This window comes from Gossypium raimondii, chromosome 12 (genome assembly GCF_025698545.1).
Source record: "Gossypium raimondii isolate GPD5lz chromosome 12, ASM2569854v1, whole genome shotgun sequence".
Classification (NCBI taxonomy): Eukaryota; Viridiplantae; Streptophyta; class Magnoliopsida; order Malvales; family Malvaceae; genus Gossypium; species Gossypium raimondii.
In genome coordinates, this window is record NC_068576.1 from 19,671,105 (window position 1) to 19,743,193 (window position 72,089).

The 72,089-nt window shown below is 34.6% G+C and overlaps 5 protein-coding genes and 1 long non-coding RNA gene across 12 annotated transcripts; 3 read left to right on the forward strand and 3 right to left on the reverse strand.

Annotated features, from left to right (window-relative positions):
- The first annotated feature begins 2,900 nt into the window (after positions 1 to 2,900).
- Positions 2,901 to 6,708, forward strand: LOC105763487 (EPIDERMAL PATTERNING FACTOR-like protein 2). 6 transcript variants are annotated; one of them, XM_052624923.1, is made up of 4 exons: positions 2,901 to 3,264; positions 3,341 to 3,408; positions 3,627 to 3,805; positions 5,424 to 5,786. In XM_052624923.1, exons 1-3 carry the CDS (start codon positions 3,207 to 3,209, stop codon positions 3,789 to 3,791), a joined length of 291 nt encoding a protein of 96 aa, XP_052480883.1. In that variant the 5' UTR covers positions 2,901 to 3,206; the 3' UTR covers positions 3,792 to 3,805; positions 5,424 to 5,786. The 6 variants fall into 6 exon arrangements, 4 of the variants coding, with proteins under 4 accessions (XP_052480883.1, XP_012437182.1, XP_012437180.1 ...); XM_012581728.2 differs by lacking the exon at positions 5,424 to 5,786 and adding an exon at positions 4,103 to 4,482 and having other exon boundaries at positions 2,902 to 3,264; XM_012581726.2 differs by lacking the exon at positions 5,424 to 5,786 and adding an exon at positions 4,041 to 4,482 and having other exon boundaries at positions 2,950 to 3,264.
- Positions 6,709 to 18,111: 11,403 nt separating this feature from the next.
- LOC105762037 (protein MAINTENANCE OF MERISTEMS-like) lies at positions 18,112 to 18,768 on the reverse strand. Its single transcript, XM_012579959.1, has one exon. The coding sequence runs from the start codon at positions 18,766 to 18,768 to the stop codon at positions 18,112 to 18,114; it is 657 nt and encodes a 218-aa protein (XP_012435413.1).
- Positions 18,769 to 26,581: 7,813 nt separating this feature from the next.
- LOC128035464 (uncharacterized) lies at positions 26,582 to 33,197 on the reverse strand. The gene is made up of 7 exons (XM_052625210.1): positions 32,642 to 33,197; positions 31,752 to 32,392; positions 31,443 to 31,634; positions 31,208 to 31,299; positions 30,848 to 30,964; positions 30,117 to 30,411; positions 26,582 to 26,773 (listed from the first exon to the last, which is right to left on the reverse strand). Exons 1-7 carry the CDS (start codon positions 33,195 to 33,197, stop codon positions 26,582 to 26,584), a joined length of 2,085 nt encoding a protein of 694 aa, XP_052481170.1.
- Positions 33,198 to 42,459: 9,262 nt separating this feature from the next.
- On the reverse strand, positions 42,460 to 44,171 carry LOC105762039 (cysteine desulfurase, mitochondrial). The gene has a single exon (XM_052625494.1). The coding sequence runs from the start codon at positions 44,120 to 44,122 to the stop codon at positions 42,770 to 42,772; it is 1,353 nt and encodes a 450-aa protein (XP_052481454.1). The 5' UTR covers positions 44,123 to 44,171; the 3' UTR covers positions 42,460 to 42,769.
- A 9,505-nt stretch (positions 44,172 to 53,676) lies between these two features.
- Positions 53,677 to 57,324, forward strand: LOC105763491 (uncharacterized). Of its 2 annotated transcripts, XM_052624690.1 has the most exons (3): positions 53,677 to 53,818; positions 53,922 to 54,017; positions 54,437 to 57,324. In XM_052624690.1, the coding sequence occupies exon 3, from the start codon at positions 54,454 to 54,456 to the stop codon at positions 57,136 to 57,138; it is 2,685 nt and encodes an 894-aa protein (XP_052480650.1). In that variant the 5' UTR covers positions 53,677 to 53,818; positions 53,922 to 54,017; positions 54,437 to 54,453; the 3' UTR covers positions 57,139 to 57,324. The 2 variants fall into 2 exon arrangements, with proteins under 2 accessions (XP_052480650.1, XP_012437184.1); XM_012581730.2 differs by having other exon boundaries at positions 53,712 to 54,017.
- Positions 57,325 to 66,156: 8,832 nt separating this feature from the next.
- LOC128035593 (uncharacterized) lies at positions 66,157 to 66,913 on the forward strand. Its single transcript, XR_008192088.1, has 2 exons — positions 66,157 to 66,291; positions 66,603 to 66,913. It is a non-coding gene; the product is annotated as an uncharacterized LOC128035593 (long non-coding RNA).
- Positions 66,914 to 72,089: the final 5,176 nt, after the last annotated feature.

The following is a 72,089-nucleotide window of genomic DNA, read 5'->3' on the forward strand; positions in this document are numbered from 1 at the left end:
GAGATCCATCACACTATCCATCGGTTATATCGGTATATTTTGATGATTTTGAGTCATGATTATAATGGCATGTATAAGTGTCTTGTTTAATGAAATTTAGCCATTATGCGTGGCTTGTATATATTACATTATGGTTGATGATCTAGTGGGTATGATATTATAATTATATGGTATTTTGGTGAGGTTGTTATTTTGATTTTGTGATGGTTAAAAATGATGGTAGGGAAATGATATGGTAATGGTATTTTATGAAATGGTGAATGGTATGAATAGAGATAGTCTATGAATGTTGCTAATGGATTGATTTGGTAATTTGAAGTGATCATCTTTTGGTCAAATTGGTATGGTACATGTTAGTTATGAAAATGGACATTTAGTATTGGCTGTGCATGAATTTTGGGTATATGAATATATGGATAAATGTGGCTTTGAAATGGTTCGATTGGTAGTTTAATTAGTGAATGAATTGGTTAGGTGTTTAGGTAAGTTTGATTGTTGAAATTAAGGTGTCATTTCGACATATTGGTTGAATGGATAGTTTCTATGTTGTGTAAGTTGGGATATGCATATGTAAAGTGTGTTTTGAATGCTTTATTTTGGTGCAATTGGCTTGTGCATGAGGTGTGAATTTGGGTGAAAAAAATGGCTTGGAAATGGCCAATTTTTCATCCACACGGGCGTGTGTCTCAACCGTGTGTAACACCGGCCAGGCGACACGGCCGACTGTCCCTTGTAGTTTTCAAAGGGGTTACAAGTCAGGCTGTTACATGGCCTAGCACACGGCCTGTCATACGGGTGTGTGAGGTTAATTCAAAGGGTACACGGCTTGGCACACGGGCATGTGACTTGGCTGTGTGGCCTAAGTCAGTGAGTTACAGGGGTATGGACACGAGCTTGGACACGGTCGTGTGTCCCTATTTTGAATGCCCACATGACCTAAGACACAGGCGTGTCTCTTGGCCGTGTGACCCCTGCAGTTTGAAAATTTTTAACTTTTTTCGAAAAATTTCATATGTTTTCAATTTAGTCTCGATTTACTTCTAATGTCTTTTTAAGGCCTCGAGGGCTCCTAAAAGGGATTGTATGTATGAATTTGGTTGATGTTGTTATGATTTATGTGATGAATTGTTAATGTTAACTAATTGTACATTGTATGATGTTATGCTCCGGTAACACTCTATAGCTCTATCCCAGCGACGGATACGGGCTAGGGGTGTTACAGCATCGCCGGCGCACTCAGAAAGTCATTACACGTAATCTAATCCAACGTTAGGCACTTGAAACTTACCCTTAAGCCTTACTTTTATAAACAACACTTAAATAGTTAGGACTTCGTCGTGCAGGATGTTACAGAGAGATGGTGTGTAGCGGATGGGGGCATGATCTGATTTGTTTGTTATTTTGCATCGCTAAATATTTCATACCATCTGTATTTGCTATGTTATAATCTATGTATTATTCTCTGCTTTTTGTTTTGTATGTATGTTAAGCCGCACACTGGGCTTTGTAGCTCACTTAATTTATTAACCTTTTCAGGTAATCCTCAGACTTAAGATTGGCAGTGCTCGGGAGCTCAGGTTGGTCTCACGCTTATGTTGGTAAAATAAAGTTTTACTTAGGTTTTACGGACTTTTGGACTATTAAATGTTTTTTGGACATTATTATCAAGTTTGGGTTAACTGTTGAATTTTTGACAATTTAGCTTCGTTTAACTGCAAATTTTACATTTTCACATGCTGGAATCACTGTTTTCAAAATTGACAACTCTGAAGTTTTTCGCTGCAAATCTAAATAACAAATCAAGTTTTACAGTAAGATAAGTAAGTTCAATGCGATTTTAAACTTATTCGAGATGTGCTAAAATTAATGTTTTTCGAAACAAACACTTAACAAGGTTTCAATCTAGAGTTTTTAAAACAAGTAGATGATGTAGCCTCCAAGATCCGACATAACATCTAGATCGAATTTAGAATGTTATATTTGGAGTCACTTTTAAGGTTTTGTCTTGTATCGGACTTAGGTCCTTGATTATGTTATCCGCTTTTGTAATTGGGTTTGTGTTCTTTATTATATGGGACGATGTCCCGATGCTTGTTTTCCTATTCCTCTATTTTATGAAATTTTTATCTTTGTCAGAAAAACAAAAATCACTACTTCACTAAAATTCTTGTTCTATACTTTGATCTATTCTTAGCTTTAGAAACCTCGCTGCGGATTGCTAGAAACGGGCCCACTGCATTTCTGGCCCATAATTAAGTTTGGGTCTTAGATTTTGTGGCCGAACAGACCTCATGCACTTGGGTATGGGACAGGCCCCACCGAACTGAAGAATAATCTAAGAAAGTACTCAAATAAAAACCAAATATGACAACATTACCATAACTATTTAGTTCAAATGACAATGTCCAAATGTGTAAATTTTATTACTATACACTGATTTCTACATTTTAGTTTTATACTTTCTTAATTTCGAAATTTTGATCATCAACTAACAATATTTATTTATTCTGTTAAAGTTAAGTTTCATTATTTTCAACAAACATAAAATAATATATGTAATGTTATGATAATTCGTTGATATATTTCACATATTATTAAAAAATGTAATTTTAATTAATAAATTTAACTGAATTAAAATTAAAATTTTAAAATCTAAAAGTATAAAATTAAAAATAATTAAATTAAAAATTATAATTATAATGCGAGACTAATAGTAAAAATAATCTAATAAAATTAATTACTATCATTTAAATTAAGGCTAAAGTTTACGAAATATAAAAATTAAAATTAATGTAATATTATCTACCGAATAATCGATCTAACCCCTAGAAGACTTCTAAAAATTGAGTCCACCTCTCAACAATTGTCGTTATTCTCGTTTTAAACACTCGTTGTTGTAGTTGTAACTTAAATATATAGGGAAAAAATCGAAGAAGATGGTGATAGACAAAAAGAAGGAAAAATAATCGCAACATTCACCTGTACTATCATTTACCAGGGGACCAGAAAAAGACTATGAAAATTAGATGATCAATCAAAGAAAATCGCCTCGGGGCGTACAGAAGACATGAGCTCATTGCATGTGATTAAACTATCATTTTTAAAGACAAAAGTAAGATACGAGAAGAGAAGATATTTTTGCTGGTTAGGTTGACAGTGTCAACAAACATGGGATTCTCCTGGAAGTTGTCCAAGTGCTTACAGATATGAATCTTACAATAACAAAGGCATACATATCATCTGATGGAGGATGGTTTATGGATGGTAAGGGTTTTTTTTCTTAAAACCTGCTTGAATTGTATGTTAAATCCCGGGTTAACCAGTTACTTGTATGTTTCAGTCTTTAATGTTGTTGACAATGACGGCAACAAAATTAGAGATAAGGAAGTTATGGACTATATTCAGAGTGTAAGAACTTACCTCATCCTTATTGTTCAAAGTCGAATAATCTAGTTTTTCTGTCCACTAAAAAACGTTGAAAGATCAAACAGATTTGTGGTATTGGTCTGGTCAATTCTGCTTCTGCATCAGTTGCTTTTAACGTAATGCATTGCAAGCATCATCTATTTACAATTGTAACATCCATGTTTTGTTATTTAAAGATACTCTGTGTGGTTTGGATTAAGGTCCCAGCTGTATATGAAGAGATGATTTTGTCTGGTTGCACTCCTGATAGGAAAGCTAGGGCAATGTTGCGGTCTGCTCTGAGATACATGAAGCAGGCAGTGAAGTCATTGTTGACAATCCCCATATGGCTAAAGCAAGTCATGACTGAACAAATTGTTGTTTGAGTTATCAGTTTGAGGTTAGTAGACATGATCTTTTGATGTATGAACATTTTGTATAATTCCATCGTGAAAATAAGCTTGTTTTCTGCTCACAAGTTACTTCGTTTAAAATAACCTACAATAAAGTGTTCTTTAGTTGAGAAGTATGGACCTGTACATTTTTATTAAGTATTTTTTGAAAATTGATGTCAAATTGGAGGATTCAATATTGTTGAAAACTTATTGATGGATTAATTTTAATCCATCCAACAGAAAACTTGTGCAACCTCTCATGCCATCTCAGCCTGGGAATGTGGGGGCTATTTGTTGTTCAGGAATGGGTACCAATTTGATCAAGTTACTGAGGATGCCATGGTTAATAGACTGAGCAGTTTCTCCCTTGACGATAACAACTTTGAAGCAGTGAAGCAACTTTGTTGCAGCATTGCCAGTAAATTTGATGTTTGATCTAAAAGTTTTTAAATGCATGTTTATATATTTTGAAATTATGTTGCCACTGGAATCTTGTTTTTCTCGTATTGCCTATTGGGAACTGAGGCTTGTAATAGGGGGTTGACTTGTTTGTTTATGAGGATGACTGGATCAAATGCTATATTTGGAAGTTGTTTTCCTGATCAGGATGGCTTTTATTTTGCTGATAAATGGAGAAATCAGTTGAAGTATTTGAAGGATATAAGAAAAGAGATTTACATTACTACTTGTTCAATATCATTAATATAGCATTTGGAAAAGCTTGCACGAAAACTAATTCGCAACCTTGATTTCAAAGTAATGTTGTATTTTATCACACTAAATTTATCTTTATTCATTCTAAATATATGAATTATTTATATGTTAATTTATCTTATATATCATTTACTATTATTTTATTTATAATATTTTAATTGTATACTATAAATTATTAGCATTTTAATCGTATACTATAAATTGTCATTACTATATTTTTCTTTATGCTATTAATTAGTCACGAAATATTAATTATACATCATATATTATTAAGGTTATAGTTACACAAGAGTTCGTTGATTTTTGCTAGGTAAATACACATTCAAACTTTAGATTAAATTATATATTTTTATTAAATTATATTTAATAATAATTATTTTAAATTATATTTTATAGTATTATATATTATGATTTTAGTAAATTCATATAAGAATATATTTAATATTAAGAATTTTATTAAATTATATATTTTATTAAATTATATTTAATAATAATTATGTTAAATTATATTTTATAGTATTATATATTATGATTTTAGTAATTTAATATTAAGAATATCTAATATTACGAATTTTATTAAATTATATTTAATAATAATTATGTTAAAATATGATTAAATTATTTATTACTGATATTAATAATCTTATTAAAATTTAATAACAATAACAATAATCATTTATCTAAACAAATTTTTGCTAAGGGTATTCTAGTCATTTTAGCTTTTTTCATTATGCTATTACACCTCCATTCCATTCAACCAAACATAAGAATACTATTACGCCTTCATTTCATTACATTCAACCAAACAATTGATTTGTTATTACGTCTCTATTCCATTACGCCTCTATTCCAATACAGCGAACCAAACGTGATGTTGTTCACTTTTTTCTGTTATTTTTATTTTCTCAGTGAAACAACAAAGAAGAAGATATGGCGTGATGAGTTCAAAATGCTCGGAAAGCAACCACCCATACAAGAAATTCCCCAAGAAAAACAGAATCTGTTTAAATTTTTTTTAGTATCAATAACGAAAGGGAAATTACCCAAAATTCCGACAGCTGTTATTCCATGTCTTTTTGTGGGAACTTGGTGGCGTTTCTGGTGTTCTTTGTTGCGTTCTTTTTCTTTACTTGGAAAAATTCCATTCTCCTCTAACAGGATTATGTTTTTACCTATCTTCCATCAGCTTGTCTGTGTTTGAAAATCTTTGTTGGTCTAGGAGCTAAACAGGTCGGCAAAGGGCTCAAGAAACGAGGTTAATAATGCTCTTCCCCTTTCTGGGTTCCTTTTATTCACATTTATAGTTCTATTTCTGCATAAATATAATTAGTTTTCCTTCCACCTTCCATCATTTCAACAGACTCAGTGCGAGACAACACTTACATTAAGCTTTCATTTCATTTACTGAAACCACTATTGTGCTGTTCATCAAAATGTTTTATAGCCACGGTTTCGTACTTTGCCAAAGACATCGCTACCTTTTCCTTATTTTTCTCTTGATTTTAAGCACAACCCAAGTTAGATACAAAGCTGAAGGTACGTAATCAATAAAATTTTCATCACAACCAGTAAGTTTTGAAAATATTTTTTGAATTAATGAACACAATTTTTTTAAACTTGTTTTTAATTTTCAGGTAGACCAAACCCCAAATCTGATACCTTTTCCAAGGTAAACCAGCATACAGAACAGAAAATTATATTTCTTTTCCTCTGAAGATCATACAATGAATGTTAAGAAGGTCTGTCTTCTTTTTTTTTTCTTACGTTTGATAGAAAGTAAATGAAGAAAAGAAAATATTGAGCGCTCAGATAGGGTCAAGGCCGCCAAGGTGTGATAGAAGATGCAGTTCATGCGGGCATTGTGAAGCCATTCAAGTGCCTACAAATCCGCAAGTCAGAAATGGGAACAAGAATTTCTCAACGTTACTCTTTGGTGTTGCTTACGCAAGAAGAGTTGATAACTCCAACTACAAGCCCATGAGTTGGAAATGCAAATGTGGGAACGTCATATTCAATCCCTGAAAATAAGTTTGACACAACAAATTCTAGGTTCTTTAATACCCATTTTTCAACCTTGTAAATCAGTGTAAGAGAAATATATAGTATTGTTCTCTTCCATGTAAGAATCATATGTTCGACGATGCTACACCTTCTTACAATTATTTTGCTTTATGTGCTCCATGATTAAAAATCACAGATGATCATCTATTGCACTTCATATCCAGCTTTGTGTTGATCACTTGTGCATAAGACTTAGCAGTTTTGTGACCGCAACAAGAGCCTCGACGTTTAGGCCACCCAAACGAACGAGAGCCAACTTCGAAATGTCAAGTAAGGAACAACAATATTACTCTCAATGATCATGATCGACCAAGTTTCGACCAAAAGATCTCAAACTCTTCATGCTCGGTGATAGAGTATATAGAAGATAGTTAGTTACTAACGGTTAAGCTGTCAGTTGCTAGTTAGTTAGTAGTTAAGTTGTTAGCTGTTAGTCTGGTAAAGAAGGTAATAGCTAATAGCTCCTCTTAGGGTTTTCTATAAATATTGTATTGAAACGTTTCTGAAGAAAATATAATATAGTTGATGTATTGCATAGTTAAGCATGCATGTTTAATATTCTAATATGGTATCAGAGGTTCGCGTCAAGTTCTAGTCGTCTATAACGCATGGAACCGTTGTCGAGTCCTTCCGCTGCTCACTCAGCTGCTCCAACGATGGCGTCCACTCTTGCAAATAGTGTTCTTGACAGTAAGTTTTTCTCTACCAAGAAAATAAGTGTTCTTCTTGATGATTCCAATTATCTACTATGGCGGCAACAAGTTTTGCTAGCAGTTAAAGCTCACAAACTGCAACCATTTCTTGATCTCAACACAATACCGCCTCCTTCGGTGGTCACTGATGGTGAAGGGGTGCTGCAAGAAAATGCTGAATTTGACAAGTTTGAGCAGCAAGATAGCGCCCTTGCGTCGTGGCTCATGTCTTCGGTTAGTGCTGATGTTCTCCCTCATCTCATTGGCCTTGAAACTAGTGCACAGATTTGGAATTCTATTGTCTTTGCCTAACTGGGCACAACCTCAACCTGCCTGGGCAAATTCTTGCATGAGTCATCCTACACAGCATACGGTTCCAATCGCTGCTCCTGTTGCTTCTCCACAGGCTCTAATTGCTACACCTGACACTGTGGGAGATCCTGCTTGGTACCCTGACTCCGGGGCTACACATCATCTCACTCACTCAATAACATCTGCTGGTGAAAATCTGACGCACAACGGACCAGGTATGGTGTATGTAGGAAATGGTAGTGCTCTTCCTGTTATTTGTTCTGGTCAATCTTCTTTGTTCACTAAGGCTCGACCGCTTTATATGAAGTCGATTTTATATACTCCTGGTATCACTAAAAATTTGATGTCTGTATCTAAGTTCACCAGAGACAATCAGGTGATGTTTGAGTTCCTACCATCACAATGTCAGATACGTGATCTAAAGACAAAAGAAGTTCTTCTTCGAGGATCTGTGCAAGACGGTCTCTATAAGCTTCATTTACATAATGGCCTTAGACAGGTTTCATCAACAAACTCTGCACAGTGCTTTGCAACCAATGGTGCTACTCCTCTGAATGTATGGCACTCTAGACTAGGGCATCCCTGTAAAAATGTGTTGCTCAAAGCTTTACAGAGTTGTAATTTGTCATTTCATGAGAATAAAGAAAAGGTTGTCTGTGTTGCATGTCACCTTGGCAAGGAGCATAAACAACCGTTCTCTCCTTCGACTACTCACTATTCTGCTCCATTACAGTTAGTTGTTGCGGATGTTTGGGGACCAGCCCCAGTAACCTCCAATGGTTTCTGATACTATGTAATGTTTACTGATGCATGCACAAGATACTCCTGGATCTATTTTCTACACAAAAAGTCTGAGGTGTTGACTGTTTTTCCTCAGTTTCACAGACAGGTTGAGCGCAACCTTGGTGTTCAACTACGAACTATGCAAACAGATGGGGGTGGAGAATTTCAGGCACTAAGACCGTATCTCTCTCAGCATGGAATTACTCAACGCTTCTCCTGTCCGTATACTTCAGCCCAAAACGGTATTGTTGAACGCAAACACCGGCAAGTAGTTGAAATATGGCTGGCCATGCTTGCTCATGCTTCCATGCCAATGGCTTCCTGGAGTGATGCTTTTAGCTGTGCCATTTATCTTATTAACAGACTTCCAGCTGCTCCCCTCAACTTTGTCTCTCCCTTTGAAAAACTTCATCACACCAAGCCTAATTACAGTTTGCTCAAGACGTTTGGATGCCTGTGTTTTCCTAATCTCAGACTGTACAACACACACAAACTCCAATTTCGTTCCACTCCCTGTACTTTTGTTGGCTACTCTTTCACCCATAAAGGATACAAGTGTCTAGATGGCACTGGCCGAATATATGTCACTCGGCATGTTACTTTCCATGAAGACAGTTTTCCTTTCAAAACTCCTGCTACTCACCCTATCTCAACCAATAAAGGCCCAACAACTAGCTCAAAATTACTTGTTCTCCAGCCTAGCACTCAGAATTCTATCCCCTCTTCATTGACTACTACGTCAACAGTACCCATGTCAACCACTGCCCTTACACCTACTCATACTTTACCTGCCCAGCCTAGTATACAGTCCTCTTCCTCTATAGCCCCGCACCCTATATCTACATCATCTGTCCCATCACATCACCCACCACACATCACAACAACTTCTCTACCTATGTCACAAATACCACAAAACACTCATCCAATGCTTACACGCAGCAAAGCTGGAGTATTCAAGCCTAAAGCTTATTTAAGCAATGTGAGTGAAGTCACTGATGTTCCCGCTACTATTCATGAAGCTATGGCACACTCTGTCTGGCGTGATGCAGTTCATGCTGAACTAGCAGCCCTGGCTCACAACAACACCTGGAGTTTCTGTCCATTACCCTTGCATCGTCGCACAGTTGGATGTAAGTGGTTGTTTAAAATAAAAAAGAAGGCTGATGGCATGGTTGATCGATATAAAGCTCGACTGGTAGCCAAGGGGTATTCACAACATGCAGGGACAAACTTTCGGGACACCTTTAGTCCGGTAGTTCGAGCAGTGACCATTCGGACGGTTCTTGCTGTTGCCGTAATGAAGGGATGGCCACTTCGGCAAGTGGACGTGAACAACGCCTTCTTGAATGGAGAACTGTCTGAAGATATATTCATGAACCAGCCACCTGGTTTTGAAGTAACAGGACCCAACAATCAGAGGTTGGTATGCAAACTGAATAAAGCATTATATGGGTTGCGACAGGCGCCAAGGGCGTGGTTTCAAACTCTCAGACAGCTTATGGTCAGCAAACTGGGTTTTTATGGGTCCAAAGCCGATCCGTCACTGTTCATCTGCACTACTGAAAGTAGTCAACTTCTACTTATGGCATATGTTGATGATATTGTCCTCACAGGAAATTCGAATACAGACATTGATGGTGTGATAAGTCAGCTTCATAGTCAATTTGCTCTCAAAGACTTGGGATGCCTCAATTTTTTTCTTGGTATTGATGTGCAGTACACTGCTCAGGGGATGTGTCTTAGCCAGAAAAAATATGTACAAGAAATTATGTCTAAAACTGGTATGACGGGTGCTGCTCCTACTCCAACACCTATGGTAAGTTTTTCTAAGCTTACTAGCAATTCGGTTGAACAAAAGCCTGTTGATGGACAGCTTTATCGTAGCACCATTGGTATGCTTCAGTACCTTTGCATCACATGGCCTGATTTGGCTTTCTGTGTTAACAAACTCAGTCAGTATATGAATGCTCCTAACGAATCTCACTGGAAAGCCGTTAAACGGGTTCTGCGCTATCTGGTGGGCACCTTGGATCATGGGCTATTTTTTACACAGGGGCAATTTCAGCTGGTTTGCTACTCAGATGCTGACTGGGCATCTTCGGTTGAAGACAGACGCTCCACTACGGGGTACGTGGTGTATTTGGGGCCTAATCCAATAGCATGGTGTTCAAAGAAGCAGGTTGTGGTCTCCAGGTCGTCTTCTGAAGCTGAATACCGCAGCTTGGCAAACTGTGTCTCTGAGTTGATATGGGTTCAGCAGTTGTTACGGGAAATAGGTGTTTCGATGGAACAAACACCAGTGGTCTGGTGTGATAATACCTCCACAGTGTCTATGGCAGCAAACTCAACACATCATGCACGAGTCAAACATGTTGAGATAGACTATCATTTTGTTCGTGAAAAAGTTCTTGAAGGATTGCTTCAAGTCAACTATGTACCGTCAGCGCACCAAGTAGCAGATGTTCTTACAAAACCTGTTCCTCCCAAATATTTCTCTGGTTTTCGAGAAGCCCTTCGAGTCATAACAAGAAACTTAGTTCCAAAAAGTTCTGACAACGAGGAGAATGATAGAGTATATAGAAGATAGTTAGTTACTAACGGTTAAGCTGTCAGTTGCTAGTTAGTTAGTAGTTAAGTTGTTAGCTGTTAGTCTGGTAAAGAAGGTAATAGCTAATAGCTCCTCTTAGGGTTTTCTATAAATATTTATTGAAACGTTTCTGAAGAAAATATAATATAGTTGATGTATTGCACAGTTAAGCATGCATGTTTAATATTCTAATACTCGGGACCGAACTCCAACAAGATACAGTGCCTGACGAAAATCAATGCAAAAACAAAGTGATAAATGCACAAGAGTTCTTGTAAAGGGTTCTTACAAGTAGACAGATGTACTGGAAGAAGACGGTGAGGAAAACTGAAGCAAATCCATTAACACTAAGTGTCGCGACAAGTGGTGATTGGTAAGGTAGATAAAAGGAAATGTGGCTGACAATAAGGCTAAACGAAGAAAATAAATAGAAAGAACTTCAGAGAGAATTTTGAGAGTCAGAATATTAAAATATCAAAAAGTCTTTTTATCATTTGTGAAAAACCAACAGTGTTTTAAGAATATGGGTTGTAAAACTAGCAAGTAATGAGAATAATAATTAATATTTTTCATTTAGGAAGGCATTATGGTTCCTTTTATTATGGAAGGATTTTGTAGGTAATGGTAAATAATGAATAGTGAACAAGAATTTATTTATTTTTTTCTAAAATAACGGAGAACCACTTCATGTTACAAAAAAGGTTAAGAGTAAAATCACTTAACTACATTCATATTTGATCCAACAAGCCAAATTTTCTAGAACATCTCAAGAGTAAATATAACCTAAAAATTGTCATATTTTGAGGTTATTTCCCTTTCTTATACTTTGGTGAAGTAATATAATGGGAAACATCTCTTGAAGTGCAAGATGAAGATTGTTCCTGAATAAGAGTTTTCTAACCTGCTCCAAATATGAGTTATTCTCAATATAGTTATTTTAAACAATGGTGATATTTTGACTCTTCTAAAAAAACACAACTGTTTCAAATACAAGATATTCCAAATACAATGGTTATTTTGAATATAACTATTTCTAAAATGTCATTATTCTAAACAATAGATGTTTCAAACTTTAACTATTCTTTTTCAAATAACAACAACACAAGATGATAGTTATTCTACTTAAAGCCTTGAACATAGCTATCACTACAACAAAATTTACATTTATTGACAGAAGTTTATACTAACGGACGATATCGGTCGGCATAAGATGCTGGAATGTGAATTAGAATGAGATATACCGACGGATTTTTTAAATCTGTCTGTAAAAGTCCAGGTTACACTAACGGCATATTATGTTTCCGTTGCTAGGGTGAGATGAAAAGTACGCGCTCTCTGCTCTTCATTGGCGGTAGTGTTTTATATAAAAAAATAATTAGAATGAATTTAATTTTGATGTTTTCCCTAAATTCCTTTCCCGTCTTTTTTTCTACTCTTTCTTGTTTTTGTACATTCACGTACAGGGTTTTAACTTTTCCCCCAATTCTTTTCAAGGTATTTTTCCAGTCATCTTTTCAAAGTTATTTCTCATCTTAAATTTCATCTAATTTCTACCTATACTTACCAATTTCCACTAAATCCATACTGGGCAAGTTGAATGTAACATCTCAATGGCTTTTCAACCTCATCTTCTCCTCTGAAAGGCATGAGTGAAAAGCAATTTCGAAGTAGAAGGTAATGAATTTCGATTTTTTAAAACCTCGCTTAAGCTTTCTTTTCATTTTGTTTCCTTGAAAGTAGAAGGTAATAATTTTCGAAATAGAAGATTTGTTTTTTGTTCAACTTTTGTTTTCTTTGCTTAACAATAGATTCCTTCAAGAAGGGTATTCTTTTTTATAGAAGAAGGGTAAAATTAGTACACATTTATTTATGGTTAGTCTTCCCTCATCTTGTCGGGTGCCCCTAAGGACTCCATCTTCATGGATTTCTACAACTCATTTACCTTCATAGCTTTGGTTCTGTTCCTCTCCCTAGTCACCTTCAAGTTCTTATCTGCAAAACTGAGACAAAAATAGAGAAAGAACAAGTACCACCCCATTGCCAGCACGTTTGTTGACCAGCTCCTCAACTTCACAGCTTTAAATTTATTTTAATATTACAACTAGAAACTTGTAAGACAATAAATTTGGATAAAAAATTTACAAAGTTTGACAGTACTGATGGATTTTAGCTCTCTATGTAACACCCGATGCATTCTCCGGATCTGGGTATGGAACATCACAGGTTGACCCGATTTAAAAACACATCTATTTGCTTTTCTTTCTAGAAAAGTTTATAATCCATTTTAGTAGATATCCCCTATCTTCAGAGCGATATTCCTTTAGTTTAAGATCACTTTTATTCGTGAGTGCAAATTAAATAAAGATTCGTGCTTTAAGGATGCACGGAATAACCCTTTAGCAGTTATTTAATTAACATCAATGAATCATAAATATTGTTATGTGGTCAAGGTTTCCATTCAACATTGGATGTTTTCAAAATGTCATTCAATATACATAAAAATTTTGAACCGGCGGTTTCTAACAATAGGCCTAACCTCCAGCAAATACACGTTAACTCTGAAAATTAAGAAAGCTTACAAACGGCTACAGATATGGTCGTATCCCTTCGAGCACCATACTTAACCTAAGAACTTGAAAGGAAGAAAAAATTGGGTAAGTTCGTATGAAGTTAGTGAGTTCCTGGAAAAGACGATCCCATCTTAATTACTATTAGACAATAGGAAAAAAGGACTCAACTAGTTCTCCATATTTGGCGGATACATTACTCTAGCCTGCAGATCAACTAGTGGATGATACCACGAACTCAACTCAGCCTATTGGCAAACAACATCGATTTCTATACTCATGTATGACAATCACGGACACATCTACTCCAAGAATGTGCCACTTGTGTGAACTACCATTTATGACAGGTAAGCTTACTGTTCATGCTTTCATGCAACGTACAGTACCATATGCACCTTTTTTTTTACGTATTTTCTTCCTTGTGCTAGCTTTTGATTCCCGGTTACCGAAGAATCAAAATTTTCCTGTATCTTCAAATCTGCTCATCTAAGCTATATAACTTCACCTCCATATCCTCCTAACTCCTCTCCTTGTATGAACACATAAGTGTTCTCTCATAAAGTCGGATTTTCAGTATTCACAATTTGCATCCAAGTGACATATAGCTGTAGTTGCATAAAGTCACGGATGTGATTTGTTTCCCCAAAAATCACAGGGTTTGTAAAACATTATATTTATATATTTTAAAAGGGACAATAGCAAATTTTTCCCTCTACTTTAACAAATATTTCAATCCCATATCTTTTACTTTCAAAATATCTAGTGTCTATCAATGTATTTTAGATAATTGAATTTTCCATTATCCAAAAGCAGTTAAATTGCAACAGTTCAACAAAGCATCCACAAGATTTATAAAAGGAAAGACGATTATTTACAATTCAACCATTTCCAATTTGAACAAATGTGAATATTAACGGTATCAACATGATCAACCTACCTCCCCACTAATCTGATTTGTTTAGTCTTTTTAATCTTCTTCGAAATTGCATTTTTAGTAGAATGAGACTTGCCAAAGAATATGCCATTTTTTTCACACTAGATAAAACTGATATTAAGCATTCCAAATCATCTTCAAAACAGCAATAAAAAATTTGCCCCTTAAATTTGTATAAAGCCCAAACTAGTTCCTAATTCCAAGAACCCATAGCTCAATGTGTTGGAAAAATTCCGTGGCGTTATTCATAAAACCTAGCGATTATGTTAATAAATCTTTACTAAGTTAGCATACGTGCTCTAAGTTAGGCCATCCATTTATTTTTCAGCTTTCAACCAAAACAATTTTATCTATTATTCTTGAGCTCTGATCTATTAGGGTGTGGACTCTAATTTCACAAATTGATCACACAAAATGAAAACTTCTTTAATATTCAATGGAATAATATATTTTAAAAGGCTAGAAACCGAAAAGTTGAACTCCCTCAAAGTATAGAATTTATTTGGGAAAATAAATCAAACTAGATTTTGACATAGTATTCACTTAAGTGGTGTGTGTTTTACCTAGCCAATAGTCACTATATATAAAGAGAAAAAAATAAGAATCTCAATCGAACAAGGGTTAAATAAATAATATTATTTTAATAAAAAAATTCATGTATTCCCTATTACATAGGGGTTAAATAAACAATAGTCACTATATATGCCTCTTGTATTGGGTATTGATTATATGTGCCATTTGGTCTTTAAACCAGATCATAATTTTACCAACTCAATTGCTAAGTCAACTCTTGCGTATTGATTAATTGCTAAGTCATCTCTTGCGTATGGTAAAAAAACACATTCACTGTAAATAGTGATATATATTATTTATTTTTAATTCTTTGTTTTCATTCATTCATTCATCATATTGATTCAATTACAAACTATTTAGAGTTGTACCGAGTTAACAAATAGTTCGTGGATATATATAATTAGGGCTCAAATAATTTTAATTAAGTTTTAACTTTTCATTTATTAATTACAATATTACTTAATTATGGAATCACTTCACTACAGAATCATAACTAAATGTTCCTTATTATACACTATTACGAAAGTAAAATAAATTTGATGTAATAATCAAATGGTATGAATTTTGATTATGTGAACCTATTTTAAAACTTCACCTATTGCCTAGTGGTTTAAGTACATAATTGAAACAAGTCAATAACCAAGTACCGTAATTAAGCTTCCGATCAATGGTGTTTAATTAAGCTGAGGTTATTTCAATAAGTTAATGAGAAACCAAGCCAAGTGTTAAAGTTGATGGGATATTTCATTGGCGTATTTCTATATCTGGCTTATCAAAAAAAAAATATTTACAAAATTCAAGCATCTTCCATGTAGACATTGACTAGACATGACTTCCTTCCATAGGTACTGTGTACGAATTTTCGCTGTTTAAAATCAATCAAATAAATAGTAACTAAGCTTGTAAGCTAGCAAATTCCTGAATGACAGTAGCACAATCAAAAGCCGTGGGGCCATTGCTCCGTATTAGGTGTTTTACTTCTAAATTATACAATCAATCTTCCGATCAACGAGAATGGCGCATGTAAAAATAAAAGACTAGTTTAACAATGGCTGCTGCAATCAAAAGTCAGTATGAATCCATGATTTAATTCTTTTGACATGATATAGTTTAGGTTGTATTCGGTTGAATTGGATTTTTAGATAAAAAATAAATTGAATCATTTTATTCAATTATTCATTATCGAAATATCCAAAATTCATTAATTACGATTTGTTTTGGTAATTTTATCGAATTTGAGTTTTGTAAAAAAATAATATCACTTTATTTTGGGTCCAAAAATATTTAATAGAGTAATTCTTGATTTTTTCTCACAATAACCATAATACATGCTTTAGATACATCTATACATTTATAAAGGTGAATTAAATAATTTAATTAATATTGTAATAATCAATAAGAGTATTTAAAAATCATTTTAAGTTAAGCTAAGTATATAAATCATCAAAGTTGTTAATAAAATCTAATATATAAATCATCAAGATACCTAATGTTTTTGTGTCATTTTTAATTAGTTTAATTAGTTATAACTAAGTGATTACAAGTATGTCATATAATTGATTAAATTCAGTAACTATCAAACATATATAATTGTGAAAAGTTGTTTCTTTTATAAATAAAATATTATAAAATTTAATAAACTATTTTGGGTTTTTACAATAATATTATAAAAAACAAAATTTACCAAAATATTATAACTTTTTTTATTTACCAAAATATATAAAAAAATTTATTTACCAAAATATATAAAAAAACAAAAAAAATCAGATTGATGTGACAATTAACTGGTCACGCCAATGGTATTGGCGGCACCAAAGGTGCCAAAACCATTGGCGGCACCAATGGTGCCAATGCCATTGGCGGCACCAATGGTGCCATACTAATTGGCGGCACCACTCGTATTATAAATACGACCTCTGTCCAGCTGAAGAGAGAAAAATCAAAAGAAAAAAAGAAGAAGAGTTGGCGCGGAAAAGAAGAGAAAAAGAGGAGAAAAAGGAGGTATTTTTTTAAAAATAATTGATTATATTGTTGTTATTATTTTGTATATTTTATAGTATTTTTTGTTTTAGTTTAGTTATTAAGATTAATAAAACTCAAAATAATAGTATTAGTTAGTATTATTATTATTATTATTGTTGTTGTTGTTGTTGTTGTTGTTGTTGTTGTTATTAGTATTAAGATGTTATTAATGTATTAAGATGTAACTTAGTAATATTATTGTTAGCGAAAACTAGTATTATTATTATGGTTACTTATTATTTTTATTTACTGAAAATAAACTAGTTAGTAAAAACTAGTATTATTATTATAGTTAGTTAGTTAGTTATTATTTTAGTAAAATTAATAATTTTAGTGTGTATTATTTTGAGTATAAAATTATTAATATTATTTTGAGTATAAAATTAATAATTTTAGTGTGTATTATTTTGTGTATTATTTTGAGTATAATTTTTTTTAAGTAATTCAGTTACCGTTCGAGATTTTTTATGAGATTTTGTTTTTTTTATTTGACAGATTAAATATTGAAGATGGATGCTAAGTTTGTTGTATGCGTTTATTTCGATGGAGTCATATTGACAACAAGTGTTGGATGTGTATTTGAATGTCGGCAACAAATAGCAATGAGATTTAATAGAAATGTATCGTTCGATAAAATGAAGGCAATGATTAATGCAAAAATCCATAGACGTTGTGGGAGAAAAATTTTCTACAAGTTTCCAGTTTCGACAAATCCGGTCAAATTCGTCGAAATAGAACTTGTAGACGACAAAAACGTGGAGACAATGGTCGATCTCTACTGTGGGAATGGGAGTGAGAAGAATGCACTGATTCACTTATTTTCTGAGTTAGTCGGTATGGAGCAAAATGCATCTGATGAAGAAGACGGGGCTGAAGAACCGCGGATGGTGGCTCCAATATCATACATTGATAGTGAGTCAACTATGGGTGGGATCGGTATCGACCTGAATATTACAGCCGATGTTGACATGGTTGGTGGTGAAGAAGAAGGTGCCGGCGAAGAAGAAGGTGGTGGCATACCATATATATTATTCGGGACAAATAATGACAATTTGTAATATTTTTATCACCTGAGTGGCAGTGGATACAGATAGGGTTGGTGAGTAACGCGTGCCAAAAACGGCATCCGATAAAGCGCCCATGACTGTAGCAGTATGAGGCATCCGCCGATGTCTTTAACTTGCGGCTCTGTCGCCCGACAAAGCTCCCGGTACAGCGTCGCTAGAATGGCAGAACCCCAGCTGTATGATCTAGCAGTGGGGAAATCAGCTAGCAGGGGCAAGTATGACAAATGCACACTGTCGTCGTTTGCATCAGGCATGAGTACTGCCCCTATCATATGCATGATGTACGCTCGAGCAACGCACATCAGCTCACCTTCACTGGCGGTCGCTGATAATCCACATATTTTGGCTTTTAGCCATGTAAATTTTATGCCGGAAAAATATTTATCACCATCCTCTGGTGACTCTCCTAGGAGTTGATAGCAAACTGCAGCCGGATCGGTGAATGAAGATACTCCCGTTACGGGACTCCCGTCAATTGGGAGCCCAAGCTGCACTGCAACATCCTCTAAGGTCACCGTGCACTCCTCGCACGGAAAATGGAAAGTATGGGTCTTCGGACGCCACCGCTCCACTAGCGCAGATAGTAAATCAAACCGCAAGTCGGAGGACCAGATCAATGCTACTGACCCAAATCCGGCTAGCTCCAGGTACGGCATAAATCGTGCATCCGGAGCTATCTTTAAAGCACTGACACGGCCCCTTAATACTCGGAACGAGTCCTGATAGTGTAAAATTACAGAAAAATATTACGATAACATAATTTATTTGTATATCTGCGATATCGTTTTTAAATAAATAGAACTCCGATTAACAAATAATAAATCATATCGCGTTATTAGCCGCATCGATATGTGTCTAATATCGGTTCAGATCAATCGAGCCATTGCAAAGGCTCGCAAGTTGAAAAAAGTTAGTAAATAAATCTTACTTGACCATTTATTCGTATTTTTCTTCGCATTTTATTACTTTAAAAATATCATAATTTCTAATTTTATAATTTTACATTATTTCAATGCATAATGTTTGAAATTTATTACTCTAGTGTGTTATTTAAATTAATTTGGTGTAAAAATAACTCTTACCCCGCCCTTTGCTCGTATTATTTTCTCGATTTTTATTACTTTAAATAAAATTATATTATTCTCGTATTTTATTGTTTTATATTATTTCAGTACATTTTCTTTGAAATATTTTGTATTAATTATTTCTGAATTTTATAAAAGTTAGTAATACACTCTTACTTCTACCATTTGTTCGTATTTTTTCTCCGCATTTTATTACTTTAAAAATATCATAAACTTAGTCTTTTATAATTTTACATTATTTCAAAGGCATCATGTTTGAAATTTATTAATTTATTGTGTTAAGGGGAATAAAAGAAAATAATAAATAAGTAGGGATTAAAAGGTAATTAGCCACATATTTGTGCCGCCTTTTTCCCCTCCATCACCTTTTTTTTTCCTCTATTATTTTGGTAAATAAAGAAAAAGTTTATAAATTTTTGGTATTTTTTTGTAATATTTTGCTAAAAAGCATAATAAACCATTTCCCGCTTTTGGTCGTATTATTATTTTTCCGATTTTTATTACTTTATTGCTATATTATTTTCGTATTTATAATTTTATATTATTTCAAGACATTTTGTTTCACTTATTTATATAAATTATATTATTGATGTTTTTAAAAAAGTAATACACTCTTACTTCGCCATTTCTTCGTATTTTTTATCCGTATTTTATTTTTTAAAAATATCGTAATTTTTATTTTATAATTTTACATTATTTCAATTTATTATGTTTGAAATCTATTACATGTGCATTTTCACATTTTTCCGCATTTTATTATTTTCGATAAATATACAATTCCGTTTTTCTTTTCGTATTTTATGTTTTCTTAAACATACTTCTTTGTCATTTTACTTTTAATGCTATTTTCCTAAAATTTTAATTTCAAATTTCTAAATAAATTTCATAAAAAAATCGCTAATCAACATACAATGTACATACCATTATTTTTTCTTTCTAAACATATTTCATAAAATATATATGCTAAATAAAATAATAAAATAACTATAATGAAATAACATAAATTTTAAATACACAAATATTACAAAAATTTAAATTTATAAATAAAATTACCTTTTTTTCTTTTTTCCTTCCTTCCCTCTTCTTCTTCTTCTTTTTTTTCTTCTCCTTTCCTTTCTTTCCTTCTTTCTTTCTTTTTCTTCTCTTTTCCTTCTCTTCTTCTTCTTTCTTTCTTTTTTTTCTCTTCTCCTTTCCCTTTCTTTCCTTCTTTTTCTTTCTTCCCTCTCCTTTCTTCCTTTCTTTCTCTCTTTCTTTCTTTCTTTCCTCTCTTCCCCCCCACCACCGACCCCCCCATTATTAACTGGTGCCGCCAATGGTATTGGCACCATTGGTGCCGCCAATCCCATTGGCGTGACCAGTTAATTGTCACATCGATCTGATTTTTGTTTTGCAGATTTTTTTTGGTTTTTTTATATATTTTGGTAAATAAAAAAAATTATATATTTTGGTAAATAAAAAAAGTTATAATATTTTGGTAAATTTTATTTTTTATAATATTATTGTAAAAACCCAACTATTTTCCTAAAATTAGAATTATGCTTATAATTATTATATAAAAATAATTCACTTACTCTAATATAAAACTATATTTTATAATCTTTTTATGAAATATTTTCATAAACTTTACTTTTTGTATGATCGTATCTAGCTATTAATGTTAATAATAATAATAATAATAATAATAATAATAATAATAATAATAATAATTTATATATAAAATTTAAAAATCTAAAATCTAAAATACGATAATTTATATATAAAATTTAAAAATCTAGAAGCTCGAAGGGGTGACTACTGTCACGGAATTAGGATTTTTGCCTCACAATCCGTGTGGCCTTAGGCAGTTTCTTGCTTCAAAAACGCCTAAGTCAGCCTAACTCCCACGATTTGAGGATTCAATAGAATTCCCCTTTGAAAACCAACACAAACGAAAGCAACTCAAAGATCAAGCAAAGATGAACGAAGAACGCAATAAGAACAAGCCACGAAATATCAAGAACACAAGAGAGAATAATGTTTGAGTGAATACTCTCAAGAACTCTTATTATTCCTCAAAACTCAAGTGCTTTATAATGAGGGGAGAGGCCTCTATTTATAGTAGAACCTCTCCAAATCCAACGGTACATATCAAGTACATGAATGGCTAAGATCGAATGGTATCTACAAATCAAATCTCTAATATTACAAAATCATATCTTCTAAGATTACATATCAAATCTACGATTGTATATCCTCGAAGATTATGTTTCCATATGTGACGAGCTTGTAGATGGGCCTTCAATCTCTTCAAGCAATGGGTCAGTCCGATCAGGTCAAATGACCTCCTTCCCACTTGATGGATCACACGAATGTGTCATGGTTGCGGGCTCCCATGCGCAACCCATGACATTCTCCCCCACCGAATCTAGCGACGTCCTCGTCGCGTCCTCCGCATGGTAACGGTCTATCTTATCTTGAAATTGCTACAAGGCTTCAGCGGGTTCCCAACCTGTCTCACTATTGGGGAATCCCTTCCATCGGACTAGGTATTCATGCTGCGGTCGATAGTACTTCCGTCTGATCACACGATCCCCCTCTATGTTCTCAAATTCTCTATCATAGGCGGTTTTTACCCCCATCGGTACTCGTTTGGACTTGTTTCGTTCTGGGTCTTCTCCATCTTCATGGAATGGCTTAAGCATACTCACATGAAACACTGGATGAAGTTTGAGTTTTTCAGACAACTCAAGCTTGTAGGCCACCTTGCCTACCTTCTTCACAACTCGGAACGGCCCCTCATAACGTTAAACAAGCCCTTTATGCAACCCATTGTGCCGTAAAATCAGGTGTAGTTTAGCAAGGACGAAGTCACCAACCTGATATTGCACATCCCTTCGGTTCTGATTCGCCCACTTCTTATTGTGTTTACTCGCTTTGTGAAGACAAGCTCTAGCCAAATCGTTTTGCTCTTGCCAATCTCTCGCAAATCGATAGGCTGCCGGATTCGGTCCCCTATAACGAGTCGCAATAGCATTGGGTGTAAGTGGCTGTTGTCCTGTCACTATCTCGAATGGACTCTGGTTTGTCGCCCCACTTCTTTGCAAATTGTAAGAAAACTGAGCCACATCCAGCAACTTTGGCCAGTCCCTTTGTGTGGCACCCACATAGTGCCGAAGATACATCTCCAACAACGCATTCACTCGTTCAGTTTGCCCATCGGTTTGTGGATGCATGCTGGTTGAAAAGTTCAAGTTCGAGCTCATTAACTTGAACAACTCTGTCCAGAATTGTCCCGTGAATCGCCCATCTCGATCGCTGATGATAGATTGTGGCACTCCCCAATACTTCACCACATGTCTAAGAAACAAGCGAGCAGCCTCCTCAGCAGGACACTCCTTGGTTGCGGGGATAAAAGTTGCATACTTTGAAAACCTGTCCACCACAACAAAAATGCTTGCAAATCCATCAGATTTAGGCAAACCTACAATAAACTCCATGGATAAACTCTCCCATGGGCGCTCCGGAATAGGTAAAGGCTGTAGCAACCCAGCAGGAGCCTTCAACTCGATTTTATCTTGTTGGCACACCAAACAAGTTTTCACGTAAATCTCCACATCGTCACTCATGTGGGGCCAATAAAATCGATCCTCCAAGAGAGCCAAAGTGCGGTGCATGCCCGGATAACCAGCCCATCTTGAATCATGACATTCCTTCATGACTTTTTTCGTAAGTTCCCATGTTGGGGTACATATAGACGTTGTCCTTGAGTGTATAGTAATTCTCCCTCGAGCCAAAATCGCCTCATTTTTCCCTCCTTGGTAAGCTCAATCAAATTTTTGGCCGTGGAATCGTGGGACAACCCTTCTTGAATGCGCTCCAATAAGGGACTATTGGGTTGGCTTATCGTTGCAAATTCCATCTTTCGGCTAAGCGCATCAGCCACAATGTTGGAACTCCCCGGCTTGTACTCTATGCTAAAATCAAACTCCGCTAGGAAAACCTGCCAACGAGCCTGTTTGGGGGACAACTTTTTCTGGGTTAGGAAATAACTATTTGCAACATTATCAGTGAATACCACAAACCTGGAACCCAACAAATAGTGCCTCCATGTACGCAAACAATGCACCACAGCAGTCATCTCTTTTTCTTAGACCGTGTATCTCCGTTCCGTCTCATTCAACTTTCGACCCTCGAAAGCAATTGGATGCCCTTCTTGCATCAATACTCCCCCAATTGCATAGTCTGAAGCATCCGTACGTACCTCATATGCCTTTGAAAAGTCTGGTAAAGCAAGTACAGGTTCACTCACCATTGCTTGCTTTACTTGGTCGAAAGCTTTCCCACACCGAGAGTCCCAGACCCATACTTTACCATTTTTCAACAAGTCCGTCAAGGGTGCAGTGATCTTGGAGTAGCCTTCAATGAAACATCGATAGTAGTTTGCTAAACCAAGAAAGGACCGCAATTCCGTTACCTTGGTTGGTGGCTCCCAATCAGAAATTGCTCGGACTTTGCTTGCATCCATTCGGATAATGCCACATCCTACAATATGGCCAAGAAAAGGCACCTCTCGTTGGGCAAATGAACATTTTTCCTCTTTGACATACAGCTCATTTTCCCGTAGGACTTGGAACACCTCCCTCAAATGTCCAACGTGCTCCTCAAGCGTCTTACTATACACCACAATGTCGTCAAGATAAACAACCACAAAGCGATCTAAGAAAGGTTGTAATACCTTATTCATTAGGGTGCAAAATGTTGCCGGAGCATTTGTCAACCCGAACGGCATCACCAAGAATTCAAAAGACCCATACCGAGTCACACAGGCTGTTTTGGGCTCATCCCCATCGGCTACTCTCACTTGGTAGTACCCCGATCGCAAATCCAACTTAGTAAACCATCTAGCGCTACCAAGTTGATCGAACAAATCTGCAATAAGAGGAATGGGATACCTTTTCTTCACAGTGATCTTGTTTAAGGCCCTATAGTCAATGCACAATCTTAAGGACCCATCATGCTTCCTTTGGAATAACACTGGCGCACCAAATGGGGCTTTGGAAGGTTTAATGAACCCAGCATCTAGAAGTTCCCTTAACTGCTTCCACAATTCCTCCAACTCAAGCGGAGACATTTGATATGGTGCCCTTGCTGGCGGCTCAGTATTAGGCAACAACTCAATCTTGTGATCCACCTCCCTCTTCGGTGGCAATGTCTTGGGCAACTCCGTGGGCATTACATCTTGAAAAGACTGCAACAGCTACTTCACTTCCTTTGGAATTTCCCCCTTGAATTTCTCATCCACATTGTCCCTTAAGGTGGCTAAATAGGAGACTTCGTTTCTACGTACTCCTTTGGCAAATTGGATTGCCGACAATGTTTTGCCTTCCATGTTTCCCTTTCTTTTCATTCGCACTATATATCGATGGTTCGAATCAGAGATCGTCATTTAATTCTCGGAAGAATGAATATCCGCATTAAGTCGGTCAAGCAAACTCAATCCTACCACAAAATCATAATCATCAAGTGGGATTACCTTAATGGTTGCCTTGCCTGTCCACTCGCCAAGTTTGAGTTCCACCCATTTAGCCACACCCGTTATGGGAATACTTTCTGAGTTCACCGTTTTGAGTCGACCTGAATCTTCCTCCACTTTGAGACCGAGTTCCTTTGCCATCTCTTTGGATATGAACAAATCGGATGCGCCAGTATCAACAAGGGCATTCAATTTCTTGTCTGCCACGATGATATCCATAAACATCAGCCCATTACTTGCCTTGTCTTCAACACCACTCAATATTGCGCTAAGACTTTTGGTGTCATGATCGCCCTCTTCGCGTGCTTCCATAGCTTTGAAAGCGGCCCTCTTTGGACAAGCACTAAACCTGTGTGGACCTTGACAAAGATAGTATCTCATTGGCCCTTTCTTATCCCATAGTCTACCATCATTAGTCCTTGGGGCTTCGCCATTCCTTTCGGTTTGCTCTTTGTCTCCCCCACCATTGCCTTTGGGTCTTGGCTTGGGCTTGGAAGCGTCACTATTGTCAAACTTCCTCCCACCAACTTCGTAAAAGTTTTCTGCCTCAACCATGGCTACAGTCAAATCAGTGATACCTAGGCGACGCAACTTTTTCTTAGCCCACATTTTTAGCCCATCCTCAAACCAATAAAATGCTTTCTTCTCATTCAAATCGGAGATCTAAAGCATCAGTTCACTAAACTCACGCACATAATCTCGAACGGTGCTTTGTTGCGTAAGCCGGCGTAACTTAGCACGAGCCTCCTTTTCAGCATGTTGCGGATAAAACTGCTTCTTTAACTCTCCTTGGAACTCCTCCCAAGTCCCAATAGCCGTTCCTCCACGTTTCTCATCCGTGGAACTACTTCGCCACCACAAGAGAGCAACATCAGTAAAGTAAATCGAAGCAGTGCTTACCTTAGTGGCATCGTCCTCAATGCCCATTGCTCGAAAATATTACTCCAATTCCCATAGGAAGTTGTCCACTTCTCTCGCAGACCTAGCCCCCTTGAACTTCTCAGGTTTTGGAACATCAACATGACGTTGCTTCGGTCCTGAAGCCAACATCCCATTTCCAATAGCGGCTTTACAGATTGTGAGCTCCCCCTTAAGCTCAGCAATCTCTTCTTTCATGGTAGTCACCAGGGCCTCAAGAGCTTCGTCCTTTACCGTCAACTTGTCCAAAGTGGACCTAAGAGTATCCAGCACGAATTCCTTGCTGTCTTCCCTCAGTTCCTCCATACGGGTCAGAACTACTTCGAGTGTCTCCCTCATGTCACCAACAGACTCCTCGAGATTGACTACTCAATTTTCCAAGCTCGACAACATGTCCCTCGATCGACTAGCCTTTCTAGCCCTCCCACGGGTCTCCATTCGCTCATTCTCACCAACTTCTCTCGACATCCTTTAATAGTGCTTTCGAAAAACTTGGCTCGGATACCAACTATCACGGACTTAGGATTTTTGCCTCACAATCCGTGCGGCCTTAGGTATTTTCTTGCTTCAAAAACACCTAAGTCAGCCTAACTCCCACAATTTGAGGATTCAATAGAATTCCCCTTTGAAAACCAACACAAATGAAAGCAACTCAAAGATCAAGCAAAGATGAACGAAGAACGCAATAAGAACAAGCCACGAAATATCAAGAACACAGGACAGAATAATGTTTGAGTGAATACTCTCAAGAACTCTTATTATTCCTCAAAACTCAAGTGCTTTACAATGAGGGGAGAGGCCTCTATTTATAGTAGAGCCTCCCAAAATCCAACGGTACAGATCAAGTACATGAATGGCTAAGATCGAATGGTATCTACAAATCAAATCTCTAAGATTACAAAATCATATCTTCTAAGATTACATATCAAATATACGATTGTATATCCTCGAAGATTATGTTTCCATATGTGACGAGCTTGTAGATGGGCCTTCAATCTCTTCAAGCAATGGGTCAGTCCGATCAGGCCAAATGACCTCCTTCCCACTTGATGGATCACACGAATGTGTCATGGTTGCGGCCTCCCACGCGCAACCCATGACACTACCACCTGGATCCATCCGCTTCAGTTTCAGGCTCTGAACTAACTATGCAAACGTCAAAAAAAAATCCCTCTTTTGGCACTAACAGGATTTGAGATACAAAGTTTAAATTCTAATCTAAAATTGATATAGCAATGCTATAGGCAGTTCATCTCTGCATCAAGCAGCGGAGCTTTCATCTACGGAACAATCATGATTTTTTAAACTGCCAAGGCTAATTAAATTTTCAATCTCTTTATTATCTTTGACTTTGGGTATCAAGAAACCACAAAAGCTTGGTAAAAGCAACATGGAATGTCCTTTACTAGGAGAACAATTGTGTCAAGATACTTTAATAAGAAATAGGTAGATTAATTTTTGCACGTTAGATTAAAAATTAAATTGATTCTTTCTGTTAAAAATTTTATCTATTTGCGCTATTAAAAATTGGTATGATTGACGGAATAACTAAACAGTGACATGTGACTTGCTACGTATATGTCATATTGATGTATATGGATCAACTTTTAACAACATAAATAGATAAAAATTTTAATAGAACTAATTTAGTCTTTGATTTAATGTACAATAATTAATTTATCTATTTTTTTGAATAGAGAGTAAAATATAATCTGACTTTTAATACGATAACCTTCATGGTAGTTTTACCCAAACTTCATTCACTAAATTTGGTATTTCAAGAGGCAAGCTCTCCCTACATGTTGCATCAAATTTAAGTAAACATATGGATAATCCCAGGCTGACAAATAACATTCCCTGAGGTCATCAAAAACCTAAATATTTTCTAAAAGCTTCAATGTTGTATCAAATAGAAGTAGATAGGGGTGAGCATTCGATCGAATCGAATCGAATCGAAAATTTTTGAGTTAATCGAGTTTTCGAATCTCATTTTATCATCCTAACTTTATTTGAAGTTTTCTCGAATCGAGTCGAGTGAGATGGAATTCGAATCGAATCGAATCGAATATATTTGTTCGAGTTAAATTTAAAAAAAATAATTTTGGGTCATTGTAACCATTGTCACCCATCGTAATAAAATTTATCCACCTTAATCAAAATTTTTATTAACTTTCATCACTTCATAAATTATTTATTAATTTTTATATATTGGTTAGCTTCTTTGCTTGCATAATTGTTTCAATTATCTTGATTCTTGTCACTATGTATTTTAGAATTAAAAATATATTAAATGTAAAAATATGACTAAACAATTCAATAATATAAATGTAAAAATAAAATGTGAAATTGATACCAATATAAAATTTTAACACGAATATTTTATGGCATAATTAATAATTCAATTTTAATATAAATATTCAATATGACTAAACAATTCAATAATATAAATAATATAAAATGTGAAATTTAATTTAATAATATAAATAGTATATATAAATAAAATTATTACTATTTATGTTTAGTGATTTTTTGGATAATTTTGATTTTTATTTGAGAGTAAAGGGTGAGAAGTAAAGTTTAGGGAAAAATAAAAGTTTTAGGGAATAAAAGTTTGAGGAAAGTAAATAGGGGAGTAAAATTTTGGAGGAAAATATTAAAAAATTGGAGGGGGAGGGTTTGGGATAGATGGGAGGTGGGATGGGAAGGAATAAAAGTTTTAGGGGAAAAGTGGGAGGGAGTAAAAATTTTGGGGCAAAATAAAAGGTTTTGAGGGTTTTTGGGAGTAAAATTTTGAGAAAAAATAAATGGGAGAGTAAAATTTTGGTGGGAAATGGATTTTGGGTAGATTGGGGGGTTGGGAGGGGATGGGAGGGGAGTAAAAGTTTTGAGGAAAAAGTAAAAAGGTTTGGGAGTTTGGGGTAAAAATGTAAAATATTATAGTTTGATATTCGAATTATTCGAGTTATTCGAATTCGAAAACCCAACTCGATTCGAACTCAAAATTCGAAAAAAAATTCGAGTTGATTCGATTAACTCGAATAACTCGATTCGTTTAACTCGAAATTTGATTTTTTTTTCGATTTTTTCGAGTCGAATCGAGCTTTGCTCACCCTTAGCAGTAGAGGTTTACATAGAACTTTTTTTTTAAGTAATAACTGGGATTTTATTAAATTGAAAATAAGAATAAAACTTAACAAAAATTGGACCCAAATAAAAGCCCAAATCAAAATGAATTCGTAAAGACTAGGCCTAAGAAAAAAAAACAAAAATAGAGAAGCTACCTAGGAGACTATCCAGATTCTAACAAACCAAAAATGAAAAGAAACAAACACAAATTAAAATAAAATAAATATTTCAAAAACCATCCCAGTCAAATCAAGAAACGTCTGGAAGCCATTAATTCTGATGACTAGTCATTTCCAATGCTCTAGAACATCATGTCGATAGCTATCCCCAAGATCTTTTAACTTTCTTTTGCTATCTACTTTCGTTACTTTCCTGCACATATCTCCTTCAATCTAGTTCCTTAAGCCAAGTTTTTGTCGAGGTAAACGCATAACCTTCCAGATTTTCTCCTCTCAGATAAGTATCTTCTTCTTTCTCGAGCGCGGTCTTTGCTAATCTATGAGCATGTGTATTCTCTGATCTGTGAATATACTGAAAAATAACTTCTTGAAAATCTGCTTTCTTCTTCTGAATATCTCTGATTATGGCTCTGATAACTGACTTGTCTTTTGAAGTTGCTTGACATTTTTTTTATAAATGTTTTTGAATCCCCCATAAGACAGACTGATTGGATACTAAGTGAACTCCCTAATTTTGCACCTTCCAGGCACGCATAAGCCTCTGCTGCGAAAGGTGAGGGGACGTTTCTGTGGATAACCGTCTTTAACACCATTAAGTTTCCCCTCAAATCCCACCCTACAAAACCTGTCGTTGAACTGAAGGTTCTACTGTCGAATGCTGCATCAAAATAGATTCTCATTCTTGGTATGCCCTTCTTATCTTTTATGACTTCTGTTTATACTATCGTTCTTTTTCAAGTTTTTTAAACCTTCAAATTCTGCCAAATGTCTTTGAATTTTTTGTGCTAATTCTTTTCCTATTGTGTTTCTTCTCTCGTGTACCAATTGATTTCTGGAGTACCACAACATCCATAAAGCGTAACAAAATAGCTGACACTGACCATTATTGCTTCTCTTGAAAACCCAGGTAAGCCACTCCCATATATTTTGATTCGTATTATTCATAACCCTTGAAAGATTTAACTGCATTCACGGAAGACATGGACACTTCTCTCAACTGCCGAATAGCATCGAGGACATCTATCATTGGTAGTAACCCTTCTGTACCTTAGATTAGCAAAAGTAGGTATAAAATCCCATTATATTCACCAGACTGTAAATGCAATTTTTGAGGGCAAATGTAGGCTCCAAAGTTTCTTGTAAAATTCTTTTAACTCGGTCTGTAATAAATAATCATTAGGAACCCGATTAGCATCTTGTAATAGTTTATAGGCACTGCGGACCGAGAACTCGCCGGAAAGTTCTCCTCTCCACACCTGAAAATCCTCATGCTCAAACTCTGTTAAGGGAATCTGCAATATTTTCCTAGCAATTTCTTCTTGAAAGGTACTGTTGACCACATCCATTTTCCATTTCCTACTAGATAAATCTATAAGATCTGAAACTGACTGTAGTTCGCTTTTGTTTGTTCTGTTTTGTGCACCAATTTTTTCGACCCCCTGAATCCAGTTATCTTCCCAAATAGAGATGATATCCCCTCTGCCCACCCTCCAGCTCAACCATTTTTAGAGAAGACCTTTTGCTTCCCATATACTCTTCCAGGTAAAAGAAGGTAAATTTCCCAATTCTGCAGATAGGAAACTATAAATGGAAAATATTTTGCTTTAAGGGCTTTGGCTAATAATGAATCTAGAAAATTAATGAGACGCCATCCTTGTTTAGCTAGTAACGCGATATTGAATTGGCTAAGATCTCGAAAACCTAAACCTCCACATTCCTTTAAAGAACAAAGATTTTCCCACATGCACCAATGAATTCCCTTTTTGCCTTTTCCTTTCTGCCACCAGAATTAGCAACAATGCTCTCCAATTCTTTACATAAAATTCTGGGTAGTAAGAAACATGCCATCGAATAAGTAGGAATAGCCTGAAGTATGGACTTTATAAAAACTTCTTTGCCTTCTTGAGATAAAAACCTGATACTCCAATTATCGATACACTTCTTGAAATGATCCTTCAGATTCTGAAAAGCTTCCTTTTTCTTTCGTCCCACCATATTTGGCAAACCCAAGTACCTCTCTGGATCATTCGACCTACGAACCCCAATAAATTGACAACCTGACTTCTGTCCTCTTCCGGCGTGTTTTTGCTAAAAAATACTATTGATTTTTCAAAATTTACGTTTTGCCCCGAGCAAGATTTATATTCTTCTAGTATGTCCTTGAAAATATTAGCGCATTTCCTTGTTGCTTCCCCAAATAATATGCAGTCATCAGCAAATAAAAGATGAGATATATGTGGTCCATTCCTGCTAATTTTGACTCCTTTTGAAATACCTCTCTTCATAGCCAATCTTAACAGACTCGATAAGCCCTCTCCGCACAAAAGAAATAAGAACGGACTTAGTGGGTCGCCTTGTCTTAAACCTCTGGTTGGCAAAAAATTAACTCCTCTAAACCCATTAATGATTACTGAATAGGAAACTGTAGATACTCATTTCATAATGGCTTTCACCCAGTTAAGGTCAAATCCCATCTTAACCATGATTTCTTCAATAAAACATCATTCAACCCTGTCATAAGCTTTGCTCATATCCAGTTTTACAGCCATAAAACCTTTTTTCCCCAGTCTCTTCAGCTTTAACTTATGCAGTACTTCATAAGCTAACAAAACATTGTCTGATATCAATTGCCCTAGTACAAAAGCGCTTTGAGCTTCATCAATACATTTCCCAATAACAATCCGAAGCCTATTAGTTATAACCTTTGCTATAATTTTATAAAGTACATTGCAAAGACTGATAGGCCTAAATTGCGACATATTTAAAAGGCACTCAACTTTGGGTATAAGCATTATATTTGTAAAATTAATTTGACTAACCTTCATTTCACCATTCAGCATTCGAAGACAATAAGATATGACGTCCTCTCCCACTATCTGCCAACATTTCTGGTAAAATGCTGCTGGAAAGCCATCTTCCCTTGGCGCCTTCGTTGGACCCATGTCAAAGACAACTTCTATAACTTCTTCCCTGGAATATGGAGCTGTAAGTCTTTGATTGTCTTCCTCATTAATACACCGTTCGACCCCTGATAATATATGATCATAATTCCCCCTTCTACCTGCCGAAAAAAGATTTTGAAAATAAGCTCGCGCCGTAACCTCAACATCCTGAAAAAACACCATCTCTTCTCCTTTTTCGTTCTTTAACTTGTGAATAAAGTTCCTCTTCTTTCGTTGTGAAGCTTGACTATGAAAGAATTTTGTATTTTTATCTCCAAACTTCAACCAATTTGTTCTGGCCCTTTGTTCCCAATAGCATTCATCTTTTTCAATCTCAAAATTTAAGCTTATTTTAGTATCAATCAGTTCAGCTAAAGCCATATCATCCATTTCAGCTACAACCAACTCTTCAAGCTTTGCAGTCAAAATTCTTTTAGATTTTTTCCTGTTAAATTGAATTCTTCTAGCCCATTCCTTCAAACCTTCTTTTAGTCTCTCCAGTCTCTGAAGTAATTCCCCTGAAGAGTTCTCCCACAAAAACTTGACCTCATTAATAAAAGATTCCTCCATTAGCCACCAGGCTTCAAATCTAAAATTACTATTCCAAGCTTGATCTTAATATTTCATTGTATCCAAAAGAAGAGGACAGTGATCTGAAAACGTATGAGCAAGATGTTGGACTTTCACCTCTGGAAATAACCCGATCCACTCTATGTTAGCAACTCCTCTATCAAGTCTTTATTAGATATTTGTCTCCGATAAATTACCTCTCTCCCAAGTGAACCAGTTGCCTTCATATCCAACGTCAAATAAATAACAATCTTCTAGCATTTTCCGAAATAACTCCATCCTTCTTTCATCTCTCGGTAGCCCTCCTTTCTTCTCAAATCCATACATGATTTCGTTAAAGTCGCCACACACCAACCATGGCAATACCTCACCACTTGCCAATCTCTTTAAAACTTCCCATGAATCGTATCTGTCTTGTACATAGGGGGAACCATAAAAGCCTATAAATCTCCATTTAGCTCCTTTTTCTTTATCTTCTATTGACACGCCAATATGTCTTTTAGAAAAACTACGCAGCATTATATCCATGTCGGTTCTCCATGCTAAGCATAATCCTCCTTTTGTGCCCTCAGCTTCAACCTCGATTCCATATAGAAAGCCACATCTTCTACGAACAATTTCTATCTGTTTTTTATTAAGTTTTGTCTCCATAAAGAAGACTATTTGGGGATTATTTTCCTTCAGTAAATACCGAAGTCTTCTAATCGTCCGTTGTCTCCCCAAACCACGGACGTTCCAGCTTAAAATTTTCATTGCTCCCGGTCGGCTAGCCTCTTGGTAGCCGCCGATGTTAAAAAGATAGTATCTTCCATCTCAACCCTATTTCGCTTTTTCCCCTCCTCCCCTACTAAAGTTGCATCTTCCGCATCATACTCCATATCTACTTTTCCTTGAAGGAATTCAAGTTTTTCCTTCCCTTGGCCAACAGATGGTCCTCCTCCTTCTAGATTAAACCTCAATATTGAATTAATGGAATTCATCTTTCTCCCTTTCAAATTTTCATCCCTAGGACTGAGCCCCGACGATCTGTTCCCCATCCAATCTCTTTCACTTTTACTTTCTCCCTCTTCTCGTAACCAAATACTATTCATTGCCAGAGCTCTACGAGATGGAGCACGTAAAGATAAATCCCAACCCATCTCAATGATCTCCTCCCCCATCATCATTTTTGCCTCACAGTAGGAATCATTATGCCCCAAACGGTCACAAAAAAAAACAAAACAACGTTAAGCGTTCATATTTAAACTTAACATACGAACAAAACCCACAACTCATAACCTGCTTTTTCCTTCTCAATGGTTTCCTAACATCAATCTGCACTCTAATCCTCATATAATTACGATTTTCCTTTCCTAGATTTGAAGCATCATACTCTAGGAAAACTCCAATAAAATTAACCTAATTGTATCGCTAAATTCTCTGAAAATAAACCAACTGGAACATCATGGACTTGTACCCAAAAGGGAACAAAAACTAGAGGTATTTTCAATGGATCTTCACCCCTCTTTAATTTGCACAAAATTAGTAAGTGGTTATTAAAGGTCCACGGTAGACCTTTTAAAACTCTCTCCATATCCATATAATGAAAAAACTTGAAAAGGTACCTTTTCTCTCCTAGATCTCTGATTTGCACCCCACAGACAGGATGCAATAAATTAGCCAGAGTGCTCTTCATGGCAGAAAAATTAATTATACTTGCTGTTAAGAAGCAACCCACAAGCTGATAATCTGTTACTCCTCTTTGCGTAGTTGGATCTGCCTGGACAATCAAGATTTCTTCTTCTTCTTCATTGATCGATAGATTTGCTAATTCAATCTCCATACTTGCACCTCCTTCAAGATTAGAAAGGGAATATCCTGAAGCCGATGAACACCAAGACTTGAAATAAAAAACCAGAACGAAAATGAAAAACCTAATAACTCGTGCCAGAGGCGGCAGACAATACGTGCAAGGGCAGCAGACTCATAGAACTATTTTTTTAATAGAAGGGATATTATTAATTTAGTTATTAGGCTTAAATAATATATGTTTATTTAATATATTATAAATTATAAATATATTTTAAATAATTTAAAAATATTAAATTAAATTAATTTTTTCAATCGAAGCAATTTAAAAATCCAAAAACCTATAACCAGTCCAAATAATCAACAAAATCGAATTCGTAACCACAAAACCGTTCAAATGGAAGCGGACATTAAGTTGATTTACTTACACCATGTTTGGTTTGGTGTATTGGCATAGCCAATACACCTCTAATCGGTGGGCCCCATCTAATCCCTCTCTATTCCGTCGTTTGGTTCAATGTATTACTAATACGCGTGTAATCCGTTACTTTCCTAATCGGTGAAAACCACCGATTTCTATTTCCCCTCTTTTGCCCAGATTAGCTACCGCTTCAGCAAACCCTCCATGTTTTACCCTCCCCCGATCCCCATTGTTTCTCTTCTGTTCCTTCTAGCTTCATCCGATTTGCTTCCTTGTTTCTTTGCTTTTATTTTCTGCCGATTTTCTCCCAGTTTATTTTATTTTCTTTTCTGCCGATTTGGTCTCCCCGTTTCTTTTCTTTTCTTTTTCGGCCGATTTGCTCAGTTTCTGCCGATTTGCCTCATCGGTTAGTTTTCCTAACCCGATAGAATAATATCTTTTTCTATTGTAGATGAAAACAATATACTTTCGAGGTAAACCTTTTCTATTATTTTTATCTAATTGGTTTCCCCTTTTCTCATTACAGGTTCTTCTTCATCGCACTCTACCCCGACCTGCTCATTACAGGTTTACGTGACATCACAAGTTAGCCCGATAATTTTATTTCCTTTTCTATTGTTTTTATCTAATCGGTTTCCCTTTTTCTCATTACAGGTTCTTCTTTATTGTGCCCCGATTTGCTCATTAACAGGTTAGTTTTCCATAGTTTTTTTTTTTGTATTGCATGTGCGATTGAAATGTAGTTTTCCCCGATTGCATGTTTCTATTGCTGTTTCTTAATATGATAGGATTTGTATATTGAATCCTACTCTAGTTAAGGGCTTTAATATGGATGGATGGGGCTATTGAATTGTAGTGTTATTATGCATATTGTTGATACTGTTGTCTGTTGTCTGTTGTTTGTTTATGTGTTTTGTGTTGTTGGTTAGGCTTAAGAAATGCATACTGTTGTTTGTTGATATTGTTATTATGGATATTGTAGGGAAAATTATGCATGTATGTCTTTATTCATCAGCATAGGACCGACAATCCTTTGAAAACAATAGTCGGATTAGGCTTAACAGATGATCCTTTGAAATTGTTCTCTTTTCTCTGCTAACCTTCGCTTTTGATTTTTTTTTTGATGATGGATGGTTGTTTTATAGCCGAATTATGAAGTTTGTTTGATCGAATTTCGATCACTTTGAAGTGGTTCCCAGCGTTCGAAGTTGTTCTCTCTTCTCTGCTAATCTTCGATTTTTGTTTGTTCTATTGTAATTTTCGAGTCCTTTTTGATCTCCAAAACCGAATGAGATTTCTTCTTTTGTTTGTTTGTTTAAATGGCTGAACTGAGTCGTTTTTGAATTTGGTCCTCTGAAAGTAGCAAAAATAGGTAAGATGAAAATTAGAGATGATAACGAATGTTCAAAATAATTGATAATGTTAAGAATATTGAATTTAATATTTTAAAATTTTATTCACTCAATATATATATAAAATTTCATGCTGAGTGCAGATCATAGAAACTAAAAGCTGTTAGATCTGTGTGTAGTCTGGCATTGGATATATGTGTGAAGATACTGATACTTCAATATCTTTCAAGTATTCCATTTTTTCTAAAATAATTAAACATACACATGGTCAGTTACATAGATATCAAAGACCTTATGATTTCAATCTTGTAGGTAAGTTCAGCAGGAGTATTGCCTCCGAGGTGGTAGTTCAGCAGAAGTTAGAAGAATATCAAAAGATGGAAGAGAAAGCTTCAAATTTATATTCAACCTTATGGGAAATTGAAGGTTTATCCGACGATCAGCGGTATGAAGCTTTGACTAAAATTCCAGATCATCCAACTCAAATGACCGTTTTCTTTAGTTTACCTTCTGTTGGGCGATTAGAATGGGTCAGAAGATTTCTTTCTCACCATTAAAAATCAATGTTCAAACTTTTTGATGTTGTAAAACTATATAACATATGGATTATGATGTAGAATTTCATTTTCATCTAACCTTTTCTTAATATAAGTTAATTATGTTTATGCGAATATAATTCTCAAGTTATATTTTGATTTTAGTAAATTCATATAAGAACATTTTATTATTAAGAAATTTATGAAATTATATATCATTATTAAATTATATTTAATATTAATTATTTTAAATTGTATAAATTCATATAAGAAAATTTATTATCAATAATTTTATGAAATTATATACTATTATTAAATTATATGTAATAATAATTATTTTAAATTATACAAATTCATATAAGATAATTTATTAGTTATAATTATTTTAAATTTTATTAAATCATATATTTTAAATAAAATATATTTAATATTAATTATTTCAAATTATATTTTATAGTATCATATATTATGATTTGAGTAAATTCATATAAGAATATTAATTATTAAGAATTTTATTAAATTATATATTTTAATTATAATATATTTAATAATAATTATGTTAATTTATATTTTATAGTATCATATATTATGATTTGAGTAAATTCATATAAGAATATTAATTATTAAGAATTTTATTAAATTATATATTTTAATTATAATATATTTAATAATAATTATGTTAATTTATATTTTATAGTATCATATATTATGATTTGAGTAAATTCATATAAGAATATTGATTATTAAGAATTTTATTAAATTATATATTTAAATTATAATATATTTAATAATAATTATGTTTAAATATGATTAAATTATTTATTATTGATAATAATAATCTTATTAAAATTTAAATAACAATAATAATAACAATAATCATTTACCAAAACAAATTTATGCTAAGGATATTCTAGTCATTTTAGTTTTTTCTATTATGCTATTACACCTCTATTCCATTCAACCAAATACAAGATTACTATTACGTCTCTATTCCATTACATTCAACCAAACAGTTGATTTGCTATTACACCTCTATTCCATTATGCCTCTATTCCATTACGCCTCTATTTCAATACAGCGAACCAAACGTGCTGTTAGTTTTAACCTAAAAATGATCTCCCCCAGACAAATAACAAATGCCGTAAAAAAAACAAAAACCAAGGTAGAGAGAAACACAGTGGGTTTTCGTCGTATTTTACTTCCCAGTTCTGAGCAATGATTCAAGTTCTAAAAATAACAATGGCTGGGACCGACCGCTATTAATTGGGAGATATGATTAAAACTCATCCTTCGGAAAGAGTATGAAGGCAGAGATTTTGGTGCAACAGTCTCACGTGTGTGCGTGTGGTGGTGGGTGGGTGGGGGACATGGAGCTCCATATTCTCCATCTCCTTAAAACTGTGAAGACAGACACACCTCCGAGGAAAAGGCTGAGGTCCACAGCAGCAAAACAGGATTCTGATTCCGACAGCCTAGTTTTTCTTTGTATGCTTAAAATTTCACAGTCTCTACTTTCCTAATACAGAAAGAACAGCAAGGACACGAGTCACCCCTAAAGATTCCCAGTTGATTTAGATATTGTAATCAGATTGGATGGTACGTACTGCCACGGCCCATTTTGAAACTGGATTCTAGCTCTCTGTTTTTCCTTGATTCTACAAATTGGTCTCAATCAAGATCACCAATTCTTTGCTCTGTTTAGTGTCTATAAACAGCTTTATCTTGTAGACATTTTTAACTTATTGATGGAATATCAATTTCTCAAGTAGAAGAGTAAATTTCTTTTCGAGATCATAGTTTGAGAAAAAAAAGAAAAAAGGAAGAACCTTCGGTCGATTCCTAACCTGGTCACGTTCGCAAAGAGAGTGAAAACCAGGGTCCAAGAGGAAGAATATTATTATTAAGGCTTAAAGGTGGTTAATCGCATAATTACAAGCCCTTAAAAACCAGTCTGTTTTGTACCCCAGAATAGCTTACTGGGCCAAAACCTTCGGTCACTGCCCTTTGAACTGAAGTAGTTTACCATCCGCCTTAGAATTGCAAGCCCAAACCCAATGACTACCATCATCTGCAAATTTATCCATTATCTGTATGCAAATATGAAATACTATTGCCTATGGAAGTGGTGAAAGTGTCCCAACTTTCAACAAAACCCAAATTCAGTACATTTTAGAGCCTCTAAGACTACAACTCGAGTAAGAATTTTTAGAGCCTCAAGAGTATGCATCATTTGCAGCCATCAAATATTCAACTGGGAGCATGTAGTATGGCATTAGCTGTGCTAAATGCATTGAAGAGTGAAAATTAAACACGCATTTGGCAGGTTAAATCTTACATTTATGACTTGTAATGTTATATTTTGAAATAAAATTATATTATTTAAATTTTCAACATTTCAATCATCTCCTTAAATTAAGTTACGAACTTATTCTTAAGTTTTGAATTAATTTACTCTAATCATTTTCTTCTCTAATAAAATTTAAATCTAATAAAAACAAAATGATCTTTTTTTTCCGCGGTGAATCAATAAATATCACACTTTAAAATTATAAGTACTACATTTACTGTGTTAATTTATTTATTATTTATTAATATATTAATTATAATTATAATTATAATTAGTTTCATCAACATATATTTACTAATTAATATATAAATCTACTAATTTATTATATTTTTATGAAAATTGATTCTTAAAATTAATGACAATAAACTTGTTCAAAAATGAAATAAACAAAATTATGTAAGAACTGTCGAAACCACCTTTTTTAAATTTGAAAAACGGGGATTGACTTTTAAAATGAAAATGGAGTCGCCACCGATCTTTTATTGTGGTGTGATTGGATCACATTGAAAATAATTTTAGGTCTGCGAATTTTTGAGAAAACAGGTTCTGGAGTCGATTATGCACGAGGAAGGATTAGCACCCTCGTGACGCCCAAAATTGGTACCGATTTGATTGTTTAATATCTTAATGTCGAAATTTTGAAAAGATTTTAAAATACGATCCTTTTATTTTGAATGAATTGGAAGATAAGGCTCATTTATTTTAAAGAAATAAATTGTTATACTCAGTAAGTTAGAGTGCAACATTTCAAATCCTTAAAATTAAGTTTATCCTTTGATTTTTAAAACATATGCATTCTCAGAAGGATATCTGATTATTTGGGTCAAATGAGAAAATCGAAACCCAGTAAGTTAGGGTTCGATTTCACAAAATTCCTAAATATCAAACATTGCCTTTATTTTTAAAATCCTCATCTCGAGAAAATAACATGTCATATCCAATACATTAGGACACAACGTGTCGAATTCCCTAGAATGGGTTTTTATTTAAAATTTGTATGTTCGAAAAAATTTCGATTATTTAGATTCGACGAGGAAAATTGGAACCCAATACGTTAGGGCTCAATTCTCTCGAGGATTCCAAACTTCGAGTATTTTGAAGATTTTTGAATAAATTGGTTTTAATACTTAAACGATATTTGACGTAACCTTTTAAACGAATGAAGAACGATTGAATAATAATGTACAACGCGAAATAATTGTTTGTAAGCTAAAACGTATACTAATGAATGTCGACAATCAATAAATATAAATATACAATACAACAATAATAAGAATATCATATTATGTGTTGGGAAAATGCTAATATTAAAAGCTAAAAATTAAAAGGAATATCAAGTAAATTAACACAAATAAGTTTTAAAATAAAATAAAATAAAAATGAATAGCATGCAAAGGAGGAAATTTAAAATTATCAATATGCAATAAATTATATGCATAAATTTCGTCATAACAATATATATACGAGTTTACAATAAATTTAAAAGAAAATAAAAGAAATACTATGTGAAATTATAATATTAAAATAAATTTTGAAGCAAATATATATAATATATATAATATACCAAATAATATACATACATTAGTCTAAATAAGTAATATATATATATATAATGAAAAGTTTAATAATAATATAAATAATAATATATATAATGATATAAAAGTTTAATAACATATAATAATATGTATAAAAAAATCAAAAAAAATAGAATAAAGGACTAAAGTACAACATGCGAATTACATGGAGGGCCAACTGAGAAAATATTCCCTCCCTTCCATAACGCTTTAGTATGGACTAAATTGAATAAAAAAAAGCAAATGCACGCCTAAATTTAAAAGGGCATAAAACAGTAAAAAAGGACCAGATTGCAACGCGCCTGAAAGGAGGAAGGGTCGTCTGCGCAAATAACCCGAATTACAGAAACGCGCGGATCCTTCCCCGGGTTGGGTCACCGCGAGGGTTATTGAAGCTTAATGGCTAATACGGTGCCGTTTTAGGGTCACTGGAACAGGCCCTAAACGGTGTCGTTTTATGCACTAAATAAAATACCCTCTTAACCCTCAAATCAGAACCCTAGGCCAGCTTAAGCACCAGCCCCCAAATCCACCCTTTTTTTCTTGCGCCGCTTCACAATCGAACCCCCCCCAAATTCACTCCGATCTGAACGGAGGAGGGCTTCGGCGACGCACCGACCCAGGTACCAACTCTAGTCTCCTTCTTCCTTTTATTTTTGTTTTCCGTATCAAAGAAAGAAGAAAAATCAAAAGAAAAGTGCAGTAGAAAAACGCAGAAAAAAAATAAAAAATAAATGGTCAATCACCTTTTCAAAAACTGTTTTTTCTTTTCTCTCAATATTTTATTTTCTTTTGTATTCAATCTATGTATCAAAGAGAATCCTTTACAGTGTTTTTTTAATCGGCCTTATATCCGAATCAAATAGAAGAGAAAAAATCAAAATCAAAATAAAAGAATAAAAATCCATCCCTTTTCTTTGCTATTTTTTCTATTTTATATTTTCTGTTGCTCTTGTTGGTGTTGTTTGTCTGTTTGCTGCACAAGTACGCCAGTTGGAGACGCACGTGGCGTGGACGAAGGTGGCCGTCTGAGGCGCGTTATTGCTGTGCTGAGGCTATCAAAAACCCTAGGGTTTTTGTTTTCGTTTTGGGCTTCAATGCAATTGGGCCGAAGTATTTGGGTTTATAACCGGGTTTGGAGATTGAGCTAATTAGGCTTAGATTAGGTTTGGGCTAGGGTTTGGGTCTGGTGTTGGGTTTCTCGAGTTTGAGTATTGTATTGGGTATTAGATTAAAACGATTTGGACCATGTTGGGCCATGTATTTGGACTTTTAAATGTTGATTTGGTTTATATTTTTTTAATTTTTTTTGTTTATTTATTTCGGATTTGGGCCGGGCAAATTGGACCTATTACAAGAACATTCCACCCTATATCTTATATTTCGCTATAATCATATTATGAATAGTAATCTTACATAATTTTAACCAATTATGCCAAGTGACTCTTGACCACCTAATGCTTTCTATGCAGACATCTAAAGAAACATGGTTCAAGTAGTCTCGGGTCCCCCAATCAGCTAGGAAACTATCCTTCAAGTTATGCTAAGCAATCTAAAATAACACCATTATTTAGAGAACAGCCATCAAGATCCAATCTACTAGAACTCTTCTTCATCCTAGAGACCAGTATTGGTCTACACCAGCATTAGGATTGAGGACAATCGTAATCAAAATAATCTTTTTCCACCCAAATTTACAATTTAACTCAACAAACAGCCAAACGTGGTTAACAAGAGGCACCGTACATCAGTAGTGAAAGCAACTAACCAGCTTGGAGGGAATGGGGAAGATGATAAACAAAGAAAATCCTTTAGATGTATTCACAAAAGCAAGCTCTTTCCCAAAGTCTGAACAAATGAATCCAGTGCAGAATGATGACTGATGAGCTACTCTAAAATGCTTGATTTAACCAGAGACTTCCCAATCATTTCATTGCTAGCAGAATTGGAGTATAACTATGGCAGTCATAGATCACCCAAGTTGTTCATTCATCACATAAAAAACAACATAAAACTAGCTATTATTTGGTATGCAACACAGAGTGAGCTCAGAGTTACAGAACATATTAAACAACATAAAGCTGGTTATTTTATTGTTTCTATTATCAAAATAGGATGCAAGATTTACTCTCTAATCATATAAATTATCTAAGAAAGCTCTCAAGGCATGTACATGGACAAGAAAAGAAAACCAGGATACAGCCATACAATTCTAGCTCTGCTTAAGCAACTTTGGCTGGCAGTGCAAAATATTCTTTTGGCACTGAATTCATATCCAAAACTGCCTCACCAATATTCAACATTTCATCAATGCTGCGCCCATTGAATCTGCTTAATATCAATACCTTCCTTCACCATCTCATAAAGTGGACTCATTTCCCTCAATTTCTCAACCTGTTTCACAGTAAGCTCAACTGCCCTATCTATCTCTTCCTCAGTAGTAAACCTTCCAATCCCAAACCTAATCGAAGTATGTGCCATATCCTCATCCACACCCAAGGCTCTCAGCACATATGATGGCTCCAAACTAGCACTAGTACAAGCACTCCCACTAGACACTGCCACTTCTTTCAATCCCATCAACAAACTCTCCCCTTCGACATACGCAAAGGACAAGTTCAAGTTCCCAACATACCTCCTATCCATACTCCCATTCACCACCACCCCATCAATCTTCTCTCTAATCCCATTCAATAACCTCTCTTGCAACCCTTTAATTCTATTCTCATCATACTCCATTTCCTTCATCGCCAACTCACACGCAGCTCCCATCCCAACAACAAGCGGAGTAGGCACAGTCCCACTCCTTATCCCTCTCTCTTGCCCACCTCCATTCATTTGTGGCTCAACTCTAATCCGAGGCCGCCTTCTCAAATACAAAGCCCCAACTCCTTTAGGACCATAAATCTTATGCCCACTTAAACTCATTAAACTAACGTTCCATTTCTCTACATCAACCTTAATCTTCCCTAAAGCTTGTGCAGCGTCAGTATGAAAAGGGACATTAAATTCTTTACAAATTTTACCGATTTCTTCAACCGGTTGAACCACACCAATTTCGTTATTAACAGCCATAACAGAAACTAACCCGGTATCGGGCCGGATTTCTTTCACTAACCTATCCAAATCAATAAGCCCGTCCGACCCGACAGGCAAATAAGTCACCTCAAAACCTTCCTGTTGAAGATGCCGACAAGAATCTAAAACGCATTTGTGTTCTGTTTGAGTCGTGATGATGTGGCGCTTCTTGTCTTTGTAGAAATGCATAACGCCTTTGATTGAGATGTTGTTCGATTCGGTGGCGCCGGAGGTGAAGACGATTTCTTTCGGGGAAGCCCCGATGAGTGCCGCTACTTGTGCGCGGGCTGTTTCGACGGCGGTTTCAGATTCCCAACCGTAGAGGTGAGTACGGGAGTGAGGGTTCCCGTAACGAGATAGGTAAAAAGGAAGCATCGAATCTAAAACCCTAGGATCCACGGGGGTAGTCGCTTGCATGTCGAGGTAAAGCGGACGGCCCGAAATTTTCACACCTTTCATGGTGATTCCTGTTGGGTACTCATACTCGGAAGGGAAAGCGACAGAAGCCGCGGTGGAGAAGCAGCGTATAGCGGCGGTTCTGTTGGTTTTGGTTAGGGTTTGACGAAGAAGCTTTGAGGCCATTTCTTCTCCTTTTCTCTTGGAACCTTTTTTTTTCAGCGTTATAGCAAAGCAAAGGAAAAGGATTAGTGCGGGTGACGAACGGGTTTTGATAAAACTACGATAACCGACTTTATGTCTCCCAATGTTAACACGTGGCCCGACTTTCTGCCACTAAAGAAAGAAGTGAATACATTTTAGTTTAGTTTCGGGTCAAGTCCACGTCACTTATTAGAAAAAAATATACCATATTTAGAAAATATTCACTTATTTTATTTGAAAAACTAGTTTAAATTTTGCTATTAGTTTTGTGTAAGTTGTGGTTTTAGTTATTATACTTTAATTTTGTCATCTTAATCTTTATATTTTTAAAATTTAAAAAATTCAATTCTGACTAAATTATAGCTGGTAAATTCATTAAGTCTTATTATTTCTAAAATCTTATCGACAAACACACTCTTACATGTGTAATGCCATAACAATTTGTTATTTTAATATTTTACTTCCAAAAAAGTGAATTAACGGATTTAACACTATAATTTGTGTCAAGATTAAAATTTAAAATTCGAAGAGTATAGGGCTAAAAGTGATCCAATTGGAGAAGATAGATTAAACTTTACAACTTCATGCATAGTATATGACTAATGATAGAATTTAAGCAAATGGATTTAACTACTACCTTTTAGGTCAAGACTAAAATTTTAAAATTAAAAAAATACAAGGACTAAAATTGGCCAATTCAAAAGTATAGTGACTAAAATTGACCAAATTAAAGTAGAAAGACTAAATCCACAACTTACATATATAATATAGAGACTAATAGCAAATTTTGACAAAATACATAAACTTATTTAAAATTTATTTGCCAAATAAATTTTAAATAAAAATATTTTAGTTAAATAATACATAAAATAATTATATAAATAGTATATTTTAAAAATTACTTATCAAACTATTATAAAACAACATTCATGATTGACATTGAATAATCATAGTGGCAACTTGCTGCTTTTTTTTTTCTTTCTTATCAAAAAAGACCATTGAAGGGTCTTGTCGGGCTTATGAGAGGCAAAGATTCTCGATTGCTTCAAGAGGTGATTTAGGGCCTCAATGGGGTAAAGAATCTTTGCCCTTCATAAGCTTAACATGTTCCTTCATTACACCCTTTTTTGTGAAAAAAAAAAACAAAATTACATCAAATCAGTTATTTAAAAGCACCACAATCTTCATATTGTTGAAAGGCCTCCAATACCTCATTAAGAGGCACATCTAAAATTTGTAAACTTAACTTCCATGTTAGACAGAGTTTAGCCAATCAGTCCGCAACTAAGTTTTTCTTTCTGGACACATATCTGATCCGTCACTGCCCTTTAGAACGCATAGTCCTTTGAACCCTTTCTAAGCACTATGATGCCTAAATCTTCCAAACCCTTATCAGTCAAGGCCTTGGCCACATCTAAATTTTTTGTCTGAATTGTGGCCCGCTTGTAAACTTTATTTAACAAAATGAGGAGCCCATCAAGAATACCCCATAGTTCCGCCTCAAAGGGAGTACAATTGCCTAGATAACAATTATATCCCAAAATCCAATTTCCAGCCTAATCACATAGCACACTACTAGCAGAAGCATTCCCAGAGACTCTCTTCATTGCACTTAGAGAATAAATGAACCTATTTTCCTTTAGTGTGCGTTTGTTATCACGAATTTAGGGAATTGGGCTTATATATGTTCTGACATGATTCAAATTATTATGCCCAACTAAGAGAAGCTTTGACAATTTCAAGAGCTGGCCAAGTAATGTTCTGAAAGATGCAGAGATTTCCATCTTCTAAGTGGGAACTCCATTCTAGAGAATCTGCATAGTCGAAGAGGAAATGGCCACCATGATTACTGATCTAAGGAAATCCGGGATCCTTCCAGCTTGTAACAAAGTACCAATAAAATCCCAGTTTGTAACAAAATGGAGCTACTTGCAAACAGCAAGCTCAATTTCAAAAAGCTTTTATAGAATATTTTCTACAAGCATATATTTTTACTAATAATATAGAGGAAAAATTTCCTACTATAAAATTTAAATTGGATCATGAACCATTTGATATAACAAGTATTGAATGGGGTTTTACTAAAGAAATAATAGTACACTTTGTTTACATGAGCATTTATCGTTAAATTTATTACATTCTCTTAACAATCAAAGGTAATTCATACTTTAAACTTTTTACAATTTAGTCCTTACTTAAATAAAAGACAACAATCATCAAAATATCACTTAACATTTAATTTACTATTATTTAACTTTGTCATTTGAGTTATTTATCTAATTATTTATTTCACTTGTCTAACTTTTATACGCATTGCAATTTAGTCATTTTAACTTGAATTAACTACAAATAAACTATTAACATTATTATTTAAACTCACCTTCTAACACCTTTACTTTAAAATAAATTCGATAATGCACATTAACAATTTCTTATATAGATCAATCTTATAAATATTAAAATACCAATTTAACAAGTTTTCACCTAGGTTATATTAGGTAAAGCAAAATTCTTGAAGTACTTACAATCTAATGCTTGGAAAGAGCTCTTTTCTTATTCCTTCACTATTTTGCTACTCCTTTCCCCTTATCAAGCCTTTTTGATCATATTTCTTCTATTTCTCTTCATTAATATAGCACACACATGCAAGATTTAATATCAAAACCATAACCACATATAATTTTCATACACTTTTAATGAAATATACATGAAATCCTTAAAGAAACTTTATCATTGTTGCCTTGAACTTTTACTCAAATCCCTAACTTCACTTTTCTCTCTTCTCAAATGTGTACACTACCTAACTTTAAAAGAAACTTAGCTTGCTATAAGGTTACTCTATTGATTTCACTAAGAATCCATGGAAGAAACTTGAAGTTTTGAGCTTGAGGTGGTTGAAAATCATAGAAAGGACTAAAATGAAAGAAAGTGAAAGTTGACTAAAATGGGAGATGGAGGTGACGTGAACTAGATGATGATGGAAGTGAATTCTGAACTCTTCTATATATAAAAATCTATCAAATTAAGTATTTAAAATATTAAAAATTATTTAACTGAAAAAACTCTAAACATCATTATATACAATTTGTGGTTCACAATTAATTTCAATCTCATCCACAGTTTTAGCACTCTCTTGGTTAAATTGTACTCCTAATCCTTCCTCTTTTTCTCATCGATCTAATTCAGTCATTCTTATTTTTAATATTCACACTTTTGCCCCAACACTTTTCACACTATTACGATTTAGTCAACACCTCAAAATAATTTCTATCAACTCAAAAGTCTTTAATTTGTTACAATATCCAACTACTTTCTCTACTAATACTCATGATTCCTATTTTATTTACTTCGAAAATTTTAACACTTGCAAGTTTCGAAATAACACTATAATCATCTTAAGAGGTGTTAGGGATGTTACAATGGCATTAAATTTGGATTTTAGGTATATAATGGTGTTAGGAAAATTTCATTAGTGAATAAAATATCAGCCAAATGATTTTTTTGTAAGGTTTATTTTTGACAAAATATTAGATGAAGATTGCATATAATGGTTTTTTTTTATTTTTGTGTTGGTATTTTAATGGCTAAATATGCAATTTAGGACTCAACATTTAAGGGTTTGGCTCTTAAGATTTGTAGAGTGGAATCCTCAATGTAGAGGAGAAGGATTACAAAACAACTTATTGTTATTTTTTGAAGAATTTGAAGCTTACAATGCTCTTGAAGATCATTGTTGAATAATTATTCTTAAGTACATGTTGTTCTACAAAATATTGGTGAGACATGCTGGTGATATTGTTGGTATCGTTCCATTGAATTAGGGGGTGACACAGTGGTGCCAAGGGATGAGCGAAAAAGAAATAATGGAAGGCGGAAAGAAAATAAAGTGAAAAATGAAAGCGTAAAAAAACAAAAAATGACGGGGAGGGATATTTTTTAGGCATATTTTTTTAACGGAGTTAACTTTTTGGGTGATTTGAATAATGGAAGATGGTTTAGGTACCACTTCTGACAAAAAAAATGTTTAGGTACAAACTTTGAAAAAAGAGCATAGTTTAGGTACCAATTTGTGGTTTAAGCCTAATTTTTTAGGGTCAATATACAGATTGGTACTTGAACTATACCTCATTCATCAATGTTGCACCTATGGTTTTTTGCTCCCAATATGGTACCTATAAAATCATTTTGTCAACCAATTTATCCCAAGCCGTTACAAAAACTGATGTGGCACTAAAAGACAAACCCTTGTTGGTAGGTGGCATTTCTTACAAAAGTCTTACTCAAAAAAAAATTGACACATGGCAATATTGTAAAAAATATTTTAAATTTTTTAAAAATTATATTTTTAAAATAATTAATATTTTAAAAATAAAAATATAAGATACTTTTTTTGAAATATGGAAATATTCTTTTACCAAAAGAATATGAAAATATTAAAAATAAAAAATTCCCCTCGTCCTCTCAGATCCCTTTCAACACCTCATCCTTTCTATCTGTGCAAATCTACCTATTGAGGCAAGATGAGCTGATTGATGTTGAGTGGCACTGTAGCACCCCATACTCGACTTGGCCGCTGGCTCCAAGCTATGAGATGCTGTTGGATCTTGTGCCCTAACTATATTATTTTCTATTGGAAAAAATTTCGGTTCGAAAACAAGTTATTGCACAACGAAAATTAAAAATTTTGAAAATCGACCTGGTTTGTGATATTTGTAGCAATAAAACTTAGACCGAAATCATACATGTGTTTTTTGATAGACAAATCCTTGTCGTTTTCAATTTTCAACAAAACGATCTTCTCTACTATTCTCGTACCACGAATTGCTTCAAGTGTGGGCTTGAACAAATCGAATCAAAACATAGAACTAGAAATAGTTTTCTTTTCTTTTGGGTGAAAATAAAATTCTCTTCTCAAATAGAAACCGACAAAATTGTTATTCCAATATAATATATTTAATAGTTGAGAATAAATTCTCCCTATCTTTTGATAGAGTAACAATATCTTAAAATTGTGTAAATCGCTCTACCGATGCCATTTATTTATAGGGAGAGAAGGTAGAACTCTTGTTGAATTGTAGAAGCTTATTTCAACTAGAAAAATGAAATCCTAATTCAACTAATATGTAGGGGGCAACAACCCTAGTTAATGATACTAGGGTTTGTTGTCCCCTCTTGTTACAAAAAGGGCTTTTTGACCTCTTCCATATTGGGTCCAATTACAAGTACTTTCCAGACTTTTAACCCAACACTTTATAATTTGATCCAACCCAATATTTGTTTTTCTATTTCCCAAAATATAAACTTCAATATATTTTCAATTAAATATTTTTTCAACCCAATTTTAATTCTATTAAAATCATGACGATTTTACTGTAAAATAATCTATGAGAAAATAAATTTAATATTTCCGCATTCAACGGTTCACTATGACCAAATGATTTATTTCCACTTTTGAACTTCATTTAATTCGAAAAACATAAATTCATTTTTCATTTTGGAGAAAACCACATTCATTTCCAAATTATTTCATTTCTCTATTTTTATTTTCATTTTAGAGAAAACCTTAATCATTTCCAAATGTTTCATATTTCTCCATTTCACCATTTTTGTTCATTTGATTCAACATGTAATTCTTTTTTTATTTCAACAAGCTAGCGGAGGGACCGATTGGACATATGCGATTAAGGCTCAAATGATTTATAATTAAGTTCCAGCTTTTCGCCTATTAACTATAAACTCATTTAATCATGAAGTCATTCCACTATAGTATTGTGACTAAGCTTTCCCCGACGACATACCATTACGAAAGCAACTCGATTAGTGCTCTTCCAATAACCTTTTCATAAGTGTGTTACCCTCGTAGGATATCCTTAATCACTTTGGGATAATATCTTTCCTCCTAATATGATCTTATTTTATCTCATGGTAACAATTACATATTCTTTAATGAAAATTTAATTACTATTGACTGCCTCCGGAAGTACTAATGTCTAAAGTGTAAATCCTACAACCAAATATAATTGTTAGGCTATTTTCGAAAGTATACGGGTTAGGTTGTAACATAGATTTATACAACGAAGTATTAGAGTACTCCAAGGATCGTATCCAAGAGAGGTGAAACTAAACTAATTCTAATCTCTACATTAATAGATCTAATTAGTAATTTAATTAAACTATATTATGATAAACCCTAAGGCGATGAAAACACACAACATAACACTTACCTAAACTAGATGTACACTTAGACTCTTGTTGCACACACATATGAACGAATTGACTTAAACACACCACACACATATAATATGGACATATGACTCAAACTCATGCATAAACATAAACAACAATTCAACAACACGTTAAGGCAAACATTCCACATGCATAAGCAAATGAAAACATGTTAATATAAGGCAAGATAAAATCTATGGAATAAATTGAATAGCAATTAACTTAACAAAAAAAATGAAAATATCAAACAAAACACTCGCTTAAAAAGTTTCATTTTAGTTTTAGGCCCTTCACGCTTAGGCCAATCTCAAGTCTTTCTTGTCAAGTCATATGATGTGACTGGAATCACATCAGTTATGCTATTAATTGATAGGTGCACTTGTTGTAGTCAAATTTTTAGTTAATTTTGTGGACAATCAAGTTTATTTTATTAACCAATCTGTTCGAGAAAAAATTATAAGTTTACAAACGAATATATTAGACTCAGCGCACCGGATCCAACATAATTGATAATGTATAAATGAGATATGAATGCAATGGCAAGATGTCATGTATACCATGGAAATGAAAATTTAGATAGAAATGGCATGCAGAATTATATCTATTTGTGATATTAACTAAGATAAGGTAAAATCTTGAATGCATATTGATATGATGAGTCAAAAGATCTAAACCAAGTATAAAGTCCATATGAAAGCATTAAGTAATGACTTGAAAGAAAGAAGTTCATCATACATATGTGTATATATGAATTTATAATATTTTATATGCTTAATTACTAGGCTCTTTTGCGAACTTTGTATAAGTGGTGTTTAAGTCTCGAGGATTCGAGAAGGTCAATAGTATTCAGGACTCAATTCTCTGCTGAACAGAGTTTGTATAGCTTTTGTGAGCTTTGTAGCAAGTTGGCATGTACCTAATGTCATAAATTGGTTTTAGAGTAACTTTTGATGTTTTGGTACTTACCATGCTAGATACTTGTGAGAGTGTGGCTATATATGTAGAAAGGCGTGGAAATATTTTATCCTATGTATGAGTTTGATGCTAGAGACTTACTATGCATGAGTTTGATGCCATGTTATGCCATAATTTACATTTTGCTTGCATTCTAATATGTTAATTTATATTTGAGGTTGGTAATGTTGAGAGCATGATAGTAATCATGTATTTAAATGAGTTTAATTAGGCATGTATGAAGTTTATAACTTGTATGTGATGTGGCATAAAGTTTAGAAATGAATTAGTATTGTTTTGAGTCAAACTAGGTGGGTTTTGGGGTCATTTTTGGGTCCTGTCATACTTGCTTCAGTGTAAGTGGTTAGATGTATTGCTACAAGTAAGTCAATAGCCAAAAATGAACAATACCAGCCAGATGTATCAACACAAGTACCTACTTGTACCAATACTACTAGGTCAGACAGGGGTACTTCCTTTGTTTTGAGTTGTTTTGATCCTTAAAGACCCAAACTTGGTTCCAATATCCCTGAACACCTAGAACTCATTTTAAAATATTTCTAAATTGTTTTACATAACTTGAAAATTTTTTTATTCACATTGAGTGTATTGATATGAATTATGATATCTTGAAGTTTTAATTGAAATTAAACTAAAAGTTAATTCGAGCGACCGAGTCAGGTGTGAGGTGTCACATCTCCGCCTACAGATTTGAGTACTATGTTCTAGCATGCTCTCTCAACATCATGGTGAATACCTTACACTTGAGCGCATCTTATGCTCTCATGATGTCTATGTGGTTGTTGCATTAGGTTAAGTGGTCGTTAGAGTCTTTACTACCGTACATTTCCTAGGAAGCTTAAAATTAAGGAGCAATCTTTCTGCCAGTACCTTGGGTGCTAAAGGGTTATTCGCGTAAGGAGCCCATTTGAAATAATTGACCTTTTTCTTTTTGTAGGGAGTTGATCTATTTTCTCATAACACTTTTTCACAAGTGTATTTTGTTGTTGACGGAGTGTCATCTCGGTTTGGTGATCTCCTCATTGTTGCTTTACTTTCTTTGCTTGTGGAGTTACTATGTCATCCATTGGGGCAATAAAGGACGATTCCTCTTTTGTTTGGTGGTTGAGTCCCATAAGGCCATGTTTCTTTCTTTCTCTAGGTCTTCTCTTTAAGATGTCTCATTTTAGCTTGTTTGGATGAGTTCAGGTTGTAGCTAAAAAATATTCCTAAGATTTTGGTGTTAGGTTTTACGTAATGGGATTTTTCATCATTGGAATGGGTAGGTTGTGGTGCCCGAAGTGTAGCTAATGTGTATGCGAATTTGTTGATGGTATCAAAAATAACCATCATAGTATGCGCCATTTTGAACCATATAATAAGTCGTTTTGGTCATTGTAGAGGTCGCTTTGAGCGACATAATAGTAGCCATGCTGATTGTTCTTATGCCTAAGCTGGTAGTTTCGACTTATTAGCCTTTTTTGGTAAATTTTTTGTCACATGGTGGTCTAAGTTATTTTGTTATTGTGTAGCTTGTTGCTAATCTGTTGCTCTCCCTTTACCTTTTGGGAGGGGAATTTTCCATTTGGTTGAGCCATGGTAGCAAATGGTGACTCATACCATAATTTAGGTGTTGAAAGTCGTAGATGGGAGCATTTGGAAATAATGAGTGATCAGCATGGGAACCTAAATGAAACTTTATTAACTATTGGCTTGTTGTATCCTTTCTTGGTCATTGTCTTTGTATTTAGGGATCTTTTTATAGAAGGAAGGCATGATACGAGCATGATACGAGCTTTTTAGGGAATGATATTCTATCTTATGTTTTTTTATGAAAATACATGTTAGTATAATTGTAAAATTTTACTTTGCCCCTTAATAATTGATGATTCATTTATTACCCCTAAAATAATTTTCTAACGTCATCCCTGCAAGACACGTTTAGATTGTGTTAAGGGACTTGATATTGGATCATGGAAGGTTTTATGACACTCGTGTTAAAGGTAAAGGGTGTGATGGATGCATTTAATGTGACATGATGGATGGTTAGGTGAGTTTTTTTATATGTGAGCTTTTGTTGACAGAAATCATTTCGACGGAAAGAGTTACATATAACTAATTTTATTTATTTTAATTAGACTTTTTGATATTTATAAAATTTTAGCTATTTATATGCTTTAATAAAATATTTTTTTAAATTTTATTTAATATTTCAAAATGGATGGGTAAGAGTGGAGAATTTTTTTTCCTAGCTGGTATAATCAAAAGCGAGAAAAAATCGAAACAGAAGATATAAAATTGAATCGAGTGAGCACGAGGAGAAAAAACCGTGTTGCCCCGTCCGTCCATTGCCATGGCCCATCCCTAAGTACAGATAATGTCATGTAATTTCACGCGCCATCAAGAGAGTGAAGACAAAGAGTAAGAGTGAGATTGCAGGAGATTTCAGTTTTGCTGAGATCGATGGAATGTCTTTTTAAGGAGCGCGCATGCAGGCTTGTATGAGTTTGGGACTCTGTTTTTCCATCTCCATTTCCAGATCCAATCTAATTTTCCATTCCTTTTAATCTTCCATCCAAATCTTTTCTTTTTCTTTTTTCAGTTCGTCCAAATTCCTGGATATAGAACTATTCTCGGAATTTCACCTAAAAAGAAAAGGTTTCCATTGTTAGTTTCTTCCTGATCATTTGGATTCCAGGCAAGTCTCTATCCAAGCTTTTACAATTTAAGTGTTAAAAAATGGGTTAACTTTAAAATTCAGGTGGTTTGATCTGTTTCAGATTTTTAATACAAATTTGATATTGCATTTTATTTTTCTTTTCCTTTTTGAGAATAACCGGAGGAAAAACATGATTGGGTTTCATTGTACTTTTTATCTCTTGTATGTTTTTTCTCATTTATAACTTATGAAAGCATGCGACTGTTCATGATAAACTACCATTTAAGCTTTAGTTCATGGGATGGGACGATCTGCATTGTCATTGCTTATATTGTCATTGTGTGCTCGAGTTTTCGCATTCTCTCTCTAATGTTAGGCTGTTGGTTCTTGTTGATATAGTGTATTACTATATATCTAATTACAAAATAAATATGCTGCTGGTTGTGTTTTGCCAGCAGGTTGAAGAAAGTTCGCCATGTTCAGGATTTCACCTCATAGGAATCAAAGATCCAAAGGTTTGAAGGTAAAGCATGCTTTACAAATATGTCTTCTGGTTGCTATTTGCATATGGTTGCTTTACCAAGTTAGGCACTCTAGTGAGAAGAAAGCGGAGTATGAGAAATCCGCGAATGAAGTCATTAAGTTGGGGAGAAAGGACCTTCCTCAAGCAAAGGAAACGATTATTAAGGATGTGCAGGACAAGGAGGAAGAAGAGGAAGAAAGCAGGCTTGGAGAAGATGATAACAAGCTTGATGAAACGGACAATGAAGAAAGAGGGAATGGGGATGATGATGCAATGCATGAGCATGACATTGCTATGCCAAGAGAGGAAACCGAGCGTGGAGAAGTTTCTATATATGGAGAGAAGGAAAATGAAGAAAGTCGGAACCATGAGAGTGAAGAGAAGGAAAACGGAGACCTGGAGAGTGGAGAGGAAGTGTTAGAAGAGAGTAAAGAGGACAGTGAAAACAAGGTGAGTGAAGTCAATGCGGAGCTCGAGGAGAAAGAAAACACCGCGGAGAGTCAAGAGAAGGAAAATAAGCATATTGGGGAAGAGAGTAATGCAACAGAAAGTGGCGAGAAAGAGAGTGAGAAAAGCGGAGATGAGGTAGAGAATTCTGATGATCGGGTCAATGATGGAGTAGACAGGAATAATGAAGAAGCAAGAGAAGAACATTACAAAGGGGGTGATGCTTCAAGTGAAGTAATCCATGATACCCAACATGTCGCGATGGAGAATGAGACAAGTGATTTGAAAAATTCCAATGAGTTGGAGGAACCGGAAAACAATGATAAAAATCAATTTGAGCAGGAGAAAGGATCGAATAGCAGTGAAGCAGCCAATGTCCATCATAACGAGTCAAATGAGCAGGAAAATGGGACGACTGAAAACTATCCTGAGAGTGGTTATGAGAGCACTGAGGCTTCCATGAGAGATACAAAATCAAATGAGCACCAGGATGGGGCAGATGCGACATCCAACACAACTCAGAATGAAAATGATCAGCAATCGGACTCAGGTGGCAATGGCGAGCAGTCAGATTCAAATGCAATTGCTACTTTGACTGAAAACATGGATGGAGCTAGCGAAGGTTCTACAGCCTCTACCGGTAACTCTAAATCTGTTGAATCAAATGAACAGACTGAGAACTGCAATGCATGGAGAGGATCAGATAAGAATTCTGCCTCTTCATTTACAAGCCAAAATGACAGAGTTCAGAGGGAAGAATCCTACAATAATTCTGGAGTAGAGGGTACGCGAGGAAAACTTCTTTCCTTGAACACAATTGATAATTCGAATGCTGGTCAGAATGAAGAAGTTCATGCTTCTGATTCTTCAATTGCCGAAGGAGGGAAAACTTCCTCAAACACTAATGATAATGCCGGTCCAGGTCAGAAGGAGAATGAGAGTGGCGGCTATACCAACAATGATGCAAATGTAAATGAGAAAGACATCAGCACTGACAATCAGAGCAGCACTAATGCAAATGCAAATGCAAATGCAAATGAAGAGGTTACTGAAAAGGACAGTAATAATTCTAATCTAGATGAAAATGCTACTCAGAGCAACACCAACAACAACGAGAATGCAAGTCACAATGAGAATAATACTGCTCAGAGCTATAAGGACAACAAAAACGCAGGTCAGAATCAGAATAATGATTCCCAGAGCAACAACAATGACAAAGCCCATCAGAATGAGAACAATGGTGCTGTTCAGAGCAACATCAACAACAATGAGAATACAGGCAGCGTTACGGACAACGAAAATGCAGTTCGGAATGAGAATAACGCTTTCCAGAACTTGAACAACAATAACAATGAGAATGCAGGCCAAAATGAGAATGATGCTGCTCAGAGCATTACTGACAACAAAAATGCAAGTCAGAATGAGAATGATGCTTCTCAGAACTTAAAGAACAACAACAACAATGAGAGTGCAGACCGAAATAAGAAAAATGCTGCTGAGAGCATTACCGACAACGAAAATGCAGGTCAGAATGAGAATAATGCTTCCCAGAACTTAAACAACGACGGAAATGAGAATGCAAGACAGAATGAGAACAATGATCCTGTTCAGATCAACACCAACAACAATGAGAATGCAGGCCAAAATGAGAACAATGCTGCTAAGGGTGTTATTGACAATGACAATGGAGATCAAAATGGGAATAATGGTTCCCAGAAGAGCAAAAATGCAAGTCGGAATGAGGACAACAATGCTTTTCAGAGTGACACCAACAATGAGAATGCAGATAAGAATGAGAACAATGCTGCTCAGAGCATTAACGACAAAGAAAATGCAGGCCTGGATGAGAATAATGCTTCCGAGAACTTAAACAACAACCACAACAATGAGAAAGCAAGTCAGAATGAGAACAACATTGCTGTTCAGGACAACATGAACAACCAGGATTCCACAAGTCAGAATGATACTAATATGGCTCAGACCTACAATAATGAAAATGCAGGTCAGAATGAAAACAACAAAGTTGCTCAGAGCTACAGCAACAACAATGGGAATTCGGGCAAGAATAAGAACAATAATGCTTCACAGATATACAACGAAAACAATGGAACTGCAAAGTTTAGGACTTTGCCAGGTACCAGAAATGATGGGAATAATGGTGATAATGGCGAGAATGTAGCTGCTGAGTGAAAATGATGCTCTGTTGTTCGCTATATGACCATTACTGTCATCGAATTTTTGTTTCCTTTTCCCCAGATGATCAGGCAATTGTAAGTTGCTGGCTTCTTGTTGTGCTTTATTGTGAATTTAGTACTGAAAAAGTTTGTTTGTACTTATAGTTCTACTTTTAATGATCAACACTACAAGTTTCCATAAGCCATATATGTATATGCTTAAATTGCGTTCTACTGTCTAGCAAAACATGAAATGTCATAGGTTATGAGTCAATAGAATATAATTCTGAAGGCCTTCTGATTAAAACGGAAAGAGAATCCCAAAGTTTTTTCTGCAACTGTGTCTAGTTGCAGCAGCAGCAGCAGCCTAGATCATCAATTTGAACCCATGAATTTGTTGCTCAACTTACAAGGATCAATGGGGTTGGCAAAGCTGCAAAACCTGATGGTGCCTCACCACCTAAACTTTCTTCTCTTAAAACCGAACCTTTGACATCCCAACTTTCGCTTGGTAACATTTATTATTGCTTATGAAAAGACCTTCCATCTTCAACATTAACCACTGATTTATCTTCATCTTTATCAATCAATATTCTTCTCTTTCAGTGGGTAGTGTTTTAACTCTCAAATCTATTTTCCTGTCCCATTCTTACTAATTATCCTTCTTTCTGATAGGTAGTCTCAACTATTGAATCATTTTCATGTAGCTCAATTCTCTCTTTCGTTTTTTAATGTAATACCAAGAAAATCCATTACTTAACATATGCATAACAACACCAGCAAGGGCCTTCACCTGGAGTTAGGTAGAAAGAACAACATAATATAACTTAGCCTCTAATACTATTTGTTGAATCTTTTTAATAGAAACGTAATTTAAATGATGTCAATATAAAATAAATCATAAAACACAAGGGACAATATTAATGCCCTCAATTAATTACATTTACTACTTATGAGAAAAGAATTCTAGAGATTACAAAGAGTAAATAACATCTTTTTTATATGAGACTCAACTCTAAAACTATAAAAAGTGATTATCAAAATATCCTTTTTAATTATTTTTTAATTTAATATTTCAATTATTAGACTTTTAATCTTGATCTAAAATTACTAAAAGTGATTGTTAAAATATCCTTTTAAATTAAATTATTTAATTTAATATTTTTAATTATTAAACTTTTCAATATTATTAAATTCTTTAAAATAATTTATTTTATGTTTAAATATGCTCCAAGTTAATCTTAAGCTAAAATGTAATTATTTTATAATTGAAATATTAAATTTATTCTCAAATATGTTTTATTAATATATTAATATTCTATGACAAGACTCTAAAAAATCAAATTCAAGGCTTTACTCAACTTAAATTACATTATTTTAAGTACTTTGATGTATGAAATATTTCTAATATTATCGGAGAATATTTTAATTTTAGTTGCAAGTTTAGAAATTATTTTTATCGTATTAATAATTTTTGTAGTAATTAATATTTTTAAATTATAAATTATCTAACTATGTAATTACAATTTATATTACTAAACTTGACATGGGAAATTCCAATGTAATTACATTCATCGACCAAATACGTTTAGGAAATTACAATTCTTTAATTTTTAATTACACTTTTATTCAAATACTCTTTGATAGACTTATAATATTATGAAAGAAGAATTATTGACATACAAGGAATACGTGATTAGAGAAAGATATGGATAAATATCTCCACTATTATTTTATACTAGAATAGAAATTTATTTGAGGTAAAACTCTAGTGATTTGATTTGATCATTCGATGCACGTGGGTTACAAAACTTATACATTAAAGACGTGTTTTACAATATTTAAGTGGAATTAAGAGAGCACAAAGTTGTTTATTGTCGGGAATATTTGTGCGTACAATTTGTTTGTAATTATACTATTTTAGCAACTTGTATTAAGCATTTATTGGGGAAAGCCAAAGTGTGGAGAGTTTCTTCATTGTAATTGTACAAGAATAAGGTTACAATAGTTGTGAGTGAGATTGAGCTTAAATAATCTCTTGTACCATAAAAATTATAACGATTTACCTTCTAAGAAAGACTCATAGATAGAGAATTGGATCCTATTCGTGTAAATAATTTGATGTATTCATCATTTACTTTTCCAGTTTTAAGTTGTTTCTATATGTCTTGACTTAGCAAAAACAACTTAACACAACTTCAACACTTACATTTCTATATGTCTCAACTCAATAAAAACAACTTAACAACTTCAACACTTACATTATGCTTTCGCAGGACAAAAAATGCTTTTATGTATAACCAAAAAAAAAAAACCTTTACAATTATATTTAAATCTAGTTTAACCATTTGAGAAAAAAACCCTATTATATTTTTCTTCTTAACAAAATAAAATGCTTAATACACTAAATATTATATTAAAAATATTTATTGCACAAAACACTATATTAAAAACATTCAATTTCGTAATAATATTATATTAAAAAATTGCTTCATACAATAGTCTCGAATCAGGTGTAAACATTTAAGTATGAAACCTTCCTACTATTTAGATTCATAAACTTCTTTTAACAATTGCATCTTTTACATTGTGTTTAGACTAAGATAAAGGGAACAAAAATTCAAATAAAAGAAAGCAAGGGAAACGAGGAAGGAAAAGTTGAGGGAAGATTAGAATCCCTTACGGGTGAATTACCTAAAAATGTTAAAATTTTTAAAAAATTATCGAACTAGGGTAGTTTTTTTTTTTAATTTATCGGATTAGGCCAATTTTAAAGAGAAAGATATTGGATGCATTTTCAATGGATTTGGTAGGAGAACGCTTCCAGCTAGACGCACTTTCCTACTCGGTCAGCAAAGCATGTATAGCAAGATGGGTTTTCCTTCTATCTCCACAGATGATTTTTTTGAAGTTTTTTTGAGGTTAGGATTTAAGGTTTTTAAGAATTTTGTAGTTTAGGATTTAGGGTTAGGTTCCAAAAATATTATTTTATGATTTTTTTAAATATGTTAACATTTTTATATTTTCTTTAACGAAAATTTTTATAGTATTTATATTTGGTGAAAATATATAAATTTTAGAATTGTTATAAATATTTTGAGTTTTAAAATAATATTATTTTTAAAATTTTGAAATTATTCTGAATTTTTTTGTCATTATTTTAAGACTAATTTGGCAATTACCAAAAAGATATTCACACCAATCTGTTATTCGCATTGTAAAATTTAACTCGATTCGAAATCAAAACACGAATTACTCAATTCGATTAACTTGAAGTTCGTATTTTTTTCCAATCGAATCAAGTTTTGGTCACTTGTAGTTTATGATGGGTGGAGGTCAGCCCAAAATGTTCACAAAATATTATCTCAGGATTCCCGAGATATCTGGCGAGTGAGTGGGAACTTTGCAAGGGTTGAAACAGGGAGAGTGAAAATCCTCCCTACAGGACGCGTCTCTACTAACATGTCAGAAAAATGCATTGAAAACACACCTCGCTAGAAACGTTTTCAGCTGACATGGCACTAAAAATGCCTCCAACTAGGCATGCTTTCAATGCATTTTTCTGACATGTCACTGAAGACGCACCTTGTAGGGAGCATTTTTGCTCTCCTTGTTTCAACCCTTGTTGTAACACACTCAACGTGACCCAATTCACCAAGTCTGGATCTCGAGTGTCTCTACACAAATACTTAGCAAGAATTTCAAAACAGTCAACTTGTATTCTTAACTTAAAAACTTTATTAAAACATTCTTCTTATCAATTTATTTAAAGGCTCAATATCAAAGAAATAAAGAAAGGTATTTAAAAATAAAATAATAATACATCAAGCTAATTATAAATTATTACAACACCCAAAATTTGCTAAGGACGGACTTTCAAGGCATAATCCTGCAATATGCCACTATCCAAAGATGTTCACTATATGCATAATAACACGGATCGTCGCTTCCTTGGCGAATTCCTGGCGTAGTCTCTTTTAGTGAACTCATTCTTATAATAATATCTAAAACATAAACATAATACTTATAACTTACACAAACTTAGTGAGTTTGAAATGCAAATTACCTTTGAACCTTTCATGTTGAATTCTTCATCCTGACTATTTAGATGACCCACTTCTGTCTTCGACGAATACCTTCACATCATCAAATAATTACATGCTTATATGCCACATGCTTTCTTAACATGTCATCTTTCATCTATCTAAATGACTGACTCTAGACCTTACCAGACAATACTACCTTTTCTCTTCTCTTCAAACAACCATCTTTGGTTATTCCAGAACAGATAATCACAAGTACTATTCTCTTAGCGAATACTATCTACTGTTCTTACTTTTAATGGATTCTCATACTTAGTTTTCCAAATTAGACCATCAACCAGATCATACCTTGATTCAACCCAATAATTATACTCATACTGATAAGGAACACTCTAGGTCATTTAGAAGAAACCCAAACATCTACATTTCACAATATAATAATACCAGATTTACTGAAAACTTAGATTCCAACTATCCCTAAATAAGACATGATACTACTCAAATGTGACAGATATCAAATAATTCCTATTTCAATCTTTCATAGCGTAGTCCAAATTCATATTAACAAACACTTATACCTTTCGTAATTTGAATACATCCATATTCTAAACTAATAAATTACCATGGTGGATGTCTTCTTTGAACATACAAATACACACTTCATTCCAAGAACTTCCCTTTAAACTTATTCGATTACATCACAGAACTAAATCAACTAAACTAACTTTAGACATATCATAACCTTTTCATAGACTTAACTATCAAATAATTCTCAAAATTTATCCAAAATTTACCACAATAGCGGATAATAATATTTTACCACATAGATAACATCGAATACACCAATAAGATGATACAAAACTTGCCACAAAAGTGTAGCAGATTATGTCACACAGACAAACATATAGAATCGCGTGCTTACTGTCCGACGAACTTTCACAAAAAGAGTCATGGGTTTCTCCCTCATTGACTTATACATAAATTCATCGTGATCTGCCAGTTCGATCTACACATTATCGAAGACATTACCATGAACATTCATACAATCATATATTGTCATGGGTTTCAGTCACATAGACACACATTCTCATGTCATGATCTGCCAATCTAACTTTCATTTTATTGAAGACTACACCATAAGTGTTTTCATATCATATATTATCATGGGTCTCAACCACATGGTCTTACACTTTTTTTCGTATCGTGATTTACCAGTCTACTTAGCAATATACCTACCCTACTAAAGGCATTACAAAAAATGTTTTACTCAGAATTTACTTATCCAGATTTGTTCACGCATAGCTAATCGATTCATACATTCCTATATCAAAAATTTTACCTGCATACTTACTAATCACTTTCTATTCACAAAGTAGTTCATACAAAATATTGTCACACACACATAACATCTTTACTATGCTTCACCTACCCACCCGTTATCTTAAGTTTTATCATTATATATAAGTCTTTTACCTAAACAATTAACATGTAAGAGTCAAAATAGAGACTCACTTGATACTCACTTACTATAGCTCGAAGCTCTAGACTCGAGCATCCATCTCGACTCAACAGAAACAACTGCTTAAAGAACATATATTCACCATTAAAATCCATTTACAGATAATCTGCTAACATCCCAATCATAAATAACCCCCATGCAAGGCCTTGTATTCATGACTTATTATTCATATAACATTTAACAACCTTACTGTATCAAAAACTTAATATGCAGAGCTATATCACTTACTAGAAGGTGGAACAATCTCTGATTAACTCAAGAACCTTAGCTACCAACTTAATGAGGAAAAGAAAATATTTAAATTTAAGAAAGAAACTAGAAGAAGCTTCCTGACAAACCTTCACACGCACATATATACTCCTAAAGCCCTTTAGTGGAACTTGACATTAAGTAATTTGTGTCCAAAATTTGTCATTCTTGATGGCTCATAGATTTTGAAAGAAACATAAATGAGAATCCTATATAATGGATATTAGACCACCTAATCCAATTGGTTCCTAACTAGGCCACTTTACAACCCAACTAGCACAGTATCCGGACAAATTAAGCATACTATACATTTGGCGATAACTTTCATATGGCTTATACTTCGCTTGATATATCCTTCTATTAGATAACAGAATAACCTAAAACCTTTATTTGCTCAACGAAAGGTACTATACGCCATGTTCCAATTCGCCAAAAGACTCCACATGGCGAATTTCACTACGTCAAACAGGTAACTACACAACCACACGCCTTAATCTTAGATCTGCTAGACTTGGGGTGTGACACTTGCAAAGTTCCCAGTCACCTATCAAATATCATATTTAATCATCGAGCTTTAACAATACGAATCAAATTTAATTAAAAAAATCAATTTTTTTCATAACAAAATAATTGAAAGTAAACTAAAACAAATTCCAACATAAAACAAGCAAAGAATGTCCCAATTGAATTATCAGCTAGAGTTTAACCCGCATATTAAAATTGAATCTCTCATCTCAATTCTAAAATCAAATTAGATTTTTAATTCAGTTCCAAAAGTAGATAAAGAAAAGTTGATTTTAGGAAGTAAATCCCTATTTCAAAAAAAAAGAGGCCCAATAAGCTAGTAATTAAATCGTTCGGACAAATTTATGCATGTTCCAATTAAAAGTTGTTATAAATTTACACTTAATAAATGTTAATATCATAATCCAAACTAACATATCTCTATCAAAACATAATATAAATGAATGTGCTGATTAAATTATTTTAATTTTAAAAATATGATTCTATAATTAAAATGGAATTGTATTCATCTTAAGCAATAATTATCTAATATAAGTAAATCACAAATTCTATAAATTTAAGTTTAATGAATTACTTAGAGATTGGGTTGATCTTATTATGTGATGTATTTCCTCGGTTTCTTATTCAGTCAACGTAAATGGGAAAAGGGGGAGGAATTTTAAGCCTTCTGGGGGGTTTCGTCAAAGTGACCCCGTTGGTCCTTTTCTTTTCCTCATGTGCGGTGGACTTTCGACTTTATTGCGGTTGGCAATGAAAGATGGTCTTTTGCGATAAGCGAAGGCCAGTAGGTAAGGCCCTCAAATCTCGCACATGCTTTTTGGGATTGTCGAAACCGTTTTTTTTTTGAAAAACAAAATTTTTAGTTATCGACTTTTAAAAAATGAAAATTGGGAGTCGCTACCAATCTTTTATTAAGGTGTGATTGGGTCACCTAAAAAAACGATTTTGGTCTACGAATTTTAGAAAAGCGAGTTCGGGAGTCGTTTACGTACGAGGAAGGGTTAGCACCCTCGTACGCCCAAAATTGGTACCTAATTAATTAATTAGTATCTTAAGGTCGAAAATTTGAAAAATATAATCTTTAAAAAACTTAAAACGTTACGTATTAAGACCCTTCTCAATTTAGAGAAGCAAAAATGCCACACCCAATGCGTTAGGGCACAACATTCTAATTTCCTCCAAAATGAATTAGGCCAGAATACTCGTATAATGAAAATAATTAAAAGAATATCCATTTATCCAAGATTTAAGAAATCGCGGCCCAATACGTTAGGGCACAATTCTTTTAAAATCCCAAACTCGGAATATTTCCCTTATTGTTTTTTTTTAAATCTTCATTTCGAGACATCAATGCGTCATATCCAATACGTTAGGACACAACGTGTTGAATTCCCAATAATGAGCTTTTATTTTTTTGATTTGAAGAGAAATGCTCGATTGTTAGATTTAACGAAGAAAATCAGAACCCAATACGTTAGGGCTCAATTTCCTTGAAAATCCTAAATACGAACATTATCTCAATTTTTAAAAATTTTTATCTTTAAATTTGAGTAAAAATGATGTAACGTTATTTTATGCGTACAAATGCTATAATAATAATAACAACAATAATAAGTACATCAATGACATAAAAATATAAGCAAATGAATAAACGAAATAAAAAGGGTAATCCATGACATGCAAAAATTAAATGTAAACACAATTATACAATGAATGGGAAAGCAAAGAAATAAATAAAACCAAAAGACGTACACATGGAAATTATGAAGATTAAAATATACATATAATTTACAAAAAAATTGGGTTATAGGATTTTATATATAAATACAATACATAATATACTTATGAAAATAAAGGAAAAATATAATTATGTGTACATATATAAAATAATAAAAAATAAGTATATTTCTCAAAAAAAGGAAAAAATGAGTATTTAACCATTTGAAAAAACGTAATATATACATATAAATATGAAAATATTCATTAAAAAAATATGAGAAATATTCGTTAAAAAAATATATGTGTACATATAAAAGAAATATATACATAGATAAAAAAATGAGAATAAAAATGATGATTACACTATTAATTAATAAAATAAATAAAAAGAACATATAAAAAACTAAATTGAATCGCAATTTAAAAATCTGGGGTAAATCCGTAAATAAATAAAAGTAAAAGGACTAATTTGAACGCGCGAATTACATAGAGGGGCTGGAAGGGAAATTTTCCCTTCTCCTCTAAAACGGCACCGTTCAAATGGATCTGATTGGAATTTAAAATAAATTAAAGGCCAAATTAAAAAATAAGAGTACTTAATTGGAAATAAATAAAAAGGCGGAGGGGCTAAAAGCGCAATTTGCCCCTCCACTCAAAAAACACGCGGATCCTAAAGTGGATCGGGTCGGAGTCGGGTCGGGTACTCAAAATGACGCCGTGTTGGGAATCTGAGGGCTTTCCAAAACGACGCCGTTTTGGTGCTCTATAAATACCCCCATTTCTCCAAAAAAAATTCATTTGAACCCATTTTAAAAAAAAAACAAAAAAAACTTTCAGAAGCTTTTTCCTCTTTCAGTTCGTCCGGCCAGAGGTCCATTGTACCACCAAATCTTGAAGCCACCAACCCACCCGTGGCGGCGCTTGTGTGTGGTGGTCGGAGAGCCGAAAATTTTAGATCTGACCCTTCCAAAGCCCTTAAAACCGAATCTATCCTCAAAATTGCCAAAATCTTGACAGAGAGGAATCCAAATCTCAATAAACGCTTCGGCTTCCGGCCGTCTATCCTCGGGGACGGTTACCTCAATCGCCCACGGCGTTTCAGAAGCAAATCGTGGTGAGCATTTTACATTTTATTTCGATTTATTTTAGTAAGTAAACAAAATAGAAAAAAAAAGTAGATAAGAAAACGAAGAAATATCAACCTTTTGATTTCTTGATTGATTTTTGGACTATCTTAGTATTCGGTTGTCTATGAAACTATTTGTGTTTTTTTTATTGATTTCTCCAAAAAATCCCCCCTTTGTTACAGTGTGTTTTTGGCTTTTTATAGCCGAAATAGTAAATCAAAGAAAGGAAAAAAATCTGATTTGCAAATACATGAATTTTCCTTCCATATACTATTTGATTTCTTTCCTTGTTTTGCAGGTGAAGATCACACGGGGATTCGGCTCTTGACTGCTTGGTGGTTGCGGCGCGAGGCTCCCTCAGAAACCCTAGGGTTTCTGAAACTACTTTGGGCCTGGGTCTAATTCTGCTTATTTCAGTTTGGGCCTTGTGGCCCGTTTGTAATAATTTTTTCTTTTACCCGAGCCAAAATCGGGTACTACAGCTGCCCCTCTTTGCTCATTGTCTTGTAACGGGAACAGAACAAAAACTTTAAAACGCCCGATTTTGCCCGGTCATTCTGGATCTTGGTATTCTTCAAAAGTATAGGAATTGGTGCCATCTTCATTCTACCTCACTGCAACTTCAGGGAGATAAGACTATATACGATCTGCTCTTTGTAACTTCAGAGAGATAAGATCTGAGGTTTTTTTTAATCCACTCCACTGCAACTTCAGGGAGATAGGATTGTCGACTTTAATCTGCTCCACTGCAACTTAAGGAGATAAGATCTACAATCTTCAACCTTCTCCGCTGCTGCTCAGGGAGACAAGGCTTGGTGGCTTAAATCTGCTTCCCACTATCTTGGAAAGATAAGATTCGCCGTCTTCGATCTGCTCCACTACTGCTTATGGAGATAAGACCTACATTCTTCAACCTTCTCCACTGCTGCTCAGGGAGACAAGGCTTGGTGGCTTAAATCTGCTTCCCACTATCTTAGAAAGATAAGATTCGCCGTCTTCGATCTGCTCCACTACTGCTTAGGGAGATAAGATCTACAATCTTCAACCTTCTCCGCTGCTGCTCAGGGAGACAAGGTTTGGTGGCTTAAATTTGCTTCCCACTATCTTAGAAAGATAAGATTTGTCGTCTTCGATCTGCTCCACTACTGCTTAGGGATATAAGATCTACAATCTTCAACCTTCTCCGCTGCTGCTAAGGGAGACAAGGCTTGATGGCTTAAATCAGCTTCCCACTATCTTGGAAAGATAAGATTCGCCGTCTTCGATCTGCTCCACTACTGCTTAGGGAGATAAGATCTATAATCTTCAACCTTCTCCGCTGCTGCTGAGAGAGACAAGGTTTGGCGGCTTAAATCTGCTTCCCACTATCTTGGAAAGATAAGATTCGCCATCTTCGATCTGCTCCACTACTGCTTAGGGAGATAATATCTATAATCTTCAACCTTCTCCGCTGCTGCTTAGGGAGACAAGGTTTGGTGGCTTAAATCTGCTTCCCACTATCTTGGAAATATAAGATTCGCCGTCTTCGATCTGCTCCACTACTGCTTAGGGAGATAAGATCTACATTCTTCAACCTTCTCCACTCTTGCTCAGGGAGACAAGGCTTGGTGGCTTAAATTTGCTTCCTACTATTTTGGAAAGATAAGTTTCACCGTCTTTGATCTGCTCCACTACTGCTTAGGGAGATAAGATCTACATTCTTCAACCTTCTCCACTGCTGCTCAGGGAGACAAGGCTTGGTGGCTTAAATCTGCTTCCCATTATTTTGGAAAGATAAGATTCGCCGTCTTTGATCTGCTCCACTACTGCTTAGGGAGATAAGATCTACTGGTTACCGATCTGTTCTCTAGGGAACATGACCTATAAAAATCTGTTCTATGAACTTAATTATACCTAGAGATCAGGATGTCATGATCAGAATGAATCAAATGCTCCTAACTAGACGCGTATGAATGACATTTGAATGCATGCAGAATGTCATTTTTTCGAGAATTATCATTTCTGCTTTTTCGCTGACACCTTTTGCTTGGCTGATATCTCCAAAGAAATACTTAATCAAATTACCTCCCATTGTGCACTTTTGAAGCACAATCCTCTAGAAGGCAGAATTTGTACTACATTCCTTCCACCGTAACTTAAGAATCAGAAAATTTGACTCTTCTCAATCTTCTCCTATCGTAATTCAAGGATATAGATTATGAAATTTGTTTACACCACTCTCAGGGTGTCCTACCAAATGCTCATGCCCAAATGAAGAACTTTCTTTCCATAGGGGATTTCTTCCTACCCCCTCTAGACTTCTTACTGTCTTATTCACTATCCAAATCCGAAAAGATGGTCTTAATTTAGACTTTTGAACTTGGGGCGTTCTAACCAATAGTCCTGTTTTAAGTTACTAAATTATTTAGAAATTCCCAAAGTAATATACAAAACTTCTTTTGTGAAAGTTTATTAGTCCATCAATCATTATTCTAATGCGACATGTTTGCGTAAAAATAAAAAATTCTGAGTAAGAGATGAATTAATTCAAGAATTTATTGATAGTAAGTGTCCTGAAAAGAAAAAAGTATTCAAGAACAGCGATAAATGAAGTTTTTACAAGAACCAACAAACTTGGTATAATATTATGAAGGCTAGGTGCTATGGATATCGCCGCTTGAACTTTTCCGTGCAAGCCAAGAACCATTATGAACTTAACATGTGTTTAGGGGATCTACAGTACTTTGTCAATGCCCCCAAGACGTCGTACATCTTTTTATTGTTGACTTTAGCGAAGCAAGATCACCATATGCCCCAATCTGACAATGTTTGAGCCGCCCTTTTCAGGTTTTCAACTCAAACCCCCTTTGGTCTCAAGGTGCCGTTTTCGGGTTTTCACCCTGGCCTCTCCCTTTTTTTTTTTGGAAATTAGAGCGCCCTTTGCGGGTTTTCACTTTGATTCCTCCCTTTCTTCAAGTGAAATATTTCTTAACCGAGTCTAAATTTACAGGATTCGAAAGATTTTTGCCATCCATTTTACTCAAAATCAAAGCACCACCGGAAAAAGCCTTTTTTACAACATAAGGTCCTTCCCAGTTTAGCATCCATTTCCCTCTGAAATCCTTTTGTAAAGGGATGATCTTTTTCAGAACCAAATCCCCTTCATGAAATTCTCTGGGACGAATCTTCTTATTATAAGCTCGCATCATTCGCTTCTGATACATTTGGCCATGACGAATGGCTTTTAATCTTTTCTCTTCAATCAGGTTCAGTTGATCATACCGAGATTGGATCCATTCGGCCTCATCCAATTTTAATTCGGCCAAAACTCGGAGAGAAGGATATTCAACCTCAATGGGTAACGTTACCTCCATTCCATAAACCAAAGAAAAAGGTGTTGCCCCAGTAGAAGTCCGGATAGATGTTCGGTAAGCAAGAAGAGTGAAAGGTAACTTCTCATGCCAATCTTTGTAAGTTTCAGCCATTTTCGCCACGATTTTCTTGATATTTTTATTCGCTGCTTCCACTGCACCATTCATTTTTGGGCGATACGGTGATGAATTATGGTGTCTGATATTGAACTGTTCACAGACTTCTGCTATTGTGCTATTATTCAAATTCAACGCATTGTCTGATATGATCCTTTCAGGCATTCCATATCGACATATGATCTCCTTCTTTAAAAACTTACTGACTGCTGACTTCGTGACATTAGCATATGAGGCTGCCTCTACCCACTTAGTGAAGTAGTCAATAACCACAAAAATGAAACGATGTCCATTAGAAGCTTTCGGTGATATTGGTCCAATGATGTCCATACCCCACATGGAGAAAGGCCATGGAGAAGTCATAACATGAAGAGGAGAAGGAGGCGCGTGCATTTTATCCCCATAAATTTGACATTTATGGCATTTCTTGGCACGATTGATGCAATCTCCTTCCATAGTGGACCAGTAATACCCGAATCTCATAATCTGTCTAGCCATGGTGAATCCATTAGCGTGCGTTCCACAAACACCCTCATGGACTTCTTCTAAAATTTCCTTAGCCTCTACAGCGTCCACACATCTCAACAGTACTCGATCCTTTCCCCTTTTGTATAGGATCTCTCCATCTAAGACATAGTCAATAGCTAGTCTTCTCAATGTCCTCTTATCATTCTCCGTTGCCTGATCAGGATATTCGTGATTCTTTACATATAGCAAAATATCTTGGTACCAGGGACTATTATCATTCTCCACTTCTTCAATGTTGTAACAGTGGGCTAGGATATCATAAATACTAATTTGAATGGGCTTCATGTCCTCCAACTGATTCACTTTAATCATGGAAGCTAAAGTAGTAAGAGCATCAGCCATCTGATTTTCTTCTCGTGGGAGATAACAGAAGGTAATGTTGTCAAACTCTTCGATCAATCCCAAAACCAATCTCCGGTAACGGATCAATTTAGGATCCCTCGTCTCCCATTCCCCTCGTAGCTGGTATATTACCAATGCTGAGTCTCCGTACACCTCCAACGTCTTGATTTTCCGTTCTATGGCTGCCCGTATACCCATGATACAAGCTTCATACTCAACCATGTTATTAGTGCAATCAAAGTCTAATTTACTGGTGATAGGATGATAATCTCCATTCGGAGACACTAGGACTGCCCCAATCCCATTGCCTAATGCATTCGATGCTCCGTCAAAGTTTAATCTCCAAGAATGATTCTCTTGGGGATCCTCTTCAGCATTCGCCACATACATCAAATCTTCATTCGGGAAATCAAAGTCTAGAGGCTCATAATCTTCCAGAGCCCTGCTAGCCAAGAAATCTGCTATCGCACTTCCCTTGACGGCCTTCTGACTTACGTACACGATATCAAACTCAGAGAGCAAGATTTGCCATCTAGCCATTCTTCCATTCAATGTTGTTGACTCCATCATATACTTCAAAGGGTCTAATTTTGAAATTAGCCAAGTCGTATGATAGAGTAAGTATTGCCTCAACCTCCTGGTTGTCCAAATCAAGGCGCAACACAATTTTTCAATAGGCGACTATCTCATCTCACAATCAGTGAATTTCTTGCTGAGATAGTAAATCGCCTTTTCCTTCTTTCCAGTCGCATCATGTTGACCCAGCACGCATCCCATAGAGTTGTAGAACACCGTTAAATACAAAATAAAGGGTCTATCTAGGCTGGGTGGTGACAGAATTGGGGTATTGGATAAGTATTGTTTTATCTTTTCAAAGGCTTTCTGATATTCTTCATTCCAAACATCAGGATTATGCTTTTTCAAAAGGCGAAATATGGGATCAAATTTCTCGGTCAACTGTGAAATGAACCGAGTAATGTAATTCAGTCTTCCTAAGAAACCTCGAACTTCCTTCTGGGTACGTGGTGGCGATAGATCTCATATTGCCCTGATCTTGTCTGGATCAATCTCGATTCCTTTTTCACTAACTATAAAGCCCAACAATTTTCCTGACCTGGCTCCGAAAGTGCACTTTGTCGGATTAAGCTTGAGCTGAAACTTCCTTAATCTTAAGAACAATCTTCTCAGGACCTGCACATATTCCTCCTCTGTTCTGGATTTGGCAATCATATCATCAACATACACCTCGATTTCTTTGTGCATCATGTCATGGAACAAGGCTACCATGGCTCTCTGATATGTTGCTCCTGCGTTCTTTAATCCAAATGGCATCACCTTATAGCAAAACGTTCCCCATAAAGTAATGAACGTAGTCTTTCCCATATCTTCTGGATGCATCTTTATCTGATTATATCCTGAGAACCCATCCATAAAAGAAAACAACGAAA

Coding starts and splice junctions, on each gene's coding strand:
- LOC105763487 (XM_052624922.1), top strand. CDS start 5,948: ATGTTTTATAGCCACGGTTTCGTACTTTGCCAAAGACATCGCTACCTT. Junction 6,051..6,148: donor AGTTAGATACAAAGCTGAAG/GTACGTAATCAA, acceptor TTTAATTTTCAG/GTAGACCAAACCCCAAATCT. Junction 6,184..6,287: donor AATCTGATACCTTTTCCAAG/GTAAACCAGCAT, acceptor TACGTTTGATAG/AAAGTAAATGAAGAAAAGAA.
- LOC105762037 (XM_012579959.1), bottom strand. CDS start 18,768: ATGCCGTACCTGGAGCTAGCCGGATTTGGGTCAGTAGCATTGATCTGG.
- LOC128035464 (XM_052625210.1), bottom strand. CDS start 33,197: ATGAAAATTTTAAGCTGGAACGTCCGTGGTTTGGGGAGACAACGGACG. Junction 30,965..31,207: donor AAGATTGGCTATGAAGAGAG/GTATTTCAAAAG, acceptor TGGGGTTCGTAG/GTCGAATGATCCAGAGAGGT. Junction 26,774..30,116: donor TATTACAAGATGCTAATCGG/GTTCCTAATGAT, acceptor ACGTTTGCATAG/TTAGTTCAGAGCCTGAAACT.
- LOC105762039 (XM_052625494.1), bottom strand. CDS start 44,122: ATGGCCTCAAAGCTTCTTCGTCAAACCCTAACCAAAACCAACAGAACC.
- LOC105763491 (XM_052624690.1), top strand. CDS start 54,454: ATGTTCAGGATTTCACCTCATAGGAATCAAAGATCCAAAGGTTTGAAG.